The sequence below is a fragment of the Motacilla alba genome, chromosome 2 (genome assembly GCF_015832195.1).
Source record: "Motacilla alba alba isolate MOTALB_02 chromosome 2, Motacilla_alba_V1.0_pri, whole genome shotgun sequence".
In the NCBI taxonomy this organism is placed as follows: Eukaryota; Metazoa; Chordata; class Aves; order Passeriformes; family Motacillidae; genus Motacilla; species Motacilla alba.
The window spans coordinates 46532275-46593222 of record NC_052017.1 but is presented as its reverse complement, the minus strand read 5'-3'; the positions used below and the strand labels follow the sequence as shown (position 1 = coordinate 46593222).

Below are 60948 nucleotides of genomic sequence, written 5' to 3'. Positions count from 1 at the left end.
CAAACTTCTTCGTGCCTCTCTCCAGCTTAATTAAAGGTCTGATTCTTTGGCATTAAAGAGACATTATCTACTGGAAAAATCAAATCTGTCTGAAACTCTTGAGCTGTCTGTAGCTACATTCAGAGTTTGATGACAGAAGGGAATAGAAGGAAACATTGTTTGTTTAAGAGACAATTTGGGTTTTTATAACCTTTTAAAAATTTTTGGCAAGTTAATAAGGCCAACTTTTATTGTAAAGATTTAGTAGAAGTATAATGAATTGAACTTTTCCCTTATTCATTGTCATTTTATCCATCCACCTTGATGGTTATCCTTTAAAGTATTTTCTTCCCAGCAACTGAAAAACCGTATTGATAGTTAAAAGTTTGCAGTGCTAATCTGGAAATTCAGAAGCTTATTTTATGGTTTTAGACAGAATTCTTGAGCAACATAAGGGGTCCATATTGAGACAAGTGTTACTTAATATCTCCATTAATGATATAAACAAAAGGACTGAGTGAACTCTCAGCAAATGTGCAGATGACACCAGGCTGAGTGATGCCAGGATGCTATCCAGAGGGAGCTGGACAAGCACAAGAAGTGAGATTTAATAAGACCAAGTGCAAGGTGCTGCACCTGGGTTAGGGCAACCCCTGGTATCAGCACAGGCCAGGGGATGAACTGATAGAGAACAGCCCTGGGGAGAAGGATTTTGAGGAGCTCATGGATGAGAGGCTGGACATGACCCAGCAATGTGCATCTGCAGCCCAGAAAGCCAAACGTGTCCTGGGCTGCATCCAAAGCAGCGTGGCCAGCAGGGCAAGGGGAAGGGATTCTGTCCCTCTGCTCTGCTCTGGTGAGACCAAACCTGCAGTGCTGCATCCAGCTCTGGGGTCCCAGCACAGGAAGGACACGGACCTGTTGCAGCGAGTCCAGAGGAGGCTACCGAGACAATTAGAGGGATGGAGCAGCTCTTGGTGAGGAAAGGCTGAGGGAACTGGGATTGTTCAGCCTGAAAAAGAGAAGGCTTCAGGGGGACCTAATTGCAGCATTCCAGAACCTGAATGGAATCTACAAGCTGGAGGGGGACTATTTACAACACCATGTAGTGACAGGACCAGGGGGAATGGATTCAAACAAAAAAGAGAGTAGGTTTAGATTAGATACACAAGGAGGAAAATTTTTACTGTGAAGGGGGTGAGGCACTGGCACCAGTTGCCCAGGAAAGCTGTGGATGCCACATCCCGGGCACTGCTCAAGGCCAGGCTGGATGGAGCTCTGAGCAACCTGGTCCTACTGCAAGATGTCTCTGCCCTTGCAAGGGGCTTGGAACCAGATGATCTTTAAGATCCCTTCCAACCCAAACTATTCTGTGATTTGGTGATTCTTGGTCATTCAATGGCCTCCAACCTGGTTACAAAATAGCATTTCCTGACCTCACAAGGACATTTGGGCTAACTACACTGCGGCATTCCCACGCAACGGCGACGGAGGCAAGCCACACAAGCAGCAAAGCTATAATTCCCATGCTGAGAAGCATTTAAGCCTTCCAGTCGCTGAGACCTTCTTGCGGATGAGCACAGCCGCCCGAGCAGCCGGCGCACACCCGCACCCCGTACGGCGGCCCACAGCCCCGGCCCCCGCCCGCCATGGCGGCCCGCGGGCGCCCCCGGGTGCCGCCGGGCGGGAGCGGCGGGGGGCGGGGGCAGCGGCGGCGCCGCTTCCGGCCTCCATTTTACGCGGCGGCAGCGGCCGGAGGCCGAGGCGGTGTCGCGGGTGGAGGGGTTCGGCCCGCACCGGCGCGTTTCGGGTGCCGCGTCGTTTCTTCTTCCTTGGGCGTGGTGGACGAGGTTGTGATCTGCTGTGGCTGCGGTTGCCGGAGTGGCGGCACGGGGATGGGCTCCCCCAGCTCGCCCGGGAAGTTCTCCCTCGGCCGCTGAACCCGCCCCGAGCCCCCCAGAAGGTTCGAGGGTCGTGTCCCCGGGGAGGAGGAGAGCGGGGCAGGGCCGGCCGGCCCCGCGGGCAGCATGGACCAGAGCGTGGTGGAGCACCCGGTGACCCTCATCATCAAGGCCCCCAACCAGAAATACACCGACCAGACCATCAGCTGCTTTCTGGAGTGGACTGTGGGCAAGCTGAAGTCCCACCTCTCCAAGGTGTACCCCAGTAAGCCGGTGAGTTGTTGGCCAGCCCTTTTTCCCCTCGCCTTGTCCGTAAGGCTGGCACTGCGGCGACTCGGGGGCACGGGGTCAAGACTTCCCTTAAGCCTTGTTAAATAAACAAACAAGAGCCCTGCTGCCGAAGAGTAACCTGCGTGAAGGCGATGGCCGGCCCTCTGCTTTCAGGGAAGTTGGCAGTGTAACAAATATGAAGCTGCTCTTTTACGTCGTGTGACAAGATCGCAGTGTAGCATCCTGAAAGGCGATATCGCTAAAGATGCTTACTAAGGCTTCGCTTATCTTTTTTTTTGGGAACTGAGATTTAGGTATCTCAGTTAACTGAATTTGAGACCGATTTTTGTAAATCTAGGAGTACTGGCTAAGAGTTCTGTCTGTTTTAAAGTACAAGTGGTATACTTAGGGTTAACACGATCTAGGGAATTCACTGGGGTGTGTGTGGAGCAGATAGATGTTTATTCATAAAATTATTTGAAATGATGTAGTTGAACAACCTCCAAAATTATTTCCCCTTTGAAAAGCCATTTTTCTTGAGAATGTGCTGAAAATTCTGCTGTCAGGTGTTATACAAACTTGTATGACAGCTGTGACTGTATCTTGAAACTTAATACCTATAGCTTTTTTCGTTTCTGAGGGGAATACGGTTTATCTCTGAATTCCTCTTGAATGTGGCAATTAAAAGAGGCTATGAAAAAAGCATAGACAATAGGTGATAAGACTGTATACGTGTGGAATGGCAGTCGTGCAGAACGGTGTATTTAAAAATTTGTTCCAGAGAACTGTATGAAAACTGCAGCAGCATGTGGGGCCTACAACCAGGCTTTAGAAAACACCACAAGAAGGTGGCATTTATAGTTTAAATTATTTTTCACCTAGTTCAATGGAAGAATTACTGTCATCGTAGAATTTTTTGACATAGAAAAGTAAAATGGTTGCTTTGCCTCAAAAAGGGTTTCTGCCCTTTGGAGAAAGAAGAAGAAAAGCAGCCAACAACTTGGTCTGTGTCACTGGTACATTGACATCTGTTAAACAGTTGTGAGAGTTTGTGAATATAGTTATTGCTGTGGGTAATTCTCTGCTGAAAGAGCCTGTCTGCTGTGGAAAACAAAAATACCACTCCAGCTGATTGCTACTTTGTCCTGCTCACTAGAATTTCCTCCAGTGACGTGTTTGTGAAACGTTAGTTTTCTTACTCGTCCTATGAATGATCCTGCTAAAATCAGCTCCTAAAAGGAAAGAACCTTAATGAACAAGAGGTTTTCGTGTTGCACTGTAGGCTTTGAACAGCAGTGTAGTGGTAAATTTCAGTTTCCTGAAACATCTTTGTTCTGTTGAAAACAGATTCCTCAACATGCCTCTCAGTATTACATGACTAGTTCAGCATGCCCAAGTTTGTTCTGGATTGAAGAATGGGGAGTTTCTTTAATGAGAACTGTCTCAGTAATTCCAATTTAATTTGGATTTACTGTACTTGCAGTTAAACTAATACAGTTAAACTAGTAACTGAGCACAGTATTTTTATTTCACAGGACCTTTCAAATTAAAGTAATAACATGGGAGAGGAGGAAGGTATTTAATAGGATGGCTCCTGTGTATAGTAAAATCAAAAAGTATATTTTTGGCTCGATATATTTTGAGTGCTACTGCTTTTTCAAATGTAAGTCCTTTTGCTTTCAGGAGCTCCCCTCCCCCTCCTTTTTTTTTTTTCCCTTTTCAACCAGATCAGTGTTAAAAGCTTGATAATTCTGTTCCCTCAATATGATAGGTCCTGGAAATTATTTCTATTACAATGCTATTTTAAGGTGGTGGGAATACACCAGAACACAGAGACTCTACAGGCCTTGCAGTGTTCTTGAAGTTAAGGGTATGAAATAGGAGTCAGTTGCTGCCTCTGCTGTACATAGTATTTCAAGCTTTCTGTGTGACTTGAACCTCATTCTTGTATGTGCATCTGTAAATTAATCAGTAAATTATGATAACTGTAAGTGTCCTAATTAAATTTACAATTTATTAAGAGTGTTTAGAAAGTGAGGTGATTAGAATAGGCAAATGAGAAGTTAGGTCTTGAGGCAGTGTTGTTTGGGTTTTTTTCCAGATTAATTTGTGTAAATTACTTGCCTAAATACATACAAATTTCAAATACAGGCAGATTTAGATTGGTTTAGTTGTTATTAAAGCTGATATGCTTTGCAAAGTAAATACTTGAATAAGCTAAATAGGTTCAGAAGAGTGTTAAATTGTGTTTGTGAGTCTTAACTAAGATTGACATTTGTCAATACTTTAGCTCCCTGTCTGGACCAGTTTTCTCGGCTAGGGTATTGCAGTTACAATGTCCCTAAATGAAATACTTAAGTAGAATAACACAAGGCTCTTGTAAAATCAGCCTGGCTGTCTCAGTCTGGCAGATCCTTCCTTCAGTGCATTAACTGCTGCATTGATTACACCCATAAATAATAATTTAAAACTGCTGTTTCTCATTTCCCACAGTACCTCTCACCTAGCATTTGCCTACAGTTCTAACTAGATATGGTTGTCTGGATTTTTATTAGCTGTGGAAGAATGGGAGAGAGGCTTAGTGAACTAAAATAATACCTGTCTGGTAGCTGCAACTGTATAGCTCAGAGATCACCTGTTTTCCTACAGAACATTGCTACACCGTCCTAGGTTTGGTGTTTGGTAATGTGCTGGGCATAGCTAGTTTGGACTAAGCATTGCAAAAGAAGTCTTGCATAAAAAATGGAGGAAAAAATTCCAAACCAGTAGCTCTGGAGTTCTCAGTTTTGAATACATACATTTTGGATTTTGATCTGCCAGCTGTCTCCCATCTCACTCTAGGTTCTAGAATAATTTTTTCTCATGCCATGTGCTTTCTTCTGAAAATGGGGCTACTCTAATTATGTGGTTTGAGGTGTTTTTCCATCACAGTTCAGTGTTTTAGCTAGCAGTGAGTGTCCTGTTCTTGAAGCAGGAGGTGTGGTAGTGAAATTTCCTCTGGCAGAGGATGAGTTGAATGCCTTTTCCATTTACTTTGGCATATATGTGAACTACTGTGTTTCCACATTTATTACCTCTTCTTCCATCTGCATTAAAAAAAAAAAAAGTCCATTTCAGAATTGCAGGCTTTCAACCTAAGAATTGCAAGTGGTAATCCTTTAGTTCTCAGGTAGTTGTTTAAATTATGAAGGGAGGAGCATGGGGTTTAAGGCCTCATCTTCCCCATTAAAGTACTCAACATATGTTTAACCTTTTCTTTTGTGGTTTTGTACGGTGTTGAAACGCATTACTGAAGGCGAAGGCCGTGTAGTCAGCTTTGAGGGGCTGTTTTAATCTTGCCAGTTTCACCTCTGTGAAATACTTATATTTAAAAATGACTTGTATCTTGTTTGAGAGTGGAACTGGGGCTGGTTCATGAGTACTGAAGACAGCAATTGAAAGTGACCATGTAGAAAGCTCCATTAGAGTGAGACAGGCAAAACAACACTGCAGTGCTATGCTGGATGATGATTTAAAGATTTGGAGCTAGAGGGGTTTTTGCTGTTGGGCTTTCCTTGTTTTAAGTGCTTATCTGTTCTTATTAATCTCCAGATAATCTGTCTCAGGACCCAGAAACAGGATTCTTAAAATTTTTCTTCTGATTGCACTGGTCAGTCTAAAGCAAAAAGTCTCCAATTTACAGGAAATCACAGTTTTCTTTAATCTTGATGCTTAAATTCTGATTTTTCAGTCCTTTCCCAAACACAGAATGCAAGCTTGCATTCTGCTGGTAGCCTGTTCGTACTTGAAGGGAGCAACAAAATGGTATACCTCAAAAGAAGTTACTCACATGAGTCAGGCATTTTTTGTTGTTTTAAACTTAGATAGAAATAGTACAGCATTGTTGTTGAATGTATTGCAGTATTTTATCAATTTGAGATGCAAATAACTAGTTACCCATTTGGGAGGCATAAAAATACTGTCCAAGGCCACTAATTAAAAATAAAGTGCAGAACAGTAGAGAAAATTACTCTTAAATAGAAGTGATAAACAGTTTTGCACAGTATGTGGTAGGTTATTTAAAAAAAAAACCAACATGTATTTAATCGTGAATGGCTAGTATGGCTTTGGGAAAAAAGATAAAGCTTCAGATTTACTGAGTACTTATGAGCATTATTTGCTTTGAGTATTTCTGTTTTGTTTTAATGATACGAGCATTTCTTTTCCTGGGGGAAAAAAAAAACCAAACAGTTTTGTAACATTTCTATATTCTGCTAAATTATTTGGGATCTGTAGAAGGCTATTGCAAGAAAAAAAGTCAAAGCTTCTGTGAAAGCTTTGCCTAATCACAGAGATCTGGGGCTCAGCTATTTGTCTTATCATCCGACACTCCAGAGTGGGCAGCAGGGCTGGGATAGGAAGAGGAGAGGTGTAAAGCTTGGTGTTTGCATGATGAGGAAATTCTTCAAATAGTTCATGCTGATAATGCATGTTTGTTCCACTGTGTTAGGCTAGATTTCTTTGTTTAGCATTTGTTTTTCTTTATTTTGTTTGACAAAGTAAGCTCCTTGTTTTAGCCTACTGGACATCTTACTGTAAATAAGGACCTAAACAGTTTCCTTTAATATAATTCTGTTGTTATTTCTATTGCGTAGGATAGTCCAAAGTTACTAAAATATGAGCAGTATATAATTTGTTTTAAAAAAGAAATAAAATCTTTGTTTGCAATACGAGATTGTTTTAAACTGTGAAACTGTAAGAATAGGAAAAAAAAGTTACCCAGGTTGGAAGGCTACCTTACAAAAGGAGCTTTTGCTGATTCTTGCTTTTTCATGCTTTCCTTCTTGTTTTTTGTAATGATACTGTTTTTGGTTTTGTGTCTTTTTGGATTTTCTTTTCTGCAGGGTGTTTGAGGGTGGGGGCAAGGACTAATAACAAAGTCCTTGTTGAAAAAGACTGAAATTTGTGCTCTTCTGTGTATTTTAATTGCTAGCCCATTGTTCTGCAGACTTTCTTTGCCCCAGCCACTTCTCCATCTGTGTTTTCACAAGGTGACTGGGACCAGGAGCAGAGTAAAGAACAAATAACTAAAAGACAGGAATTTTTGAATGTACTTGAAAGTTTTCTTGACAAGCGTTTATCCTTAAGTGTTGTTCATTGTTATGGCACTCTTGCTGAGTGCTTAATAGTGTAATTCTTTTTCAGAAGTAATTTGTGAGTTGGACTTGTGAAGCCTCTGAAATGTTTTTAAGTCTGTCTGTTGGTGATTGGACTTAACATTTGCAGATAAGAAAATGCCTTTTATCTCCAGCTATATACCTTTGTAGCAGAAAAAAAGCTAAACTCCTTTCTTTGTCCCCATCTCCTAGTCTACAAAGGATCAGAGACTGGTGTATTCTGGCAGACTGCTTCCTGATCATCTGCAGCTAAAAGATGTTCTCAGAAAAGTAAGTTTTTTATCAACACCATACAATATTTGATCAAACCCTGGTTTTGGGAAATAGGAATTGAGATTTGTGTTATTTAACTTAAAATTTTCATGGTTGTATTGAGAGATGTAACCATATTGTGTTGCTGTGTTCTGGGAGATGTATTTTCAAGTATGCCTTGTGTGTAGGATTATGATACTTGTGGATTGCGGAGGCGTATTTCCAGTTGGTGGGAGAGCAAGTAGGCTATGCTGAGTCCTAGGCGAGTGATATGTTGTATCATAGAATCATGGAGAGGTTTGTCTTGGAAGGGACCTTATAGATCTTCTAGTTCCAACCCTCCTGCTTTGGGCAGGGGCACCTTCCACTGGAGCACGCTGCTTAAAGCGCCAGCCTGGCCTTGACTTCTTTGGACAGTTACCACTGTCACATAAATGGAATTATACAGCATACTTGTTTTGATTTGGGACATAATTTAAATTCTCAGAGAGGTTTAAATCCAGAATTTATGTCAAAAATGGCACTTGTGTAAGCAGATAAAGAGTAATGTATTAATTATGGAGAACCAAAAATTCTCAATTCCTGAATAATTCCTCAGGAAGGCTGTTTGTTTTCTTGGTTTTGATTTGGCAGCTCTTAACCATTCCCAATGATGTTTGAAACTCTGTTGGTTCTTGTTGTTTTCATTTCATACTTTAAAAAAAATTCTGTTGTTTCCTATTGGAACAAATAATTCTATTAGTCTCATTTTGGATTCTTCAGTCAACATTTAGATCCCAGTTCTGAGTATGTGTGACATCTCATGCAGGAAGTCTTGGAACACGTGCACTTGGCTTTCAAACTGGCTCAAATAGCTTGGATTGATGATACCAAGTAGTAAGGACTTCATTAAGTAAGGAAAGTTCTTAAAAATGTGTAGAACAAGATATTTAGAGTAGATTACAAAGAACTTTTGTTTCAGTTTTGATGGTGACAGGAAACATGCTGCATTAGGTTGAGTTGTCTAAATTCTTTGTAAACAGCTCAATCAGTAGCTGTTACTGGGGAAATGCCTTAGGTCCTTGTACAATTTTTAATCCTATGAAATAGATGAACTCCATAATATAGTACCTGGCTGTTGCCAAGGATAGTTTTCTGTAATGTATTGAGGTAAAAATTAATCTACAGGCTGCAAGAGTGTGTGGGTCACATTTTAAAACTTCCTATGGAGCAAAGTCTCCAAATGTGGATGGTGCTTTAGTAAAAGTGGGCGCCTGAACTTCAGTATTGAGATGGAGAAACAGATGCAGAGGAATCTTGAGTATTGCTTCAGCAGACTAACACTTTATAATCTTTATTCTGAAATAGATTTTATTAAATGGGATTAAACTTCTTACCAAGGAAAATATTTCCAATTCACTATGTATAGGTTTACTAGAAAACTGAAGCTGGACTATTGCAAACCAGTGCATGCCCTGTACCGCTTAAATGTTCAAGGAAGTGGTTACAAAACTTATCTCAAAGCTTAGTTTTGCTTGCTAAGTACAAAATGAAATCAAAATTCCTTAAATTCACTTGGTCTGCTTGCTGCACACTCACTTTAGAAAACAAGATTTCAAAGTTTATGTGCTAGAGGAGAAACTTTGTAACTAATGTCTTCCTTCACCATACAGGGGCTGTGCTTGACTTTGGAGCATTGGCATAATGCTTTAATATCATGATGGCAGTTACAGGCCTTGGGTGTAGTTAAAGAAATTCAGTGGATTTGAAAGCACACCAGTGTTAAGCACAAAGTTAGAAATTTGTGTATGAAGGAGTTCTTGTGCTAAAGCTTTTGAGAGCTTTTGGAAAAATATGATTAAACTTAAGTTCAGTCTCATTCTCTGCCAAAATTTTCATACTGGATTATCTATAAATTCCTGATATTATCTGAGGACTTATTAAATTGCTGAGTCTAGCTTTGTGATACTTGCTCTTTCGTCAGTGTCATTAACCAGTGTCATTTCAACCAATACAACCTGAACCAGTGTCATTTCACCAATACAAAATGCCTCAAGGCTGGAAGTTGTGACACTCTTCTAGCACAGTGGTGTCCAACGCATTACATATGAATAGAAGTATGTTACAATAAACTGCCACATTTAATAAAGCTGTGTGCTGCAGGCTAACCAGTGGTATGTCTAGCTTTCCTTGTCTTTCCCAGGGGCATGATTTCTTATCTAGGAAGAAGGTGATTAGTTAGGTTAAAGGCTTTTGACTTGGCCAAAGAGCTGATCACCTGTGTTCAGTGTCTTCTGATCCTTGCTCTCACTGACTGGTGAGAAGCTACACTTAATGTAGCAGTGAGGCTGTGCTTGGGGTTAGGGCCAGTTCTTGGGAAGGAGTTTAAATGACTGAGTGTGCATTGGCTGTGCTAGCAGTCATGCACAGTGCTGTATAAAAGCATTTATCTAGTTTTCTCTGTTCCTAAAGATCAAAACCATAAAAATGCATAAATGGCTGTTATAGCATGTTTATATATAGTGTAAGAAAAACCCTCCAAATGCAGATTTTCTGAATGTCATCTCATTAAAATTGACAACTTGCCTGCACCATGCTGATTTCAGAAGAGGATAGAGGGATGTTTTTGTTGCTCCTCTTGTTTAAAATTTAGTTACTGAGGAAGCTGCAGTGTGCAATTTAAATATGCAGCCGTAGCTGTTGTGTTGCTATGGCCATGTAAGGGAGTGTTTTAATTTGGTACAGTGAAATAGATTCAGATTAAAGTTATGGCCTTCAGATTTGGGGTGAACATGTTCCGGCAGAATTGGCATGGCCTTGCTACATGGCTTCCAGTTGCGGCATGCATTTGCTTCCTCACTTTCAAATATTTAGGAATACTCAAGCTCCACCTAGCACTTTGAATAACATTCCCTGAGCATGGAATATCTGCAGGAGCCCTTCAGTTGCATGTCATGCTTGAGCCGAGCTTGGCTCAAGCCTAACATGCAATGGCTAGCACACTGTTCCTATCTTGGTCTGCTTGTGGAATTCCAGTGCCTACATTTTTCATGTGCCCTGATGTGTCTATTCAATAACGCTCTTCATAGATTTCAGTGCAACTGTAAGCATTCCTAACTTTAGGTAAACTGAGCCCTGTAGAAGATGTGAGATTTTTCCAAAATAAAAGCTAAAGCTTGTGATACACTTTCTCATGCTTTTCCTGGGGTTCTTGCATTGGTTCTGCTATACTACAGTTTTAGGGAAAACTGGGATAATGTCAGTGTTCCATATATTACTGTGAACAGCTTCGAAGAAGACATTTGTTGCAAAACAGTAGGATTCTCTTGTGCTGGACTCAAGTGTTGCTCTGTGGTCTTTTTTTTGTATGCTGTTTTTTTAGTGCTTACAACTTTGAATTTTTAAAGACTTTTTTTACTTGCAAGTTTCTCCAATATTGTTGCTTTAGCTCTTCAATTTCTTTAATTTTTAGCAAGATGAATATCATATGGTTCACCTGGTATGTACATCTCGGACACCCCCAAGCTCTCCAAAACCCAGCACCAGTAGAGAAGGTCAAGGAGCGTCAACCTCCAGCAGTAGCTCAGTAAGTTTTTTCATATGCAGGACATGGATTCCTTCTACGCTAAGGAAACTTGCCATTAATTTCTCTTTTAACTTTTTATATTTGTCTGTAAAATGGTGTGTTGAATGTAGAGCATGCCATATGAATTTGTACATTTAGACTTGATTATTTAAGGATGTAATTTTACTTAAACAAAGATTACCTTCTTTCAAATTGTAATAGATTTTTATTAGATGTTTATTAGATGATAAAACGCTACTTTTTCTAAGCTACTCTTTTTAACACTGTTTTGAAAAGTACACTTTGCTTTCTCTCCATATCCCTGTATCTTTGGCAGAAATTGCAAAGTGTATTCAGAATTTTAGAAAAACCAAGTTGAGATTTGTTTTGTGAAAATTTGAGACCAGTCAAAATATTGCTGTTGTCATGAGATACAGGTGGAACTTAGCCAGGTTTTTTTCTGTTTGACAGGAATTGGCTAGTATTTATGTATGAACTTGGAGCTAGTCATAGCGCCTGTTAGGCAGTCAAAAGTAGGAAGTGTTCTTAACACTTTTCTTAGTTGAATTGTTTGCAGAACATGTTTGTTTATGGTGTTTTGAGCCTTCCCCTCCTCACACCCTCCAGAAATGATGGTGGTCTTTGGTTGCATTGTGTTTTAAAAGCACTCATGATTTCTGTTGAGAACTTGGTAGTTCTTTTTTTTTTCCAGAATTGGCAGTATCACTAAGCAACCCTTGAAGGTTAGTCAGAAAGGGATATATACAATACCACTGTAGATGCGTTTCATCTGAGGTGTGTGGATTGTCAGCATATGGGAAATGCCCTTTGAAGCTATCTGCCTTCATTCTGCTGTTGATAGGGCGTGTGTCAGGCTGCTATGTGACAGTCAGAAACACAAGCAGTTTAAGCAATGGTAGAGAGGGGACTGTGGCTACAACATCTTTTCAAAGGCTTTATTTATATTTCTGTTTACAAGCAGGACACAGGCGGCCTGCTTGGCAAGTATTTTATTGTCACCCTGATTTTTTAAGATTTTCTGAACCTTCTAATATTTACATTCTTATAACAAACTTTCTCACACACTTTCTATAAATAACTCATTATTTTGCATTCCTTTATAGAAGAAGAAAAATTTAATAAACTATTAGTTTGCCGGGTGTCATTGGAGAGGTGGCACTGTTACCCTCCAATCCACTGTCACTTAAAAAAAACCTATAAATATTAAAACAAAAATAAACATTCCCTTTTTTCTTCACCTTGAAAACAACAGTGTACATTTGTATTCCTTTGTATCCTATAGTAACATTTCATTGCTGTGTAAGTCAGTCGTCAGTGTTGTATTTGAATGACTGAATTAATGACTGCTTAAAGCAGGCAGTTTGCAAAGTGTTAAGTTCATCGTACTTTGGAGGAAACAGCCTAAACCCAAAGCTTGAATGGCCTTTGTCCTTCTATTTGTTTTTTGTTTTTATTCCTCCTCACCCCCACTGTCTAGTGATAAATTTTTCTTGTGTCCTTTGTGATACAGGTTTCTTAAGTAATTGCACCTCCTCACTTCCTGAGTTGTCAAAGTTAAAAAGGATTTTTTACTAAGTAAACACTACAGTAATTCTTAGCAACAGGATTTGGGGATTTGTTAAAACGGAAATAATGCATCTCAATGGCCCCATTGTAATCTTGTTATGGTGACAGTTTAGAAGCCAGGTATCAGGGGTGTGACACTAGTTTCAGGTGTGTTCCTTGGAGCCTAAGTAGTTCCTAGCTGTTTCCCTATTCCCGTTGACAGCCTCCTTCCAGCAGTGAGCACAGCAGTTTGGATTAGGCAGCTGGCACAGTGAAGAGGGTGAAGAGTAGAAGGGGTAACTAAAGATAAGGATAGAGGAGTGGTGTTTAGAGCCACTGTTTCTAAAGACAGGCATATCCTGAAATTGCAGTTACTTCTGTTAACAGCCACTAGAATTTTTGTTCCTGCTAAATAATCTTTCACTTAAGTTTTAGTTTGCTTCAGCTTTTTGAAACTATGATTCCCAGTGACTTGTGGTTTTCTCTGGAAACTATCAAGTGTTGAGTCTTTCTGAAAAAAATTTTTTTCCCCTCTTGCACCTGAGTGCAATTTTGAATTTCTGTTTTTACAAAGGCTTGCCAGAACCAATAAAACCACAGAAAACGTACCCAGTGTTTACGCTCTTAATAAGACTTGTGACAAAACATTAAAGCAAGTAGTTTTTTTAAGACACGGTAGTAAATCTTATAACTGTGCCAAAGATCCACAACCTTGATTTTATTTATTTTTAAGAACTTAGACCGTTCTGGATCAACTGCTGCCTCACCCACAAACCAAGAAGCTTCTTCTACGTCTTTGAACACTAGTGCAGATGGAGTGAGGCATCGTAATCTTCCACAAGCACACAGCAATCCCATGCCAAGCCACCAGTTCCCTTATTTAATGCAAGGGTAAGTGAAACTGGAGCAATCATCACTCTTTGATACTCTTTACAGTGCTTTAAATGTTCACTTGCAATTAAGTTGCTTTCACAGTCTGGAAAATCATTTATCTAGTTCACCTTGAATAAGTTGCATTACAAAAGTTGTCATATGAAAATCACTGTTTTTAGCCAGGAGTCAGTCAAAGAGGAAGTACTCTTGGTGCTCCCCTTCAGGCTGATTTTTTTTTTTTTTCTTTTTTTTAGGCTTGCTGCCCTCAGTTTTCTTGAACAAGTGCAGCTTTACTATGTCTTGTGGATGTAGTTAGTAATGTAACTGATAGAATTATTACTTCTGGTTGTCTTTTCTGCCCTTTATTTTAGCAATCAGCACTAAATTCTTAGCAGAATATGATGGTTTCTAGTTGTTTTTTTAACAAATAAGAGATGTAAATCTTCATTTCTCCGTATTTGATTCAACTGTTGAAATGATATGCAGATGTTTGGAGTATGTGTAGTGTTTGTGTATCTACAACAGAATGTTCAAGGATTTTCATGCATACTAGTGAAAGGTAACCAAATCTAGATCAGGTCTGTTATTACATAACTATTAAAATTCTTTTCTTAAGCAGCTTTTGCAATTTTAAACCATGTAACTTTAGCAGCTGCTTAAACATGTTTTTTGTTGTTAGTAGCAGTAGTAGTAGCTTCTTCCAAGGGAAGAACAGGAGGATGGTGTGTTCTGAGATGGTAGCTGTCATTTCTTCAGGGAGCACTTCCAAGTTTCATTTCTGACAAGGTGTTCTCCCAGTACTGTATAGATCCTAGGAACATACTTTTGAGAATGTTGAAACAAAACCCCCTAAAATATGAATGTGCTAACAGTAACATTCCTTCTGTTGTTGGAAAGAAAACAGATGCCAAGAGCTGTTAAAGCTTAGTAAACTTTCCGTTTCATTTACATGCTCTCATTAGAGTTAACTTTGACATTACTCTTCTTGCTAGTTTTCATCTTGAATTTGTTATTTTTTTTTAAATTATCTGAAATGCACTATCTGCTGGCAAGAGTGGGTGGAGACTTATGTTATTCTGACCGAATGCATCTTCACAGAGGTGGTCATACCTGCCCTTCTGACAAAGCTAGGTGACACCCGCTTGCCTGTCAAGACTGCTGTTGATGTAATGTAAATTCATTCCAGAAGCAGTTTATTATGTGTGGTGTGAATGACTAATCTGTAAGAAGTTTTAACATTTTTCTAATTAGCTAATTCTAATTCTAAAATTCTAATTTCTCATAGACATATTCTGAGTGAGTTTTTGTCAAGTGTGGTGAACTGAATAGGCTGTAGACTTCAAAAAGGCAGCGGAACCATTTAGTCTTTGGGCTGAATTAATTTGTGTCAGTTTGGGAGACATTGCTGTCTTGGAAAGAAGGAATAACTTACATTAAAAATACTAAGTTTGTGACTTGCTATGTGTAGTGTGGGATGTGGATTGAGAGGAGTGGATTTGTAGACTGAAAGAAGTGCTGAGAACCTGACATGACTGTACATATTTCAGGGATTTCAGTCCTACTTGGACTATTTCTAGCTTGGTTATCTGGAATAGGGTCCTGCTTGTGTTTGTGGTGCATTGGCATTGCACCTAAATCACATATTTCAATTTTGTGTAATCCAGAAGGAATCCAGATGGTGTTCCAAGAGCTTTCTGTGGTGTAAACAGAACTGTAGTAAGAGCAAGTGACTGGAGGTTTCCAGGAGTGCATTCCTAATCTGGACAGAAATGCCAAAATAAACAAACTCTAAATAATCCTAGGACTTTTTTTTTTAAAGTATTTTAATGGAATGCTGTCAGAACTTGAAGTAGATCTTTGTAGACTGTTGGGTATTGGCTCTGCTCAACTTTAAGTAATTGTGCCCAGTGTCTGCTAGAGTCTGCTTGCTTCTTTAAGAACCCTTTTTAATGCTTCAGTAGTCTTTTCAGATGCATCTGCTTTTGCTTTTAGGCACTGCTGCTTGTATTCCAGCAGTAAGAAATCCCTCTCTTTTTTTAGCTGTCACTTAAACATCATTTGGGGCAATGGGGTCTAGCTTTAATGTAATTTATGTGCAGATCAGGACTTGCTAGGAAAATGAAGATTCATAGCTGAAACTGGTGTTACTTTGTTGATTTTATTTTCATGACCAAGCAATTTCTAGTCTTGCTATTCTTGCATGATGAAATATAGGCACTATTGATAGGGAAAGATCACCAGGTCTTTGAAAATTTATGTAAGCGTCAGTTTCCTTGGGTATTTTGCAATACTTGCTTGACTTGTACAAATAAGTAATGTGGATGTTAGATGATTAAATTATGGTTTTGATGTTTTTTCAGCTCCTGGCTTAAAACTGCAGTGTGAGAGTTGAACATACTTTGGGAAAACAGCATTAAGTTCAGATTGTTGAAGTTTTACAGGGAAGAAATTTAAAACCTTCTGTTGCTTTTAAGGTTTTGCAAATGCTCTTGTTAAGAAATCCAAACTTAAGGTGGGACTGGGGAAGTAGTTTATGTATGTACCAAGTGATTCCTTAGCTATGGGGAGCAAGCACAGCATTTTCTGTGTTTGGGATCAGGGTCTGTGCTGCACAGGTACTAACAGAACACATGGGCTCAGCCCTGACAGGGTTCACATTTCAGTCTGGAGAGCACTTGGAAGCAGTAAACAGGCAAGATACATCAAGGCAGTGAAATCATTTTCAAATCAAGTGTGGGTGGCCCATCTAGTGAAATGCTTTTGTATTGTGCACACAGTAATGTTTGAAAGCAAACAACAAATGACATACTGACAGCATGCAGTATATCCTAGCACATAAATACATTGCTGCATCAGTCACCTTTGCTCTGTATTTTCTTCTAAGTAGCAGGTATCGTAGCGGAGGATACTGAAATGCCGCCTGAAGTTGATATTCCAGGCTTTTAAATCTGAATAAAAATTCTTGTTTTTTCACTCATGGTGAGCAGTATCTTTGTGATAACCTTACTTTCAAATTCAGTGCTGGTTCTTTCATTTGGGTGTCTTCCGCAGACCAAAAGAAGAAGTTTGTGCTTTTTAGCCATCCTGAGGAGCACTATCTGTCTTTTCAGAATATTCTGAAGCTACCTCTACCATTTGAACTGTTTTCTGGCTTATCCAACTGTTCTTCTGTTGTCTGCTCTGCTTTGTTCTCCATTCTTGGAATACCTGTACAGATCCTGTTTGCTTCTTTTTCTTACACTGTTGCTGCCATTCTTTTGATATACTCTGCTTCCTACCTCTTTCTCCTCCTTTTGGAAAAGGATGAGGAGAAAGTATTGTGCTACTTTACTTTTTCCTTGAGCAGCAAGCTGCCTTGCTTTGCTGAGAAGATCCTCTTCCTTTGTGGAGGTTCTTTTCACTGAAATACATTGTTACAGTGTAAAGAGTTGTTTCTGAATTTCATAAGCTAACTTAATATCGTGGCAGCTGTAATAGCTGTGTAATTGACAACATCTGCCTCCATTTGATTTTTGATGAGCAAAGAAAATACTGCTGTACTAGTTGGCATCTAAGCCAGAAGCCAGTTGTAAGCCAGTCTACTTTTTCTCAATTAACGGAGCCAAGTCTTGAAAAATTAAGTTTGTCTTCTCAAAAAGTCACATCTTCTAGAAAAGCTATTGGAAAAAAAAAATTAGAAACCACCACAATATTTGAATGTGAAAGAAATCATGTGAAAGAAAAGAGCTTGACATAACTGAACTTCTGTGGTTTGTCTTGTTTGATTGACTACTTAATCTACCATTAAGCTTTAAGACATCAAGAAAGCAGCTTTCAAAAGAGTTTGAAAGAAAGGCGAGGCTCAAATCCAGTGATATTTCTAAAAGATGTATCTGTGACAGCAAGCTGTTAGCCTGAGGCCTCTCAACTTTTTTTGAGGTCAACATAGCAGTTACAAGGAAGAACCCTAAAATCTGTATTGTGAGAAAAGTGGCAAATTCTTTCAGAACTCACCCAGGCAAGTTGAGTAGTATTGCTTTTTGGTGACTGAGGTGGACGTGAGTGATCCTGCCTGTTCAAAACCCCATCTGATACTCTATCTGCTTGAAATTGAGACACTGCTCAGGGATTTGTCTCAGCACAGTACTTAATGACATTCATGTAGAATATTTAGATCATCTATTTAAATCATCTTTACATTTTGAGGTCAAATGTTTTGTTAATTTTGGAGGAGTCTTATCTCTCCAAGCGTATGCCAGTTCCAGGGATAGAAAAACACATTCTTACAGCTTGCAACTGTAAATCATGATTAATGTTTTTCAACAGTAGCTCTATGGCATTGCTGTTTCAACACATGAATTATGCATAAATAAATAGGATCAGCAGGGCTGCTAGTTACCTTTTCAATATTTGAAATAAACCTTGAATAAGCCTGTGATTGTCTCAGTTTGTGTTTGGTATCAGGAAAGTACTTTTGCTTTTTTTTTTTTTTTTTCCCTAAACTGTTGTCAAAACAGGTTATGGCTAAATGCAAATGCAACAGTTTTAGCAGAGGTCATGGAGTACTTGGCAGGTTCTTGTCCAGAATTACAGTGCAATACTTATTCATGTGTAACATGGAAAAAAGATTTTAATGTCTTCCTCCCATCTTTCTTTCTGGGCATGTCGTGTATATCTGAATGCCTGGTAGACTAATGAAATCTCTTGGTAATATCTTTGCAGGGAGTGCCTTACTTAGGGAACAGGTGTAGTCTGCAGTACACTTACAGCAGTCTCAGCTTTTGCTACCTGCAGTCTGAATAAACTTTTCTTCATGCTTTATACTCTCATGCTGTCCTGAAAGATGTCCTGGTTTACTACAGTTCACTACATCAAAATCTTTTGGGAAAGAGTTGGAAATCTTGCCAAAACATGCTATATGCTCTAGGAGGTAAGAGAGGATAAGAAGTCTAATAGCAGACAAAACCAAAAAACTTGTGTACAGGAGTTTATCTCTCTTGCATGTGAATCAGAATCACATATGCTCAAAATATGGAAGGGGGGGAAGTAAATCCTTTACAGTGTTCTTAGTTGCCATCTTCAGAAGCTGTATCTGAAAGATTAGTTTGTTGTCTTTGCTTATGTTATTTTTTGAGGTCTCTGATCACAATGATATTTCAGGTATTGCTTCTAAAAGAAAGCTATAGAAGATAGTAAATTTTCCTTCTAGACCTCCTGTAGACCTTTAAGGATGACCTCTGAATTTGGAAGGAATTGTATGAAAGAATTTCTGCAGTTAGCACAGTCTTGAAATATTTCCAGCATTGTTTTGTCCCAGAGATGCAGCTAGTGACATACTAAGTACAAAACCAAGTATTCTTTCTATGGAAATGGGTTGGATGATCTCACTGTATGTTATTTCAGTGTGTTATTTTAGGGGAACAAATGAGAGGAGAAATGCTACTTTAATTGTATTTTAATACGAGCACGCTTTTAAATGTCACAATTCAGAGCTGAATATTTTTCTTTAAATTGTTTTCTAGCAACATAGGCAACCAGTTTCCAGGCCAAGGTGCTCCTGCTGGATTTTCTATGTATCCTGCATTCAATCCCTTACAGATGATATGGTGGCAACAGATGTATGTACGTCAGTACTACATGCAATAGTAAGTCTGCATTATCTTAGTACTGAGCTACACTAGAGAAAAAAATATATGAAATGTTTTTTTCAGGATCAAAATATCAGTGTTTATTTTGTCTAGCTCTGTTTTGTACTGGACTTAGTTTTGTGCAGCAAATTATGAAATCTAGTCTTGGATTAGAATTAAATTAATGTCTTAGTAAATAAAACTCTAAGGGAAAATGCAGTTTGTTTTGACATGTATTACATCTGGAACTGTAGCAAAGAAGACAGGCTTAGTAATTATGGTGCGTGTTTTTTGACAAACCAGGTTTATGTTTAAATTTTTAGCCAAGCTGCTGTTTCAGCCCAAGTGACTTCCAGCACTGAGCCAGCAAGATCTGCAGTTGCCCAGGCTGTAAATTCAGAACATGCTCCTGCAAATGAGCCTGCAGCAGTGCCAAATGTAGCCGTCCAGGAAAACAGGCCTGTAAACCAAAATGTTCAGATGAATGCACAGGGTGGCCCAGTAGTGAATGAAGAGGACTTCAACCGGGACTGGCTGGACTGGATGTACACGTTCTCTAGAGCGGCAATTCTTCTGAGCATTGTATACTTCTATTCTTCTTTCAGTCGGTTTGTCATGGTAATGGGAGCCATGCTGCTGGTTTATTTGTGAGTACAACAGTTGAGTATAGCTGCAGATCTCAGATGTGGAGTATGGTGCTAATGTTTATTCTATTTAAAATAAAAAATTATCCACATGCAGAAATTTACACACTGCTCATTTACAGTAGGATGTGTCTGTTTAAAAAACAAATTTAAACAAGTAGAGAAAATGATGTGAAGAAAGAAGTAACTCTCAAAACATTTTTACACTGAGTTGGATACCTCTTATACCTGAAACACAATGTTCTTACATATTGGTGATATTAATTGATAAGTATTGTTGAAATGTAGCATTTTGGAATGAAAATTTAGAAAGCAGGGGTATGAGGGGAAGAAAGCTCATATACATCAAGCATATGCTTGCATAAACTTAAACTTACTGCTTGGATATGAAATTGCTCATATATATTTCCAAAATAACCTATGGGGTGTATGCAGTAAGTTTTCTTAGGCGGAGTTAAGGTAGTGGTACTATAATAGTGGGGTACTAGATCTGGTAGAATTACAGAGATGTAAAATTTTTTAAACTACACGTCATAAAGACCCAAGTGTATTCTGTGTTTAGCTGAGAAATACCAGTACTGTTGTCATCATTTCCTTTTGCATATGATGATACCTTAATGATGTAAATAGAAGTGGAAAACAGAAGTAATGCTTTGTATTTTGGATTGATGTCATTCACTGAGAGTTTCCTTACAATTGTAGTCTCAGTCCTAACTAGGAGTGTTCTTTCATACAGGTAAGGTAATTGAAATCTATATTTAGATGCTAGGAAATGTAGGAGAGGCTTACTTTATTTACAGTGGTGCTGTGGTTCAAGCATTAGCTGAAATTTAAATTGTTTTTTTCCACAGCAAATTAAATTTAAACTAAGAAGATTAAGGCTGGGTTTGAAAACTTACTCAACTTCAATACTTAAAAATGGGGAGGACACCCATATTCTACATATTTAATCACCTAATTGTGGTACATTATTTGTCTTCTGGAACTGAGGGCTGTGAACAGCAAGACCTTAATGCAGACATTGAAGAATAGCCATTCAGTCAAGAAGGATTAATTACAGAAAAATAGATGTAACCTCATTAATTTGAAAATACTTACAGAATTTGCTGCAGTAGTAAGCTGTAGAAGAAAAATATTTTTATTCCTTTCAAAAGAGAGGTTTTCAACTGTTCCGCTTTCTTACATAGACACCAAGCTGGATGGTTTCCCTTTAGGCAAGAGGGAGGCCAGCAACAGGCAGCCAATAATGCAGAAGTGAACCGTGATGGGCAACATGCAAATAATCCTGATCTTGAAGAGATGGTGAGTAAGGGCAGACATGTCTTTTGAGACTCCTGTGTATTATATTGTAAAGTATGCTGTAGTGCCTGGACAGAAAGCCAGCTTTTGTGGAATGGAGTTGGTTTAACCAGAAGGCTTTCAACATTGTCCTCAGGTTGTGCCTGCTGCTTAAATTCTGTATTTCTCCAATATGACAATTACTGATTGTCTCTACTACAATCACAGACTTTCTTCGTGCTAGTTACTTCAGGAGATTGTTCTGAGAGAAGTCATTTAATGTAGGAAGATACTGCTGGTTACCTTATGTCAGAATTCTGAAAAGAAGCAGTTGAATTGCTTCAATTTCTGTTTTTAAAGGAGCGACTTATGGATGATGGGATTGATGAAGACAACGGAGAAGATGCAGGTGAAGATGGCAATACAGAGCAGCAGCCTGGATTCATGGCTTCTGCTTGGTCCTTTATCACAACCTTCTTCACATCACTGATCCCTGAAGGGCCTCCACAGGTTGGCAATTAAAGTGGAAAAGGAACTGTGTCAGGCAGCCTCAGTAGCCATACGTAGAAGTGGAGCAGATTCTAGAGAGTGTTCTAAATACAGTGCAATTTCTGAAAATTTATAATATTATCTTTTTGATCATGGTGTACAAAAATGTGTATTTTTTTTCTTTTGGCTTTTTCATGCATTGAATATTTTAAGCACAAGTGGACTACTAAATGCTTTCTTTAAGATTCTTCTTTTTCTGAAGAATAAAATGTAAAGATATTGGTCTTCCATGTTTTGTTTTAATTTCAAATGTGTGTTACTCTGAGGCAAAGAGCTTGTATGTAATCTGTACCATTACCTCTTTAAAGAGCTGTTAAAAGTATGAATGTTGACAGACCTTTCCAAATGCTCTCTATTTACCTGAATAATAAATCTTGTGTTTGATGCAGGGTATGAATTCTCCCATGGGATTTGCAATTTACATAATTCCTGAGAGAATGCAGTTAACACAAGGATTACTTGTTAATGGCATGTTGTCTTCATGTAAGAACACAGTAAGCTTCTTCATTTAAAAAGCTGAGAGCTTTTTCTTGAGACTGTACTGACATTTATTAAAGTTGGAGGTATCTGACAGCTCTTCAAAGACAATTGGTAGTGATGGGATAAACCTTAAATGTTTGATACATACAGTACTTTTTAAGGAGAATATAGCTGTGCTGGGGCAAAACATGTACACTAGGTTTTTTTAATAAAAACTGTTATGGTAACTCTTTTGGATGTTTATATGCATATTTGAATGCAAATGGCTAAATTGTGCCTCCTTAAGGATGAAGATATGATTAATTTGAGAGTGTAATAAAGTTATCATGGTGGCATTACTGACACTGACCAAAGTGATGTGTTTGTAGCAGCGTCTATAGAGTTACAAGTATGCTTTCAACAGCAGACTATCTGTATTCTTTAACTTCATTAACCGAATTAAAAACTGAGAAAAAGAAAATTGTACATGAGAGAGTAGCAGAGTGCTATGTCAGGTTTTTGGTTGCTTTCCTTAATCATAGTCAAGAAGGTACATTTGGTTTTGTTCTTAATTCTGAAGTTAGGGTGTGCTCTCTAACTTAAAAATGTCTGCAAAGTTTCTGTCACACTACCACCAAAGTAAAGCCTGTTTGACTTAAAGTACAGGGCAAAGCTCTTGAATATTCTGAATGAATGTAAATAGGGATTTATTTTTCGCTTCCTTTTGTTAAACTGCTATGCAGCAAAGTTTTAAACCTGAAGAAAACCTTTTAAGTTTCACAAACTTGTCAGAGGAGAAATAGAAATGTTAAGTCTTAAAAGCATCAGTTATGTTACTTGCTGTATAGGTAGCAATGATGAATAAGTAATTTTTAATTATGTTTTCTTTCCATTTTTACTACAGAAAGCTGCTCTCAGTTTAGATTCTTTACTAGAAATACATGAAATGGGTAGACCTTGTCCATGAAACATTACCTTTTTTAGTTTGGCAGATGGATCTAACTTGACTAAGATTTAAGACACGCTACAAAAATGTATGTTTTTAAAGGAGAGTCACAAGGGTCTTGTATGTAATAGGCTTTCTGGAATACACTGAAGAAGTTTCATCTGTTTGACATGTGTGTTCTCCCTCTCACTTTTACCAAAGTTTTTTTCTTTTACTATTTTTCTTTTTGTCCTTGTGGTAGCATACCTGTAATCTGTGCAGTTATGACCTCACAGTATCCAGCTACTCAGCAGCCATTTGTTGCTTCTTACCGATGTTATTCAGGTTGGTTTGTTTTCATGCTGTAGGAAGCAGTTGGTGGCAGCTCTCAGCTGTTAGCAGACTAGATTAAAAAAGCTGCTTATATGCTGTTACCCATGGTTTGGTTAAAAGGTGTAGAATTGTCACTGCTGATTTGTATTTAGACAATGATAAATTTGACAGGTTTCACAAGGCTGAAATGGTGAAATGAGAGATTCTGGTAGTTGGTTGGATGTTGAGGAAGATGTTCTACAAGCTTTAGCACAGAACACAGAGCTGAAGTGAAGCATCATAGAGGCCACACTTTCATGAGATCATTGAATCTCCCAGCTTCCACAGCTTACCAAGATACAAGCAAGGAAAAGCAAAAATATGGTTACTGAGGAAAGTGAGTGAGAAATAACAGTGAGATAAGAAGATTTACCAAAGAGTTGGAGGCAGAGGAAAGCTACTGGCAGAAGCAAAAATAAGGTTGTGATCATGAGTAAATACAAAGCAAGCATTGAAAAGCAGATTGAGGTAAGAAAGGTACAGTTTTTAGAAAATTAAAGAACATAGTGAAAATTAGTCAGACAAGGTTGTTATTGTGTGTTTTTTGGAGCAATTTGCAAATAGAATGGTATAGTACATGAAGTATAACAGTTGATGATAGGAGAGAAATTAGAACCAGGAAAATTGTTGCTTTTTCTTAGTATATCCTTGTAGAAACTGTTCAGTCACATAAACCAAAACACAGTTATATAGTACATAGTTCTAGGCAAAGCCGGATGCAGAGCTGTATTAAATCTGTGGCATGAAATATATCAAAAGGCGTGAGCATTAAAGCACCACAGGATGTGCCCCAGTTGACCTGTAAATCATGCACTTTTACAACTTTGCATATAGAAAAAATGATTAAAATTGATTCTTTCCTTTACCTTGCAGGAAGACCTGAAATGACAGATGGATTTAGATTCCTCTAAATGTAGATCAACAGCAAATCTGTAGCATTACGTGCAATACCTTCATGGTGTGTTAATGTAAGAGACTCGTATCAGAAACAGAGGCAAGTGAAGCACATTCCCGTCATAACACTTCTGCTGTGAAGACACAGATCAGTTCAGCAGTGCTGATGGAGCAGGTGTATGAAAAGAGCAACACACAGCTACTCCTTAGCATGATTACTTAATACTGTACTTTGAAAAATACTTTGCAGCTCCTGTGTATCCATACATACACATGCATTGACTTCTAAAGCCCAGCTTACACTAAGTTTAGAAGTGCCACTGTTGGCTTAACAAGTTGTCATAGTTCAACTCCACTGGGCAACTGTACTATGCAGCTGCTTATTTCCTTCCCCTTTTCTGCCCTCCCTCATGGAATGGAGAGGAGAATTAGGAAAAAAAGTAAAACTCATGGGGTGAGATAAGAGCAGTCTAATAATTGAGATCAATTGAAATACAATGGTAATACTAATAATTGTAGTAAAAAGGGTACAAGAGAAAACCCAAGAAAAATGAGGCACAATACAGTTGCTCACCACCTGCTGATGAATGCCCAGCCTCTCCCTGAGCTGCACATGGCATCATTTGGGATGGCTTCCCCCAGTTTATATCCTGGGCATGATGTTCTATGCTTGAAATACTCATTTGACCAGTTCAGGTCAGCTGTCTTGGCCATGTTTCCTCGCAGCCTCTTTTTTGTCTGCTCCTGGCAGAGCATGGGAAAGTGAGGAGACCTTGATTTAAAGTAAGCACTACTTGGCAACAAGAGAAAAGTTAGCCTGTTATCAGCATTGTTCTCACACTCAATCCAAAACACAGCATTTCTTAGTACTGGCGGCTACTAAAAAGGAAATGAATTCTATCTCAGCTGAAACTGGGACACAAGTGTAACATAAAGTCAAACTGGAGAATTCTTGGATTCTTTCTCCTATTGTGAGCTTGCCATCTCTTGCTACTGCTTGGCTGGGGGACCTTGAGAGGCAGAATTGGCTTTCCAGTTGTTCCCTGTTGCCCTTAAATTCAGGTCACTCAGAGAAGTCACTGCCTGATATTCCAGGAAAAGTTTGCGCTTTAGTCCAAGATGCTACCTTCTTACTATTGCTGCAGCAAAAAAAAAAAAGGGGGAAGAAGGAAAAAAACCCAAACCATTGTCAGGGATGTTTGTAATCTTAATAGCTGATGCAAAATGACTGGTGCTTCCATCAGATGGTATGATTACTCATGTTTCTGCTGCTTGTTTCCTGTACATACTGACCATTTTTAGTGTAACTCATATTTAGCAGCCTTTGCTGTTGACAGGAAGCGGTTCAGAATTTATCCCAGTGAGTGTGAACTCTGACCCATTTTTGGTTATATTTGGGTGGGCATTTGTGGACCTTGTTAGTAAGGTTGGGGGCCTGCCTTTATTCTGGTGCCAGCCAGCTGCAAAGCTTCCAGGGTGCAATGGGAAAGCTTTGATGCTGTTGGCATTCAAGTTAAGGGGATTAATGCCAGCGTGGCTGTTCCTGTGGGTGAGGTACTCTTCTTTCAGATTCCAGTGTTAGTGTAGGTGGGATGATGCAAACTGGGAATGTGTTACTTCATCACTCACAGCCTTCATTTTTTTTTCAAATCTGCTGCTTGTCCAACTAACAAGGTAATACAGAGTTTCATCCTAATTCCCACCTTCCAAAAAAAAAAAGTATTTGGCCATTCTACATGGTCGTGGCTCTGCAAGAATGCTGGATCTGGAGTACCTGTTCAGCTGCAGCTTCTTGGCTGGATTTATTCATTTGCAGCTGTCTATGTAAGCTTTTGCTTTTGAAGGAAGCTGCGTGACTTATGTGAATGTTTATCAATTTAGACTTATTTAAAGGACAGTCAACCCAGTAGCAGCGATTGGAGAGGAGGGAAGCGCATACTGGACTTAAAGGAAATGTCCATAAAGAGGCTAAGACTGCCTAACTTCTTTGGCATTTGCAAAGGCAAGCACAGTGTCCAGTGGGAGAATTCCCATGGAGCAGCATTTCCACTTCTTTACCAAGACAGTTTTTCTCCTCTTTATCAGGATTAGTTTGTGCCTGTTTTAGACTTTGTTTAAACAACATGAGGAAATGTTGCTATATAACAATAATTTTTTTCCCCTTTAGTGCATGTCAGTGATATTGGTGGATGATTCTTGCATAGTTTTAGCTGTCCTAGGAATAAACTGCAAAATTACTGGTGATTTTTGGAGTAGGGAGCTTATACCAGGGCTGCTGCAACTGGAGTTTGCTCTCACACAGTGGTGAGATGTGTTTAAAGCAGGGGAAAATTTCCAGACAGACTGTTGACATTTTTTCCCTAGCTTTGCAGAAATCTAGAGAGGGAGAAGCGTGGTGTGAGGTGCTCATGAGACAAAAGTAAATTGGATTGTGGATATGTTTGGTTTTAAAAGATGAGGGGCTTTTTTGTGCATGTGCAGACATATTTTCTTTATGGCTTTTGGAAGTCTGCTGACCTTAACTGTTGCTTGGAAAGGAAAGCCAAAACCTGGTCTTTGTGACAAAGTTATTGTATTTGGGTGGCTTTCTTGGAGTGTTTTGTTTAGTAACTTGGTGCAAGGTCAAACCGTAGCCACAAAATAACCGCAGCAATGTGAAAATACGCTGCTGTAAAAATAAATGAGCCGCTTGTCTAGCCGGTGAGCCACTTGACGCTCTAATTTGTCAGCCAGAGATAATTAAGGAGATGAGTAATGAGACAAAATAAGAGCACGTCACTGGTGACGGGGTAACCGGGGGTGCTGAGGGCAGGGCCGCAGCCCGGGCGGAGCGGCGGCCGCGCTGCTCCAACAAGCCGCTAGATGGCGCCGCCGCCCGGGCTGAGTGGGCTCGGGGGCAGCCGGGCCCGGGCTACCGCGGCTCGGGCTTGTACCCCGGGCTACCGCGGCTCGGGCTTGTACCTCGGGTTACCGCGGCTCGGGCTTGTACCCCGGGCTACCGCGGTTCGGGCTTGTACCTCGGGTTACCGCGGCTCGGGCTTGTACCCCGGGCTACCGCGGTTCGGGCTTGTACCTCGGGTTACCGCGGCTCGGGTTTGTACCCCGGGTTACCGCGGCTCGGGCTTGTACCTCGGGTTACCGCGGCTCGGGCTTGTACCCCGGGCTACCGCGGCTCGGGCTTGTACCCCGGGCTACCGCGGCTCGGGCTTGTACCCCGGGCTACCGCGGCTCGGGCTTGTACCTCGGGTTACCGCGGCTCGGGCTTGTACCCTGGGCTACCGCGGTTCGGGCTTGTACCCCGGGCTACCGCGGCTCGGGCTTGTACCTCGGGTTACCGCGGCTCGGGCTTGTACCCCGGGCTATCGCGGTTCGGGCTTGTACCCCGGGCTACCGCGGCTCGGGCTTGTACCCCGGGCTACCGCGGCTCGGGCTTGTACCTCGGGTTACCGCGGCTCGGGCTTGTACCTCGGGTTACCGCGGCTCGGCTGCCGCCGCCCCGGCTACCGCGGCCAGGGCTATCACAGCTCGGGCTGCCGCAGCTCAGGCAACTGCGGCTCGGCTGCGGGCCAGCCCTTCGCTGTGCTGCTGCAAGCGGAGGCACGGGGCTGCAAGTGCCGCTTGGGCCGCGGACGGCGCTCCTGGATTCGCTTCGCGCGTAGGGAAAGCCCGTTGTGCGCTGGTCCCGCGGCAGCAGGTCCCTGTGGTTAGTGAACGTGAAGAGCAGAGGTTCTGTGTTTATAAAGGTGTTTCTTTTCACTGTTGCCAAGACTCCTTGCTAGCAAGAGTGTGGCATTCACCTTCAGGAGATAGGTGATGCTACCAGGGAAAACTCGGTAGCTTTCCCTTCAAAAAAAGTGCATCCCTAGGCGCACAGCCTCCTGCGGTACCCTCAGCAGAGGTGAGTTCCTGCAGCTGGCATGAGGGCTCGCTCACTCCACGAGTCCTGCTTGAGATAAGTGGATGAAGTATTGCGAGGGAGCTGCCAAATTGCTCCCATTGTTGGAGCTTTTCTCTGGCTCGAGGGCTTCGTCTTCCAAACATGCCTCCAAACAGCCGTGTCTGTAGCTTGCCTGTTCCCGAGCCGCTGGATTCTCCCATTCGGCTGCTTGTGGTAATGCTGCTGCGTGGTGAAGCAGTGCTGTAACAACCTAGGCACCCTGCTGTCTTCATCTGGTTGAAAATACCCAGCCCCCAGGTTATGTGACACAGAGTAGGCTCTGGGAAATGTGGAATCATCAGTTTATTGAGTTGTATGCTAGTTTTCCAATGCTGTTGATTTAAAAGAATTTTTTTTGCCCTGTGGCCAGAAGAATGCTTTAAATACATAAGTTACAGCATGAATACTGTTAACTAAAATGATTATACATGGCTTGGCTTTGATATGTCTTAAATTAATTTTCCTAACAGTTAGATGTAGTGCAAAAGACATTGTGGGTCTTCCTAGCAAATAAGCTATGATGTATGGATCAATTTCCACTTTAGAACAAGTAATTTTTTTAATTGCTCAAGCAAACATTTGTCTTAACTCATCTGAATCATTCCCAGGCACTGCTGTAGAGGACAACTGATACCTTCCTACCGCTGCTTTGCCAATTGCATTTCTCTAGTGAGGGCTGGAATTCCTATGGCCTCAGCCAAGGGCTTTTGAGGCCCTCTGCTAAGCCAGGTGACAGGATCTGCAGAGATCCAGTGCTGTAATACCGGTGACATTACCCAGTGTCACGGCACAGCACTAGGCAGGGGCAGAAGCTTGTAGAGGTAGTCAGTTCATGAGCAGTTTCAGGGGCTGGGTCAGTTCTCTGGTCTCATTGCCAGCACAGGCACATGAGAAGCTCAGCTGGTGCAATGTAGGGGGCAGCATGATGTGTCATGAGAACACTGCTCAGCAGCAATATCTTGAAGGGTTGTTGCTGTCAAAGATCCTGTCTCATGGGACTACAGTTAGTGTTCCAAAGTCTTGTTTAGGAACTGTGAGTGCACAATTTTAATGCACGTAACTGGCCTGGAGTGCATGTCGGGTTTGAATTTCTAGGGAAACATGTAAGAGTAAAATGTAGACAGAATCCTAAAACAGTTGTCCCTCTTCTTCATCTGATGTTTGTGCATCATATGAAGCCAGTTAATAAACTGGGTAGATTTGGGCCTGTTTGCACTGTACAAAGATCTGTCCCCAAGGTTATCTGAGCTATTACAGACATGCATGATTTTACTTGTATATGAAATATATAATATATATCCTTCAGTTTCTCTCTTCCTTGGCTTATTTGTGTGTGTACAGTGATCCCAATTTCCCTCATTCTTCTCTGTACTAACTTCATTCCCCTTTTTGTGACTGCAGTTTGAGGAGCTTCCATGTGTCAAATGTGAGGCATACATTAGGGTGATAACCATTCACCTAAAGTTTGCTTTTCTTGTTTTGGCATTTCTTTGCTCCTGGGAGAGAGTGGTGTTCCATGAAGATGGGCAGTGGCGAAAAACAGATGGTGAAGCTCAGGGAATACATTGTGAGGAAAAACTGTTGGGAAGGTCTCTTCCTCTTTTCTGTGTGTTTGTAAACGTTCTGAAATGCCTTACCTTTATTAAAGAAGGAGGTAGAATTTTAATATTTATTGAAGGGAAATAATATCAGATTTTTTTGCTAGCCAAGCTAAATTTCACTTCAGGTGGTATAATTGTCCATCACTGAGGGTCTGCAGTGTCCCAACAGTACAAACAATAGTATGATCACAAAGACAAGTGCGTTTTCAGATCAGATGCTTGAGAACACAATTAGCATCATTGAAACATGTTTCAGAGAGCTGTGTTGATGCCATGAGATTTTACTTTGTCCTTAAGCTGAGAGAGAGCCTGTTGCCTTGGTATCCACAATGCAGATGATACCACTTCATATTCTCTAGCCCTTGTGATGCTGGAAGATAAAGAAATTAGGTCAAAGAACATCAAGGGTGAATTATACTGATTCTCTAAGTTTTCTATAGAGTTTATTGCACTGCCCTTCTGCCTGTATAGAATTTTCCATTTTTAAGAGGAAAAATTGGGATTGCATACATGGATAATGGTCATCCCAAAAATCAATTTGATTTTGATTTTAATGGCTACACTAATGTTTTTGCCCGTTGTAATTTAATAGCTGTAGTGATCTTCCTTGCAGGGATAACAGACTGACTCACTCTGTATATTCACATAGACATGCAAGCACTCACTGTCAGATGTATATCCATATGTCACACATATATCCAAGGAGCTACTGCTCAATTTGGTACAGCCTGTTCACATACACCAGCAGAATCTGCTGCAAGATGGTTTTTATGTAGAAGAGGAATTTTGGGTCCTAGAATGTCAGATTTTCCACCAGGGCATATGTATATGCAGTATGATGTAGAAATATGCAAACCTTTCAGTGTCTTTAAAAAGACAACTTTTGCTGTCATGTCAAGGACAGCAGGGTATTAACACAAATGTGTAATTAACACAATTAAGTCATATGAAGTACCGGTGAAGGACCTCAGTGGGATTGCAAGGAAGCCAGGTTGACACTTTGGGAACAGAGATCATAAAAGAAAATCGGGTGTTCAAAGAGGTGCACTATTCATGACAGATTAATAAAGCTAAAGGTGATGATAATTCTCTTTTCCCAGTATGACAAAGAAGAAAAAAGATATAACACTAGTCAAAGGAACACACTTTGGATTGAAAATTTTTGGGAAGAATGGTGAAAGAAAAAAATCTGCTGGTATAATGCTTTGAGTCCTGCTTGCAGATACTCAGCCTTAGCTTTACCAGTGGGTGGGTTTCTATAATTGAATTTCATTGAGGTGGGAAAACAGTATCTAGGACTAGTAGGATCCCGATAGTCTTGTGCCCAGTAATTTGCAGATTTCTTCACTAGTTGTGATGGGAGTCTGATATCAGTACTACAGGCTCCAGCAGCAAAGAAGTGATTGTCAGAATCAAACCAAACTGCTTGGATTGACTGAATGCCCATGGAGTTCTTTTAAATCGAAAGGTTGCTAAATAAAACTAGGGTGCTTTATTTCAGGAGACCAGACTTTGTGAGTAGGAATGAATGGATCAAGGGGAACTAATGAGCTCAAGGATTTGTTGTTGGAGGTGTCTCAGAGCTGCTGACATGAGAAGTACAGAACTTGCCTTGACTTTGAATAGCCAAAATCTTTGTAAGGAGTGTTGGAGAGACTATTGGAACATGAAACATTGTATCTGGCAGACCAGATTTTATGGTCCTTTGAGATAATTTATTAGTTTAGATGGTTAAGATAGGGACGAATACAAAAGCTAGATAAAGAAGAGATAATGGGAAGCTTTGCTGACAGGGGGATTACAGGGCTGGAGAAATGTTTTAAACATAGCCCTGAGGAGAAGAATTCATACTGAATAGTTCAGTTCATGATCTTGCATAAAAACTATCAGTGTTTCTAAGGACAGATTACCATGGGCTGTGAGATGGTAACCGGGTAACATCCCTTCCCCATGGGTTTTTCCAGTGGTAGGTTATGTGTCATGGTCACAGTCCTCCTAGCCAGGGCACATCTGTAACCAGGCTCTGGAGTACCAGTGAAGTTATGAGGCACCAGCAGTATAAAGATTATGGTGATAACAAGAATTACTCTTACAAACCAAAAGCATAGCACTTGGAAACAGCAAAGGAAGAGTATGTAGGGCAGGGTGCATGATCAGATGTTTACAGGGAGTTATAGGTACAAAGTAACCAGGAAAAAAAAAATCTACAATCCTCATGTCTTAAGGTACCTCAAATGAGGAATTGGCAGAAGGGTAGGAATTACTAACTCCAGTGTTCAAGGGGTTTATGTACACTGAGTAGTTCCACTCTCTCATTTTCACCACAAATAATCTCCACAGTGATGTGGTGTGGAGGAAAGAGACACCTGGATGACCAGGAGAATTTAAATCATCTAAGAAGGTGAAAACTGAGAAATGATGAATGTTGCCTATGAACACATCAAGGAGATAAAGTCTGTCAGGAAGAGCAGCTCTTTGGCATGAAGGACAAAACAGGCCTAAAGAGAAGGTTGTAATTTCCAAGAGTAAGGTTGGGCCAGAATATAATTACTGACCATGGAAGTGGTATCTTCCCAAGAAGAGTGATGGGGGCGAAGACCACAGGTAGGTGTAAGGTGGTGCTCAAGGAATTCTGTCACAGGGGAGTTCCCTTTCAGTTCTCTGATCCAGCATCCTGTTACCAGCATGTTCTTTCAGGGTTTGCACTTTGTGAGGAAGCATCCAAAGAAGTGAGACAATAATGTATTGATGCAGCAATGCAATACCAGCAGGTCCAGAGATGTGATACCTCTTCTCTACTCTGCTATTGTGAGAGCCCACCTGGAGTACAGACTCTGGCTCTGGGGTCCTCAGCACAGGAGTGTCATGGATCTTTTGGAATAGGTCCAGAGGAGGGCTACAGAGATGATCAGAGGGCTGGAGCACCTCTCCTATGATGACTCCTATGAGGCAGAGAGCAACCAGCAGAGAGGTTGCTCAGCCTGGAGAAGAGAAGGCTCTGGAGAGCCTTGGATCAGCTTTCCAGTACCTTAAAGGGGCCAACAAGAGAGCTGGGGAGGGACTTTTTACAGGGACATGTAGCAATGGGACAAGGGGGAAGGGCTTTAATCTGAGAATAGTTTTGATTAGATATGAGAAGGAAATTCTTTGCTGTGGGATACTGGAACAGGTTGACTGGAGAAGTTGTAGATGGATGCCCCATCCCTGGCTGTGTTCAAAGTCAGGTTGGATGGGGCTTTGAGCAGCATGGTCCAGTGGAAGGTGTCCCTGCCCTTGGCAGGGGGCTGGAACTAGATGATCTTTGAGGTCCTTTCCAACCCAAACCATTTTATGATTCCAAATCCCTCTGAACTCTCAGGGCACATGTAAGAGATGAAGTGCAGTTATCAGACTTGGAATCTGTCCTCAGCACTGAAAGTAATGCCTGCCTCTGTGAAAAATAAAATCAGATTCCTGAAGACTCTTAGTGAGCTGGACTTTATTTTTATGCCTCTTCCAAAAATTAATAATAGTTGCTTTGAAGACTTCAGGGAGCTCTCATTCCTTATACTATCATCACTTTCAAAAGAAGAAAATTCCACTGGATGAGTCTGGACTTTCAGAGGCTTAAGAAAAAACATATTGGATGCCAGCAGTTTAAATTGGGTCATGTCTCATCAGAAGATATATTCCTTGTGGCAAAGGCTATTACTAAGGATACTAGTGAATGACTCCTATTATACTTTAAAATAGTTTCCTTGGTCTTTGAATAAATGCAGCTCTCAGTGTCTTGGAAGTTTTGCCTGCCAAAATATTCATAGACAAATCACTTCTTATGTGCAATGCTTGTGATCCTCTATCCTTAATTCACCCATTAGCATTAATAATCTGAATAGAAAGCTGGGTAGAAAAAGGTGGATGCCTGGTTATTAATATCAGAATCACAATGTTCTTTAACGTCATGTATCTTAAAACACTGAGAATAGCTTTAACAGATATTTCACACTAAACTTGAACCATACTGCTTAAATTGTTCAAAGTTTAGAGCTTTTAGCAAAGAGGGGTAAACTTTCCAAATAGTCTTTGGATTCTGAAAACAGGAGTGTCCCCACCCCACTGGGCTGCACATAAGTTGCAGACAGGGCTCTCAAACTCCTGCCACCATGTGCCTGGTTGTAGAGAGCTCTCTTCCCTGGGTATTGGCATGTTGCTTTGGAGGCTACCGAGGTGATGGAGTCCTGTGTCTCAGACACAAACAAGAAAAGACACAGATAAGGAAAGCCAAAGAAACATAAGAGACAAGAAGGATGTAAAAATGCCATAATGAACTCGTGTGTCTTGAGAAAACCTCTAATCTAATGACAATGGATTTTGTTTGAGAGATTGTACTGGTACAATTAATTATTCATGGCAGCGACATCGTTAGGATTTCATTTTATTTAAAGGCCTCTAAGTGACTTGGAAAATTGGGTTAAGCTAAAAAGGAGTTTGAGGAGAGAGACAGGGGAAAGCTTTTCCTTTTATTGTCTTTGTCTAATATTTTTTACATAGCTATTAGAAGTACAAACACAAATTACACTCAATCTCTAACATTCCTGCATTAAACGTGAGTATAAATTTGAACCACATAAATACAATATCTGGGCCAAATGGGAACCTAGATGGCTTTTTGTGGGACAAGTTAGATACCATTAAAGTGACCTACTGTCACTTACTGGGGACTTGCAATGTTTCAGCACTGTGCATTAACACCAGCCTGTGATTGGTGGCTGCAGACTTGAGCTCCTGTGGGGAGAGGGTCTACATGGACTTTCTGTTTGTCCTGCAGCATCATAAGTGCGGAAACAAACAGAGGTTCATGGGGACATTGTCCTAAAACTGGAATGGCTTTAGCTGAGGTACATACATACAAAAGGCACAGGTCTTTCCCTTGGCTGCAGTAGAAAGCAAAAAGGCAGAAGTGGTCCTAAAAACCAGTAACAGCCAGACCTCCCCTTCATGTACAGTGTCTGAAGCTCTTTACACTTGACCACACCACCAGGTGTATTGCCCCTGTTGTCAGACAAAAACACTTTGCAGAGTGGTTTCTCACCTCTCTTGAGAGGACAACCTGTACACCAGCCCACATGCAGTGGGTGGTGTGCCTACAGACAGTCCTGTTTTATGGCCTGAGACCACGTGCCCTGCTAGGCACAGGTCACAGGAACAAGTCGGGGTTCTCCTCTCTCCATCCCCTCACCCATAGAAATCCACACCTGATTCCCAGATAGGTTACACAGCCTCAGAGCTGCTAAATCTTGTGCACTGTTGAGAAGATTGGGGTTTTTTCTTAACACATGACTGCTTAGCCTGGGAACTATGCAGGCATCTGAGTGTTTTAAAAGTCTGGTTTTCTTTTTCTTTTCCTAATGTTTATTTGTTCCTTTGCTTGTAATTCTCCCTGTTAACTCATGGACATCATTCAGGGACAGATTTAAATCGAAGCAGACAGACTCCAGTTGTGCTCCATCCCTGAAACAGTAGAGATTTGTTTAAAAGTGCTATCGGGAGCACACTTGGTATGACTGGAATGCTCAGGGCTTTATTTTTCATTTCACATCATGTGCAAAGTAATACAGCTACAGCTTGAGAGTTTCATGTGGCCCTGGTGGTACCATCTCAGCCTTGGTTGGCTGAGGGTTGTGTAAATTATTTACAGCAGCTTTACTGACGATACTCACAAACAATGGACTGGCCACTGGGAGGAATGTGAGAGCCATTGGGCAATGGGTCTTAAAAATGAAAAAGTATGTCTGCAAGTACTGGTCTGGATCCAGTTTCAGGCTTGCTCTGAAACCCAGAAGCAATCACTCTTGCTTAGATGTCTGGAAGGGTTTGTTTCACAACATTTATATCTAGCTGACACTAGAAGGGAAAACTCCCATTGAAATTTTTTAATTAAGAAGGAATTTCAATAAGAAAAATTCCATTTGTTCTACAATCCCCAAGTGTCATCTTACACAAAAATCCACAACAGCTCTAAGCTCCCAAGCTCTCATTCACCTGAAACCTAAGCTAGGTTACAGCAAGGTTTTGGCTGGCATGAGTCCTACCACCTGGGTCAGTCTTGAGTCACAAGAAAATGTGGCAGTTGTTGTTTTGCCAAAGCTGTGACTGGCCAACAGCATCTCCCAGATGATAACCTGGGCACCTTGGAGCTGCAGCCCAGCCAGTCTGGGAAGTCACAGCACTGCAGTCCTCCCTGTTCTCCTGTACTTCTCTGTTGGTGCTCACTGCTCCTCTGAAGCTGGGTGTGCGAACACTTCCCAAAAGGGCTAGAGGCCAATCCTTCTGAAATTTGGAGTGCCTCTAATTGTTGCTGCAATGAAAAGAGACAGAGAGTGAGATCTGCACCTCACAGATGGAGACTTTGCAGAACCAAGTGGCTGCCTGAAGCACGTGTAGGCAAACATTTTGTACTGGTGATTAATTGATTTCCAGTGAAGAGCTTGAGATGCCTCAGCTAAAGGAATTTCAGGTGGTGTTCCCTTGGATACTGTTATCTTGTGTTCTGTGGTGTATATCATGCAAGGGTGGAGGTCTCTGCTCCTTTTGGCAGTGCTCTTATGACTACTTGCTTTCCTCTGGCTGCATCTGGAGAGCATTGAAACAGCTTTCCCACAGTGTCTCATCCTAATCAGTCTGAATGGGTGATTATGTTGGGCTGTGAAGCCTCTCCCTCAATTTCTTAGCGCCCTACTCTTGCTGCTTACCAAGAGAAAAACTTAGTTTCTCTTTTAACACAGGGGCCTGCCACCTCCCCAAACTTCCAACAGATGAAATATGGCTGCAGCCCAAGTGTTTATTTAGACTGAAAGAAGAAAGAACCACAGAAGGAAAAAATCTATTCAAATAATAAGACCTTTTCTCCTGATTGCTTTTTGATGACATTATTTTGGTGGCTAGACACTTGACTTTACAGTATGTAAATATTCATTTGCTTTCCCATATGAGACGAAAATTCAAGTCAAATAAATTCAAGTCAATTTGGTACTCTCATTTCTCTGCTTTTAAAAAGTTCTTTATTATTTTTGCAACTAAGTAATATGTATTTGACTAACCATTAATTTTTTTCCCACAAGTAACCTTGGATAAATAAAATAATTTTTAAAACAGAGGTGAAAAGTAACTTCTTGGTACACAGAGAATTCTTCTATCAGTCATTATCAACCATGGCAAATGTAAATCTTCATATTGTATGTGAAAGCTGACTGGTCAATCCTCAGCTCATGAAAATAGTTTTCCTTTGGTACTGGTTCACAAAAACTTGAATTGCTCTCCCTGGGACTTTAGTGGCATTATTCAAACTGTTGAAATGCAGCAATGCTTTTCTAATCATCCATTATTAAATCCCAGTCATCCAGATCCTTGCTAAGCAAAACTTCTGATGATGTCCTTTAGCTGTGGCCCAATTTTTTATCTAAGCAAATGTCAAAACCCCTCTTCAGTTTATTAGAGCACTGTGTTGGCAGCTGCATAACAGCCTTGTGGCTGGGCAGTGCTCAGGGCAGTGCAAGTATGTGCTACTTTACAAACATAGACTCCAAACTCTACCTCCAGGCTTTCAAGAGTTTGTGTTTCTGGGCTCGGTCGCCCTGTTAGTCAACTTCAGAGAAACTTGGACACTTAGATCCTGCCGACTTCAGTGAGAGACAAATACATGCCTTGCTGTAGATTTAACTTTTTTCTTTATTTGGGATGGATTTTGGATATCCTTACCTCTGAGTGGTTGTTTGAGAAGACAACCCTTTCTTGTGGGAAAAAGAAAGGCTTTGGGATCTTTTGTCTTAGTGCTTTATAAGGAAAGGCAATAGTTTCTTCCACATGGTGCTCCCATTAAAGGGGGACAACAAGTTGGCCTAGGGCAGGAACTGGTGCCTGCTTTGGTTCCCTTCAAGGATCCCCATACTGCAGGATTTTAAGTATTTTTTCCCTAGCAAATCAGGGAAAAGCCCTTTTAAGGTTGACACCATGTGTTTTTCCTCAGAAGAAGGAACATACTCATCAGAAAAACTAATGCCATCTATTAAGTTCTGCTGTCTCAGTATGAGCTGACTTAAAGCAGCATCAGGTGGGAGAAAGCTGGTTCCAAGGTACAGCTGCTGTGAATTAGCACAGGCCCAGCAGGTGCCCAGGGAAGGGCTGTGAGCCTTGAGGGGCTGGTGGGAGAAGATTCAGTGTTTTTCAGTTTGCAGTGGTCTGTTGGGTCAGTTTGGTCTGCATTAGTGTAAGTATGAATCGTGAGTAGCTAGGGAGGTCCTTGTCCTTAAGGGCTGTGTTGGTAAGTACAAATTTTGAGCTTGTTGAAGCTCCCTGAGCCAGCAGTAAAATACAGGAGTGCTGTGTAAGAAAGGATAGGTGGAAATAGCTAGGTGCATCTTTTAATGGATGCTGTTCATGTGTTTTGGATGGACTTGTATGACTACAAGGCAAGTGACCTGTGGCTAAAATGTAAGTGAAAAACTGATTTGCCTTCATGGATGCTGATAGGAGAGAGGGGAGTGAAAGTTTCAGTGAAGAGAAAGAGGGAAAGATTGTGTGCAGCAAAACACCTTTGAAGCTGAGAAAGGAGAAAAGAGATGTCAGCATTCCTAAGCCCGAATCACTTGCAGAGACCTCTTGAAGGCATCTGGGTATCTATCTCCCATCCCTTCTTGATGCCTTGAGTAGCTAGTGAAAACTTCATACTTGAGACAGAACAACTTACAAAGCTATGCTGAGGGCCATTCACTTTGGCTCACTAGAGCTAGCTGCTAAAATATGTCTTCAGTGATCTCTGTTTGGTCTACCTCCTCTCCTGGGAGTTGTGTTGCCTGTGCTGCCCTGGTTGAGTGGTTCCCTCCTTCCTTTCCCTTGACTTTTTTGGGCTTGGACCTTCCCACAGAGCTGGCTGGTGTTTGTTTGACATCACATCCCTGCTGGTGATAAGCATGTATCTGGTTATTTTGTTTTGTTTTGTTTTTTAACTGGAGGTTGTTTAAATACATCAGTGAAACACTCTGTACTGTGGAACAGGAATAATAAACTTCTGAAAGCTCCAGGCTCCTGCCTGGTGCCGGGAGAATGAGCGATGAAGATTTCTGCCTGAAAATCCCAGCACTAACAGGGCCTCTTGATTTGGTCCAGTGAGTATGTGGGTGTTGGGTACAGTAGCATAATTTTAGAGGTGTGAATTGATTTGTCCCATTTTTCCCACCACATGTCCCAGGACACTGGGAGAGGAAATCTTAGCTATTTGAAGTAGAGTGGGAAGAAAAAAATTAAGTGGCTAGATTTAATGAAAGAACAAGGTTCATTACTTTTTCTCCATCCTTAATTATTTTTTCTACTTGTTCGACTCAATTAACACATGGGAAGGGCTGCACAGTTTGGTGCCTGACTCTCAGAAAGTTTGAATGTAGGCTTTCTGAGTAGATGTCCAAAAGCTTTACTGTACAGATAGGTAGCCTATGTTGCTTCCTGATGTTAGATGTTGTTCTCCTAGTTCAGCACATAGATCTGTGTAGATTACTGTACATTTTGTACTCTTAGCAGCTAAAAGTTTTGTCCTCAGAAATAATCCTTCTTCTCAGAGCCAATTCTTTTCCCAGTTGGATCTCAAAGCTGGACTTCAAAGCTTCACAGAAATTGGGTTGAGACCCATCCATGTTATTCTTAGATTGTAACAGCTGCTGTGTTTGAAGTAGATGGCAGCTGTTCTTGAACTGTAAGCTGCCTATCCAGGAACCAGCAGAGTTTAGGTCAGAGCTCAGCAAAGTCCAAATGCTGAAATTCTGTTGCTCAGCTGAATTTTATGTTGAAGTATCCCTCCACTAAGGTGTGGTTACAGAGGTGACTGTAGTGTAGGCGTAACACAGTCAGACATTCTTGAGTATCCTATTAGGCATTTAATACCATCCAAATTTTGGGTTTATATAATCTGGGCACTTTTTGTGTCAGAGCCATGGTGCTTTGAAGTTCACAGAAAGTCTCACAAGATTAATGTAAATCTTCAAACCCAAAACTTGTATGTTTTGCTTCTAAAGTGAAAAGGCTGGGGAAAGGGGAGTTGGATGTTTTGGCATTGGTTTTCTTTGTTGGTTTGTTGGTTTTTTTCCTCCCCAGTAACAGAGTCATGTGCAAGAATTGGTCCTCTAGCTTTGTGTGAGGGATAGGATCTGGCTGTCCATAGCTGTATGGCCCCAAGGGTCAGTGTATTTTTGCATAGCAATGCTGTGGAAGTACCACATGTTCTTTTCAAGTGATCTTATCTGGACACTGAAGAGTGGGGTTCCAGCTTTGGTTTTGAAGCAGTAGCATTAAATTGAATCTCTGAATATAGCTCATATCTGTCCAAAATTTGGTGACTGTTTCATAAACTCAGTGTGAATCTGTGTGTGTGTGCACCAGTTTGTTATTTCACAGCAGAACCACTGCCCGGATGGATTTGAGTTATGTACCAAGACAAAGGTAAATAAATGCATACACACTTCATCAGATATGAATTACTCTGTTAAAATATGACCTGCCTCTTTTTAGAATACCACCAAATTGCTTCTCCTCTTCTAACTTACTTAAGAAAACCATTACATTATACAGAGAGAAATTGCGTGTTGTTCCCCTAGTTGACTTCTGGCTAAACTCCTTGGCTTGGTTTGTACCCTAAACAGCTAAATGCTTAGTCCTTAAAAATAATCCTCCCTCTTGGAGGCAAATGCTTTCCTTTCAACACTGTTTCCTTCATAGCAGGGCAAGGGTGGGATTCTCAGCCTCAGGCTGATCTGCAGCTCTAGACTGAAACTAAATACAATGCCCTGGGACCAAGTCCCATCATCTGCAGAAGCTGGGCAAGAGGAAATGTTTCTTGTGTTAGCTCAGCTTGTGGCCACACTGGGAGAATTTGTTTTCACACCAAACAGTTGGCTGACTTCTCTGTTGGGGGGAAAGGAGAATCAAGGACTGATCTCTGCGAGAAAAGGTTGTGCCTTAGCAAGAGTCCTTTCCAGAGACATGCTGTTATTTTTCAGTTGGTGTGCTTATACAGGACTTGCCTCCCTGAAACACAAGCGTAAATGTTTTGCTGGTGGTTCCCTTATGTGTGCAACATCAGGCTTCAGGAGAGCTGCTTGAATGTGTTGCTTGTTGTCTTTAAATCATCGCACAAGTAGAGTGGTGCTTGCCTAGCTCCTATTCCCAGAACATCAAATTTGATGGCCCTGGTGACAGGGTTTGGGTAACTTATGAATTTCCAGCCTGTTTGCAGAGTGTCGCTCAGCATGTACTTTTATTTCAGGTTGACTTCCAGGTTCAAAGAACAACACCTAAAATGCCGGTTTGAAAACACCATGCACCCACTTGATGATTATTCTTTATAACCTGTTTCCTCTGCATAGTTCAGTGCTTTCTTGCCAGGAACAGCCTGTATTTGGTTCAAGTTTCAACCTCCCATTGTGCAGGGAGCTGAAAGTCCTCTTGGAATCTTGGAGCTCAGCCTGGCACAAGCCTAAACACAGAGCCTTTCTCTACATGGGGTAATGAGACCATCACTCTGGGCTTGTAAATCACCACCCATCAGGTGCAGAAGGTGAATGCTCTTCTTGTTGTTGTAGCAAATATTTTGAGTGAAGTTTTCACATGTCCCTCTTGAGTGATGAGAGAGCACATTAGAGATGCTTGGTTGAATTCTGTGAGTATGGGGATTTTGGATGCCTGCTGGTTTGATAAGCATGTTCTTTCGTCGATTTTTTTTTTAATGATGTTGCATCTATGCCAGATAGGAAGTACTAATTTGTGCATCATCATTTTTGATGGAGTACCAGCAATTCCTGGTTATTTGTGTTACAGACAAAGCCGTTGGGGATGGAAAAGTACCTTCTTCAGATGAACAAGATACTTTGTAATAACTGGCTCCCTATGAAAAAAAAGCAATAGGATGACTGGAAATTGTGACAAAATATTTTCATTACAATGCAAAATGCCTTCCTGAAACTACAGCAGTGGTTTTCACTAGTTTTGTTAAAAACATTGCTGTTAAATCGTATTCATTGGGTTAGAAGACAAAGCTGTGTAGTCTGTAGAGATTTCTAATTTTTCAGACTATATCGCAATTATTGCTCTCTTGTTAGAATGTTGATCACTGAGGATTTGCTGGGTCTAATAATGGCAGATAATTTCCAGTAGCTACTTTCTACTTTTTGATAACAATTTTAGACTATCTTGTTGACCAACAGACAGCATAGCCACTTCCTAACTCTGGATGGTACTCTTAAAGAAGAAAATAATCCTGCACAGCCTTGTAAAACCTACTCCAACTTGGACATGGTTCTTGAGGCCTGGAATACTGAGCCACAGCTCAATGTCAAAGTCCTGGCATTTGACATAATGACTTATAAGAAAAAGGTACTTAGTTAAGAGTAAACAGGAGACACATATATAGAAGCTGGCAAATGTCTACTGCCATTCCACTCCTTGCTGGCAGGCAGTGAAAGTGCCTGTGAATGGTAAACCATTGAATACATGTTGAATATAGGTTCTGCAGTCACATCCAGTTTCTGGTTTTTTACACTTTTAGGGGTATATTATTTTTTGCTAGTTGGTAAGTATTCAATTTCTTCTATTTCTCTTCTAAAGTCTGCTCAATAAGACCACAAACTACTGCTGAAAGAAAAGGAAGACTGAGTCAGTTGTTAACATTAATTGTCTGTTGTTTGATATCCCTAAGCTTATTGCCTAATGGCATGTATGTGGTTTTTAGAGGGCAAGAGGGATTGTGAGGGGAATAAAATGGAAACCTCCATGGAAATAAGATTTAGCTTTAGCATTCTCGCTGAGGAGAGAAGAAGTGATCATATTAAAACCTTTGCTCTTTAATCTCTGTCTTGATCTATCATATCCACCACTTTCTTTCTTTGCAATGATACCACCTGAAACAAGTATTTTTGAGGAAATCCATGTAATGTCTGATGGTAGAATAGACCAGAGCCCAGTGTGATGCTGGTGCTTTGGCCACACCACCTGTCAGTTGTCTGTGCTCCACTGGGTTCAGTGGTCAGGACTGTGAGGTCTTCCCCATCAGCTCCTGTGGGTTTGGCCCTCATTAGGGCTTCTAGAAAGTTTGTCAGTCTAACCCTTCTTGAGGCCAAATCCTTCTGGGATGACAAGATACACAAGCGCAGCTACAATCAAGACATCTGTGACAGAAACAGCACTCCCTTGAAAATTTATCTGGGAAAAGCACTGAAGTAAAAAACAAAGTATCCTTCTAGTGAATCTCTGCCAGGTGATTTCACTAGGCTTTTACCAGCAATGGATTTTGTTAGGGCTTTGCAGTAGCAAGTAATAGTGCTCTCAGGCAGCACAACAAATTAGGTAACCATTGCAAGTATGAAGGTGTGTTTGCTGCCTCCTCTGGAGAGTGACTTCTGATTGTCTTGGGGAAAGTAAATGTGCTGATTGCCCCAAGCAGTGAGCATTTGCAGAGCAGTTATCAGCCCCCTGCAGTTAAAGCAGAACAGGTTGCTGAGATGCTTGTGTATTGTCACATGATTTGTACCATCTACACCTGGTGCTTTGAGATGAGAAGTGTGATGTTACAGAACAGCATAAGAATAGTCTAAATGTGGCATGAACTCTGTTTTTCACCTTCTTCTGTATAAGAGGAAGTGAGATTTGGAAGAATTAGAGCAGAATCTTCCTCCCCGGGGCATTCTGCCAAGATCATGCGGCATGTGGTTCGGCTTTCCTGGGAGCAGGGCTGAAGGCAGGTACTATGGTAGACCATAAGTTGTCTTATGCAGTGGCTGGCTGATGCCCTTTCTCATGATTTCAGCACAGACTTGCCAAGATGGACCTCCTACTGTATGAAGAAGTAGCTGTGTATTTAATGCGTGGGGAAATAAGTTGTTAGCTCCTCTTTTGCTTTGAGGTTCAAGCTGTAACCAATCCATAAAGTCAAGGAATGAATTAGCTTTGAAGAACCTCTACTGAACGCAATGCTCAAAAGCACATACAGTTGAAGAAACTCACACTTAATCCAAGCCTTCCTTCTGAACATAAGAATTTAGGAGGTGCAGAGGGTTCTGATATGCAATTATAAATGAATAGGTGGACACATGTTTGAAAATGGAGTTTGGGTTAATCTGAAGTTAAGCTTTTATAGAGATATGGAGTCTCACTTTACATCTTGCTTTGGTTTCTACAAATATGTTGAATACTTAGTGCAGTCAAGCAGCAGAAGCACCATTAAATATAACCCCTTCTAACTTCAAGTTTAGTTAAGCAGAATTCTTTCCATCACTTTCCTTTTTGTTTTGCCAGGGAGAGGCTGTACTCATAGTTAGTTGTGAAATGGGTCACAGGTGCTAGCCATGAAATAGTTCAGTGTCAAGGATCAGAAGTATTAGAAACCTAGACTTGGGCTGTCTGATGAATTTTGTGAAGCTCTTCTACAGGAGTTAGTGCACTCTCCTGCCAAGGGTAGTGTGGGCACGTTTTAGGCTTGAAGCTTGCAGGAGCACACCACAGCAGTTCTCTGAGAGCTCCTGCTTTTGTGAAAGCACAGCAATCATTTAGGGATATATAGGAAGAGTTTATGTTTAAGCTATCACTTAACACTGGAGTAGCCCTGCTTTGGATTTTCAGTGTGTTTAGGGACCTACTATTCCTGCAGGCTCAATGGCTTTGAAACCTAGTCTGGAGTGTCTTGAACTCTGCCCTAGGTAGGAAAGCCAAAGGTGGCACTGAAATGTTCATTTTCTGTATATTTCTAAATGTAACAAAATAAACTTCAACCTAGATAGATCGTTGGTTCTGTGGCTTGCAGCAAAATGTAATAAAATGAATCACTGTAGGCTTTAATATCATCTCACACAATTGTATTACCACCCAATTACTTTTTTGACCTCTTTGGAAACATGCTTCTCTTAAAACACACTCAGTCTGCACTTCTCACTGTCCTCTCTGTGTCTTTTGTGTCAAGCAAATTGATAACTCAGTATTACATCATGCCCTGGCTCCAGCTTGTAGGAGCACAGCAAAGTGAAAGGTGTTGTGTGTCTTGAACAAAGAGTTTGTCTGCTCAGTGGCTGCTTGCTCAGTTTCTCAGACCTGAGGGGGCTCAAGACAGCTATTTATTTTTCTGAAATTATTGAGCAAATATGACAATTCTCTTCTGTCAGTGGCTGAGTTTTTGAAGTCAGTAGGTTGTTCTTGTGATAAATTAAGCCTTCTGAGCTAATTCTGCCACTTCTTTCAGTAAGTAGCCTATCCAGTCAATACTGCTAACAGATACCCTTCACTGACTTTAAACAAGTATGATGAGATACTCCCTGGCTCTGATTTAGGAGGTAATTCCATCATCTTCCTGGTTGTTTTCAGTCATGAAAATATTTTGCATAAACTGATACTTGGCAAAGAAAGATGTTGACACAGCAACTGCTTCTGGATAGTCTAGGAAGGGCACCAGAGAGGGTAGGTTTTTTTCTACAGTTGTTTTAAAATGTGTTGTAGGATTCTTATTAGTCTACAGCAGGTGCAGGACTGTTAATCTTGTCCTTGTGTCATACTGGACAAAATATAGACCCATATTTTGTGTGGCTGCACAAGGGGCCATAAAGAAGAATTGCAGGTTATTTATATGGACTAAATTATCTTGGACATCTTATTTTATCATCCCAGGGTTAAAGGCTCAAACAAGATCTTAAAGGTCTGTAGGATCAGATTTAAGTGCTGAACACCCACAAATCATGCTACATTTATTGTACAATGGAAGCAGAAGGGAAAAGTACAGCTTGGCACTCACTTGATCAGACCTGGAAAAACCCAACCCATAAGGAGTAGAAGCTACATACTGAAGTCTTGAAAAGGGAGATTTGCCATTCAGTCTGAGAGCAGTTGTATCTCACAGGTGGTGTTTTAAATGAAAACTCCTTTCCAAATGCCAAATCCCATAACATTCTAGGCGTTTCTAAAAATAAAGAAGGGAGAGCTCTATTAAGAAAGAAGTATTTGTTTTGTGCAAGACATCAATGGAATATATAATGCATTTTATGGTACGTGTAATATTCCTTTTCAACTTTTTGTAGAGAGCTTGAGTGCTATGACACCTTCCATTAAGTCTCATTACTGTCTCTGAAGCTGTCCAGCTAAGAACCACTCACCATAACCAGAAAGTCTTTTCCAGTTGATAGGCAGAGATGCCCGTGCTGATGCAAAATGTACTACTGGACATCCAAACTCTCTGGCAGGTTTCAGGTTCACAGTTTTATACGTGTCTCAATCCAGTCCAGTCTTCTGTGTAATTTCAAAATATGGGCCTGTCAGACACCTCCTAATGGAAAGAGCCCACCCTGGAGGCGGCAAGACCACTGGTAATGAATGTCTGCCTCTGGTCAGTACAGATAAAGAATGTAGGCTTAATAGTGAGCACTGGTGTCTTACTGGACAAATACTTTCTGGTATTCTAGCTCATTTAACTGCTTAAATAAAATGTTTCAGCACCCTCTAGTTAATAGAGATACTATTACCTTTGCAGTTAGTCTTCTTTTTTATAAATAATCTTTCATTTACAGATAGAAGTGGCAAATTGGAATGCCAGCATTCGGTGGGTTTTTTCCCCTAGATATGAAAGGAGAGGGTAGACAGGGTGAAGTAGCAATGGACGTAGGCTTCTAGTTTAATGTTGTTTGTAACTGAGATTTTGAGGGCAGCTGTAAGGCATTGAGGACTGGGAATGTCTCTTCCAGCTTTAGCACTTCTGCCTCAATGAATAATAGAAAGGGCAAGATTTGGTGTGTGTAGATGCTTCAGGTCTCTTAAGACAGCATGTCTCAAAACTTGCTCACTCTTTCCCAGCTGTGAGAGTTGATCTGTTACATTACAGCGAAGAAAGAAAAAAAAAGATTTAAAAAGAAAGCAGCAGGGATGATTGCAGGGAAAGAGAAGTATTAAATGTAGTTTAGAGCTGGGGGCGACCTTTGTTTTGCAGATTATTTTCTGGCATTCAGCCTGATCCAGAAAACCACTTCTATCAAGAGAATGAAAGATTAAAGTCTGAAATTTAATTGCTTAAGAAAAAAGATTTACTACCCATGAGGTTCATTGGCATCCAAAATAAGGCCTGTTCTGTAGTGTACGCTACATCTCAACCACACAGAAAGCTATCGGAGAAATAGAAATCCTTGCAGCTCCAAGAACAGGCTTCTAGTTCCACCACAAGAAAGTGATTTCTCAATACCACTGGAATGTGGTTTGTAGTACAGAATTTCTGCTTACAATATTCTTCTGTCATCTGGTGAATTTAAAGAATGAAATTATAAAGGAGGAAATATTTTGTTATTATAGATCAAATAAATTAAGGCCCAGTTAGATGAATAGCTTGTTGAGTTATCCATAAGACACTTTGTTTTTCTTCATGTCTCATTCATATAAAGTAGTATAAATGTTGCTCTTCTGGCTATTAGCTTGTGATGCAACACATACTATGTCTTTGTGCTGTCTAGGCCAATGCCAAGAAGATAGCTCTTCTAGTGCAAAATGGAGCAGCCAAGAGGCTTTAGAAATGCCAATTCAGTATTTTCTGAGCTGCGCTCTTATTACAGTGATTATTATGAGAAAGAAAAATAATAGTGTGGTTTTAGCCTTTCCAAAAAAAAAAAAAAAAAAGAAGCCCCCCAAAAATCCAGCAAAAAAATCCTCACCACCCAAAACCCCCAAACTCATGCGCTAACTACATGTGTTAGCACTTTGTATTCTTAGCTACCTTGCTGTGGATTCCCTGCCTAGTGGGAAAAGGGCTTTCCTTCCTCAAAGAACAGTAAGAGAGTTAACAGAAAAAAAGCCCTGAAACTTTGCTGTGTTTTACTCTTTCTTGTTGTTGGCTTTTGGTTTGATTTTTTTTTTAATTTTTTTTTTAAGCTTGGTTTGTTTTTGGTTTTTGGGGGGTTTTGGTTGGTTTTGTTGTTGTTGTTGTTTTTTGGTTTTTTTTTTTTTTTTTTTTTTGGTGTTGTTGTTGTTTTTGCATTACCAGAGCACATAGAGCCTCTAGCAGGAACTGCGATCCCTCAAGGAGTAGAGGGCTCAGATGAAAGGAGGGAAGGAAAACTGCGGGATAGAGTGGTAATTTGAGTATCTTGGGTGTTCAGTAGCTATAACATCAACTGATCAACACTGAAAAGGGAGGTTCTGGACTCCCAGTCTGAAAGCATGCACACTCAGCCACGCAGTGTCCGTCTCCCTCCATGCACTGGGAGGGAAGGCAGGGACTGGACTCTGGAGGAGAGCTGGCTCCAGCATGCTTCCATCAGGAAGGATTGTGCTGGAGTGGAGCCTCTTGAAAGTTGAAAGAAAAGGGGGAGACTCTGTGCTCAGCTTCTGTACCCATGGGTAAATTGTGACAGAAATGAATCCAAAGCATCACTGAGGTGAACCTACAGCTTTCAGTCAGTGGAGAACGTTGTCCTAAGGGAGTTTCTGTATTTTGGAGTGTAGTCCACTTCTGTTGTGCTTGTCACAGTGAGATCACCAACACCCTTTTGGTAACAACCTTTACTAGAAATGGGCAACTTGGGGAAAAACCTGAACCTGGGGCCAAGCCAAAGCATCTGGTTTACTTCCACATGTCCAAACGCCAGTAATACCTCTAAAGCTATCTGCAGGCATGTACCATACAAAAATGTGCCAAATTATATACATTGGAAAGTGGTTGCCAAGAAATAATGACAGTAATTATTTTCACTGGCTCTTTATTTTTTTTGGCTTGTCCACATCTGTGAGCCCGGAAATAAGTCAAACCCAGGCAATGTGTTGGAATATGAATTTCAGATTAACCACCTTCTCAGTATCCCTCTGGCAACACGTTTGCCTCGATGGCTGATAGACACTGTGGTCCCTCTGTGGACCACACCAGCTGGGAACTGCAGCAGAACTTACCTTACCAGAATTAACTTGGGGAGAGAATCTTCCCTGGATGGGAGGATGGAGGACTGCAATCCAATTTAGAAGTCAAGCACAGAAGGAAAAAAATAAAATGCTTCTACGTTCTGAATTTTCTAGTTCTAGTATTCTTTAGCATGAGTGGCTGCTCCCCACTTTTCCCAGCTCAGCCAGACAAGCCTATCTGCTTTGTAATTAGCAGGCTGGTGTCTGGTGTCTGAAAAACTCTACCCATCTCACTGGCTTAGTGTTTCAGAAAGGCTTAAATTTAAAAAAAGCATAAACATCTGGGTTGCATTCCTTAAGTATCCTTGCATATCCTGAGTTGAGAAGAGCAGAATGGTATGTTGGATAAGCTGGCGTCTGATGGTTTAAAGACTTCTGGTTAGTGCTTTGTAAGATATAACTTGGCATTTTGTGGTGCTTCTCACTTGTGGACTGTATTTTCCATACTCTCTTTGAAGCTTGTTTTCAGGTTTTTGATGTTATTGTGATTTAACTAGAAAACTGGTCTTCTTTTTGAATGTACTAACTTCTTTGGTTTTATGCCTACAAGTAGGTAGTAGGCATATAAGTTAAAGGATCAAGAATTGCTGAGGAGATGTTTTCCTGCAGCCTGTTAGCTCATACATCAGGAATTCAGTGGTATCTGAAGCAACTTTTTCCTTTCTAAAACTGGAATAAGGACCAGTACATTTGCAAGGCTTTATCCCCTGTGCTTTGTAATTAGCTTTGCTTTTTACATGGCAGAGTTGTAGTAGGGGTCCCTTGCTCTGTATGGCAGATGTGAGAAGATGCTGATTTCAACAGGAATCACAGTAAAATGTCAAGAGCTTGTGAGGCTCATGTGATACTGTAAACAACAGAAAGGAGTGTGTTAAAATGCCTCTACATTCAAGGCACATACAAAACTCTCTGGAATGTGAAAAGGGTGATTTTAGCACAGTGCATGCAAGAGTCAGAGTCTGGTCTCCTAGTTGGACCACATCAATACTTGCTGCTTTGCAGCCTGCCTGTGTTGGGATACATGACTAGGTGGCATGTGCAAGAATAGTGTTTTCCCAATCCCTCCTCCTTGTCCTAAACCATTTGTTCCCCAGCACTTAGGTAACATGACCTTGGTCTCCATTGTTTGAAGAAGAATTTTTCTTGTGTGAGTTCTTTCAAGAGCGAAAGCAGCTGGTGTCCTCCAGCAACGCCTCACTGGATTTGTAGACACTGTGAAGTTAGTACTCTGAGCATGGAATAATGGACCTTTCCTGGCACAGAGAATGAGATAATTGAATTAGCAGGAGGAAAGCATTAGCACAGAGCAGGTCGTGGGGCAGGACGAAGGTTGTGCCAAGTCTGTGGATGTTTACTCCTCTTATGTGAATGCTGTGACTGATGACAGAGGTGCAAGGATAGACAGCTGAGATCAATGACAGGCCAAAGATGAAGCTCCTCTGTTGTATGCTGCTCTGCCATAGGGTTCTTTTAAATTGCCTATCTCTGTCAAACAAAAGATGAAATATGTATGTAGAGCTTGCTCTGGGAAAACTTCCTCTATTTCCAGTACTTGCTCAGCATATTTTTATTACGATGAAAAAATACTTTCCAGTTAGTCAGCTAAAAGATCCTTATTTGTTTATTCCATTTAACTGAACCATGGAGGTCTAGGGGGAAAGTTCAGTGCTATGTTTGGGAGACAGTATGTATGGTCCTTGATTCTGCTAACAGGAGACTGGTACTTGATCTATCTGTCCCGCCACTAGTGTCAAAAATAAGACTTAAATTGACCCCAAAATGTATGAAGTGGCCTGCTGAAAAAAAAATCATAATTTCTTAAGAATTAGAATAGTATGTGGCTGATAGCTTCAATTCAGCCCTCATGCACTGAGCCAGTTTGACATTGGCTGAATTCCCCCTGCCCCAACATATTTTTAACAGTCATCATTCAATCTGCTACTGAAAAGAAAGTTACTATCTCCTTGTTAGCAGCAGTGGGATGCAAAGCCTGACAGAAAATCCCCCTGAGAGGTGGTAGCTGTGCTGCAGGTGCAGCCCTGTGGAACAAATTCCAGTTGCTGTTGAGGCACAAGGGGAGAAATACAGAGATGCCTCTTGAGTCCTTTCATACGTCTACAAGGACTGAACCAGCAATGCAGCCTGTGTCTGCCAAAGAAGGATGTTTGTTCTCCTAGACAAGCAGTTTTGAGATCCTATTTTCTATTACTGTAGGAAGTTGGGTATCATTTCTGTGTGGGGTGAAGCAGAGACATCCCATGGCAGCCCTTGCCTTCTGTGGCCCTGAATCAGCAGGTTATGAACACCTCTCTGCTGTGCTCTTGAAATCTCTCTGGAATGTCAGAAAGCCACCCGCCCCTTCATCCTTTGGGCTGAACTATTTGCTATGTGGAAAGTCCTATGGATTATCTAGACTGGAAAAACTGCTCTTCAAGACCTCTGTTCACAGTAGGGGGATAAGGTGGCATGATTGTGGGGTGCCTGCTCTGGGGCAGGGACTGCTATGAATCCCCTCTGGCTTTGAGGGGTTGCATGGGAGCAGCTGGGGTATTGCAGGATTTCCTGAGGTGTTTGGGAACTCCAGGAGTCATGGTAGGATTCTGCATTATGGGGGAATAAAATTAAAAATGTTTCCCACATGAAAAACAAACAGTCTCTTCCTTTAGCAGAGTATATTAAAGTCATTATTTTCCCCCCAGAGGAAGAAACCACCCTCAGAATGCCAGTGTTTGCAAGGAAGAAAAATGTTGAGTGATCTGTAGTGTCTCTCTTTTTCGGGCAATGATGCCACAAAGGCATCAGCCAGCTATGTGCTTGCACTTTCTTTTGGAAACAATATTGCTTTCTCAGACTAAAGCTTTCAAGGCTTTCTCAGGGACTGCAGACCTCCCTGTAGTTGGGCTCTTACCAAAGAGGTTCCTTGAGGCTGAAGGATACAAAGAGGGCCATAATATTTCTTGGTCATCTTGAAAAGGACTTGCAGCCTCATCAACAATCCCCTCTAAAAAAGTTTGGAACAGTGATGACAGATGTTGTGAAATATGCCTGTGGTGGCTGTCCAGCTGTTGTTAGCACCTGCAAGGTTCATGGATAGGAGATACTAGGCGAAGGATATGAAGAATTTGAGGCATGAAGAGAAGATATCCTAAGAGCAGATAGAATTGAGGGGTTTGACTTCAGAGACCCCTATGTTTTCATTTATACCTATGTGCTGTGTAAAATATGTAAAAATTTCTTTGTAAAGATTGAATTGATTAAACAATGGTTAAATCAAGAAGGAAACAAGCTTGGTACATGAACTAGAGAAATGTAAAGGAAACTATTTTTAAGTCCATTATTTATGATATCTAGCCACAGCATCATGAGGTTGAATGTAATGGATACCTTATTCACAAGCAGTGCTCATCTGGTACCTGTGATGCTGCTTCTGGCTTGAGTGTAACCCATTGGGTGCATTTATCTGCCACTTACGGTTCTTTTAGTGAAGGTCAAGGGTCAGATGATAGAAAAAACAAGTATTCTTCCCATTCCCTAAGTATGTGTTACCTGGTGTTCAATGACAACCCTAAAATGGATGTCACTTCCAGGGCTGATGGTGGGCAGCAGAGAAGTTCTCACAAATCTGAATGCAACAGTGGAAACTGGAGGGGCCCCTGCTGTGCAGAGAAGCATTTTTTGTTCACAAAAATCTTTGCTGGCTCAGCATGAACTGGAAAAAGCTGTCCTCTGGACTGTGATGTGTTAAACACTTGCAGTCCAAGGCTCTCTGGTAGTCTCTAGCTGATGTTACCCACAAAGGCCCCATTGAGCTGCAGGACAGCACCCAAGAGACAGATGGATCATGAGGGGTCTTTCCTGTGCAAAGCTCTGGATGTCAATGCCTTGCAGATGCTATGTAAGAACAGAGCATGGGGCTGTAAACAGAAAAGCAAGAAGATCATGATATAAATATTGCTGGAGTGGAAAGCCTTATCTGTAAAGAAATAAAAAATGTTCAGTCAGCTTTGTACTAGACAGCTCTTGCAGCACAGGAGAGCTGTGAAATGAACACCTGGCTGAAAGACAACTTCTTGGATATGATGGCCATTGGCCAAGCTCCAAGGTTGGAATGAAGACTGTAAATCAAAAAACTTTCTCACTGGTATTGGTGGCTGTGCAGGGTCTCAGAAGCTGCATCACCCTGCTTCTGCAGGCATTGCTGATTGCAATGTAGGTGGTCTGAGGCTCTCAGTATTCCTCTAATTTCAGTTGTCTTTCTCCTGACAAGCAAGTTAGGGATTTATGTTGGGTGAACAGTCCAAGAAATGCTGCTAAACCAGCCTGGGAAGCTTTCCTCAAGGCATGATCTTCAGAGCAGCACAACAGAGACTGGATGGTGAGAAGACCTGGCTGCAACTTAGGAAGCAGCTGTCGCCTTTTCTCAGCACATGTTGGGTCCCTGCTCATCCTGTCTCATCTCTGTGGCAATGTGTTACAGACCTGATCCTTTATGGAACAGCACTTAAAAAGAAATCTTTTTACCTATGCTGATTGCAGAATAGGTTTCTACCAGGTTGACCATGCTTTCATTTTGGACAATCAGTGTGGGTTTTTCCTTATGAAGTAAAGAATTGCCAACTCCGATACAGCAGCAGTGTTTTGTGCTTCAGGGATGGAACCTGAAATAAAGGAGAAACAAAGTGCAAACCATCAGCTCTAATCCACTGAACAAAGACAATCAAATTTATAGAGGGGAACAGCTAAGAGAATTCTTCCATTCCTCCTGAATCTTATGGAAATTTTACTGGATTCAGTAAGACCAGGTCAAAATTTTCTATAGTGAACACTTTCTACCTGTAGTGTGTAATTTGAACTTTGTCTAAAAGGTCAGCATACCACTTTCACTTCTTGTCTTCAAAGAAATATTTTGAAATCTATAAATAGCCTTTCTATGACTTACTGTCTGTCTATAAGTTATGTTGTGCAAGTTGCATCTTCATTTTTCATTGTCACCTTGACTACTAAAATGTAGTTTAAATGGTGGCATTGAAATTCTAACTTTTCAAGTATGCCAAAGGCCAGATGAGGATTTGTCCTTCTTTGTGCCAAAAGTTTATTATAAAGGTTATATAGGTAACTTCAGTTCTGGAAAAATTATTTGTATAATTTTCTTTACCAGCACAGTTCCCAACCATTTCATAGGAAACTAAAAAAAAAAAGAAGAAAGAAACCTTGGTGATTAATTCACAAACAGGACAAGAGCAATCTGCATTGTTTCCATGCATTAGTCAGCTAAAATAATCCTGGCAAATCCTATCTCTTTATCACCCTAATCCTCCAGGTCTGGATGGAAAATGCAAAAGCATGTTTCAAATGGGAAAGCACTCTCAGCCCCTCTCCCTGTTAACAACTTGCATTTCAACCTCATGCCATCTTGGGGCATTATTTGACTTAACACTGAGTTCCCATTAGTATATGCAGAACAGAAAATTCAATTTGCCATCTCTAGGGTCTCTGCTGACAACTATTCCCCTGACACAAAACAAATGGTTTGGCTTTGTGTATGTGAGCAAGACGCTTCCCACCACTGCACTTTCTCTCAGAGAATTGCTCTCTTGATCTTTGTTTTGGAAATACAGACTTTTGAATGTGGAAAATCAAACCACCAAGGCAACTCATTGTCTCAGTGAAGTCATGGGCTGCACATCTGAAACACACTGCTCTTCTGCTAGAGAAGTTGGCAGTGTAAACTGTATTATTGATTGCTTTATTAGTTGTGTGTAGTCACTGTTCTTGCTAAAAAAAAAAGGCACAAGATTCAAAATCATGGGTATTTTTTGCCAACAAAAACTATTTTGATGGTTTTACCTTAGGACACAACAGTCTTCTGTGTCTTCACCTGGCAAAATCCAGCACTGCAGCCCAATGCTTTGTGCATCGCTGAGCCCTCTCTCTGTTGCACAGGAATGGGGAAACAGCTGAAAGGAGCAAGTGCCAGGGTAGGGGCTCCTTCAAGCAAAACTTCAGCCTGGGATCTCTGAGGAGCATAAGCAAAGAAAAGCAAGACCTGGTGCACTGGAATGGGGCTTGCAGAAAGTTATCAGTCAACAGCTGTAAGCCCAGACTCCTTGCAGCTGATAACAGATCTGCTCATTCAGCCTGGCCACTCGTGCATAGAAAATCCAAGAAGACTGACTGAAATCTGTTCAGGGCAGGGGAGGGGAATTACCCAGCCTTCAGAAAATGCCAGACTACCACAAAACTGTTGTCAAGACACCATATGCAGTAGGGGAAGATTCACTTAGCACTACTGCTTTTAAAGATGCCTCTGCTGGTTATTGATCTGTGACATAGAGAGTCCACTCACCTCTTGTAGCAGGAAATTAGGAATATCTGTATTTAGGGTTTGTGGTTTGAATTCTTGGTCAGTAGCAGTTGATTGAAATATTGATGTTTCTCAAACTATGGTTATTTACAAGCCCATATTGCCCTCAAGAAAAGTAGGGATGAATGAAATTCCAACCTACTATTAACTGGCTAACAACACTTCCAGTTTCTTACTCTGTCAGACACTAAAGGGCTCCCCTGTCTATAAGGCTGCATGTAGCAATACAACAGAACACAGAATAGTGCTTATAGTGTTTTTAAAAGACCCAAATTTCCATAAATTTTATAATTTATTTTAAATGTTTAAATTTATTAAAATTGTTATAAAACATATGCTTCTCTCTTGCAGCCTTTAGGCTAAATGCTTCCATGCCTGGAGGTACATAGGGCTGCAACCACTTGTGCAGAGCAAGGATCCCCTCTCCTCCCTGGTTTTTTTTTTTAATGGGAAGGAAACCTGAGCACATCCCAGAATCCAGAGCTGCAGAGAAAAATATTGTGTAGAATTTTTCTGAAAAATTCTTGCTCTTGAATGATGGAAGGGACCAGGAGCCTGAAGAAATAGTGGCACATCTCACTGAGAGTGAAGCCATTGAGCCCATGATTGCCCTGGAGCTGGGGCACAGTGGAGAGACCTGTGTGGTACCTCCCATGAATGTGTAAGTGGGAACAATGTGCAAGAACAAGGTCTTGAGTGAAGAAAATACCTCTTTTCACCCAGGATGGGCCAGTGTCAAAGAGCCAGTGACAAAACTGTACATCCAGGACATCCTGGAAAATGGGCCTGTTTATGATGAGGGTGTTTCACAGGAGCCAAAGGGATTGGGCTTTTGGGAGGAAGACTTGCTGCTATGTCTGAAAGACATATCTTACACAGCCTAACCAATTAACTGGGCAGAGAGGTCTCAAAATCTGCTGGTGCTCATCATCCTTCTGCAACAAACCTACCCAATTAACTCAGCAGAGAGGTCTCAAAATCTGCTGGTGCTCATCATCCTTCTGCAACAGCTTGGCACATCCAGGGCTTGCAGTTCATAAAGTCCAGAGAGCACTGTCTGGCTGAAAGGCACTAACTATGCAAATGCAATGGGAGTTATTATCGTTATGGTGCTTTCATGTTGTTACTCAAATCACTGATGCACCTTTTGTGTCCAGCTGACCAAGCAGTATTTCTTGCATTATAGGATTCTGATTCCACTTCCATTGTTAATGTTCATTACTTTCTTAGAGAGCTACAATTTCATTATTAATACATCAGTGTAACAGAGCACAGATTACATAAATGCATTTCTGAGCATTAGCTAAATATTAGTTTTAAGAACAAAATACGCTTCCTATGCCAACAATATGTTCTTTCTTATACAAATACTTTATGGCTACAGTTGCAAAAGTACTTGGAAAAGGCTTTTATTGTCTTAAAAGGATATATATATGTATATATATATATAGAGAGAGAGAGAGAGAGGGAGCAAAATAAACCTTTGCTTATCCTCTTCTTCTAAGGAAAAAATCAAGATTTTGAGTTTGAAAGGTGGTTACCATGAATGTTTGAATCTGTTCAATGATAGCATCAGTAAATTTTAAACCTCTTACGTCTATGAGGATCAGAGGGTGAGTTGCTCATGTCTGATCTGTTTCAGTGGTACAAACGTCAGCTGTGGTGTGGTTGTTTCTGACTTTGGTGGTCTCCCTAGCCCTGGCTACAGAGCTGATGTTGTTTGAGCTGAGGAGAGTCCCACAGCTGAGCAATAGGAGGAGAGCAATGTGATGACCATACTCTAGTGTCATCACTTTTGGAGCTGAAGCTGGTTGAAAAGCTGATCTAGCTGCAAACAGATATTTGGAGCATGGATGTGATAGATCCAAAATATTTTTTTGCTGTGGTTAGACTTGGGCTGTAGCTGTCTGTGCGACTAGGGAGGCTCAGAGCTGGGTTTGGTTGATCCTATTACAATAGCAATTGAGTGTGCTGACCCTCTTGGGAGAGCTGGGGCTAAGCTGTAACACCTACCACCTGCTCCTGGGCAGCAGCAGGTACCTCATCACATGCCAAGGGGGATGTGTCCCTCCTGCTGGCCTCACACGGGCAGACATTGTGGCCACAGCTGTTTCACCCGGGATCTTCTGTCCTCCATGGATTCCTGGTATTGTTTTGGTCCATACAATCTCCAGTCTCATTTTTTGAAATATAGCAAAAGGACTAGGCTGCTTTGTAAGAAAGTTCCTGTGCTTTAATGTTCCCCTCTCACCCCCTGCTTTCATGTATTAGCCTTAAAACTAAACTTGGGAATTATTTGGAGATCCTCTGAGCAGGACTCTTCTCATTCTGTTCAGGGAAGCCTCAATGCTTACACTGCTGAACTTATCTGTTTTAGCACATCATTTTGGAACCTCTTTAAAATGCAAGCTAGTTGTGTTATCTCCTCCAGAGATATTCACAGGACTGATGCTCTGGTGGATTAAGTTATTTTATGCATTGTAAACAATAGGCTGATGGAGCTGAAGTGCTGAGGTCCTTTTTTAATCAGAGGCACCAGATTAACTTGCTTTTAGTCTTTCAGAAACTCACTTACTCTTAATGAGTTTACCATGATATAGGTCCACAAATTTCCTGTCTGGCTTCTTTTGGCACTCTTAGATAAAAATGCCATCTGGAAAGGAGATTTATTGGTTTTGAGACGATGTCCCTTCCTTATCACCTTGTTTTGCTGGCCCTGAGCTCATCCAAGATAGCAGTACTTACCTAGACAGCATCAGTTTGTCAGACTTAAATTGTGGAAAAATTAGTTTAAAATACCTTGACCTTTCTACCCCACTAAGATAGGATTTCTTTTTTTTTCTATAGTAAAACCTCTTGCTAATGTAAACTGCTTACATATATATGTATATGAATATATGAATGCATACAAATAAATTAAAGCTTTAGGTTTTTTCTGGTATTCTGCTCTGCTTCCACTGTAAACACTGCCTCAGTTTTGTCATGGAAACATTTCTATTTTGCATTTGTATTTTTTTTTTGCATATTTGTATTTATTGTGAGCTTGGAGCTTCAAATAGCATCTCTTGTTGTGTGCTAAGATGCCAATGCCAGCCAGGGGGAGTTCTGTGACACAGTTTTATTTAGAGACCCTGCATCTCAACACAATTTTCACTATTTAATTCTATGTGTATGGCTGCCCTAGACAGAGGAATGGGTGCAGCCACTGGGTGAAGCTTGGCTGAAGCACCACAGATGCTTTCCACTATATCCAGGTAATAAGGACTTCCCCACTCTCCACTTCTGGGGCCTCAGAAAACAATAGAACGTCATTTAATCGAATGGCACCAGAAAAATGAGCACAAATACTCACTGCTGCAAGTATCCAGGGCTCTTCCTCGTAGCTATAAGCCAAGCAAAGAGAAAAACTTGGAAAAAATTGTTACTGATTACAGAAGTTGCCAGCACATATGATGTGTGCGTGGTCATGTGTTATGGTAAGGTAATGTGGAGGACAAAGCTCCTGTTGACTCTTTGTACTTGACCAATCCTGTTTTGTGTCTTCTTGTAAACTTTCTATAGAAAATGCTTTATCCAGAAATTCCATAGGAAACAGAAAATAGAAAAGTGTTTCTGGTTCTGTGTGTTCTTTTATACTCAACCCCATTGTTGAGGGATGAGTGTATCCTTTTTTTATCTGCCTGAATTGCATTCCTGGACAGATCCCGGCTGTCACTACTGAGGTGCTGCTTCTTCAGTGATTAAAGAAACATTGTAGAAAAAGGAGTTTGTGTTTTCAGAAATATGTGGGAAAAGACTTATGCATGAATTGAAGAAGAGCATAGAAATTTGCAGTGATGGTCATAGCAACATTTATTAATTACAATAATAACAAATTATAAGAAGTTCTCTATAGTTTAGATAACTTTGCTCCAGTGCTCACGGATGACTAAACTTGAAGGGGGACTCCTGGGCATAAAAAACAAGCTCTGCTGGAATTATTTAAATTAACCTAAGCATTTAAAAGGCTGTGCACTTTTAACTGGTGAAATTTATCTTGTGACAATGCAGCTGTGTGCTACATGGGAGTAGAGGGCTGCCTCAAGAAATGTGTGTGCTGTGCAAGGAGGGGATATTTCAAATGTGTTTTAAAAGCATTGCTTTCCTTTCCTTGCACTTCTGCTTTATTCCCATACATTTATTTTGCTCCAAGTTCCTAACAGAAAAATGTTCCTCTGATGTAGGAGACTGACAGTTAATTTGTTTCAAGGGATAGCTTTACAATGATTTTTCTTTCCTGTGAATCTTTATAGCTAGAGAGAAGGAAGCTGACATATAATCAAAATTAATTTTTGCTTCTACCTCTCTGTAAAATTTTTGCTTAAAGATCTTGCCTCTTCCTCAGTGCTGTGTTTTTTCCTAATCCAAGCTCTGATCTCACTTTCACTTAGTGTCTGAGCCCTGATGAGCTGTCAGCACTTGATGCTGTTCCTTTCACTCCTTAGTCTCTCATTTAAAAGTGGAGTATTTGACTCTCTAGGTGGCTCTAGACATCAGCTAAATTTTTACAGGACTCTCTTAAAGGAATATTTTGTATTTGTTGCCCTGCTAATGGAAGATGTGACAGCCACATTTGTCCTATTCCAGCATGCACAAGGGAAATTATCATCATGTCAAATTACAGCTGCTGACTCCTGCCAGACAATCCCCTGCCTTATCTTATCTATCTACATTTTTTAATGCCATGCTCATCATCATGGCATCTAAGTGCCTTAAAACTTTTCCATTGCTTCAGAGGAAAGATGCATTTATGGGTGTGTTAGTGGAAAACTTTCCCTGGTTCTGGCTATTTCGTTGACCTGTGTGTGAAGAGGGGTGATAAAGGTTAAAGCGAATTAACACTGAAAAAGTGACCAACCAGTGCAACAACCTTTGACTTGACAAACCTGATCCTTGTTGATATTTTGTCTAAAATACATCATGTGGCTTTTACTTCTGGTTATGTTTGGAGATTAGCTGGATTCTGCAATGCTTCTGGCACTGGTGGTGGAGTGAGGGATCAAGCACTGACACAAGCTCTTGCTCTGTTTTCATGCTCTCACAGGGATCTTGAGTCTGGTTTGAAGTATTTGAGTCTTTTTGGTTCCAAAGTAAGTGGCACATTCATTGGAAATAAACCAGCTTGACTTCTGCATTTGAGTTTTATTTTGTACTTCACATTGTAAGGAAGCCTGGTGCAAAGGCTGTCAAATGTTAAATAAAACAATTTAAACTAGAAATTGCTGATATGGGAAGAAACCCACAAAGGATTTCTTCCTCAGTAATCATATTTCTGAGCAAAACCATCATTTTATGTCTCATAAATGTTCTGGGTGCCTGTTGTATACAGCTGCTGTTTATTTTTCAACCTGTACCAAAGAGCATAAGAATTTAATATAAGGGTTGAAACTTAAGTGCGTATATAAGCATGTGCTTCTGCATGTTGAGTGATGCTGGCACCCTTTGCAGGGCAGATCTGTGTCTCTAGCTCTTTTACTGTCTCCACTGACTCCCATTCTGCAGTCTCCAGAGATCTGGTCTGAAGGCATCCACCAACTGATGCTGGAGATCAAAGTGTCACTTGCTAAGTACTGCCTTTGTCCCTGAGACATGCCACAGTCTTCAGGATCTGTGTATGGCTCCTGGGATATCAGATTTTGCCTGTGCACTGACTGTGGTTGCTACTGTGCCTTTCCTAGAGGTTTGTGCTGTGATCTGCTGTGCACTGCTGCTGCCCAGCTCAATGCTAGGCAGCAGGCTGTGAGCTCTTTGATCCTCTCCTCAAGTCACAGCTGATCCATGGACATCCCTGTCTGATCTAACACCT

At 40.9% G+C, this 60948-nt stretch overlaps 1 protein-coding gene across 2 annotated transcripts; it reads left to right on the top strand.

Moving 5' to 3' along the window:
• The first annotated feature begins 1972 nt into the window (after positions 1–1972).
• Positions 1973–22440, top strand: HERPUD2 (HERPUD family member 2). Of its 2 annotated transcripts, none has more exons than XM_038128264.1 (8): positions 1973–2153; positions 7499–7576; positions 11010–11123; positions 13402–13559; positions 19043–19165; positions 19471–19794; positions 21006–21093; positions 21430–22440. In XM_038128264.1, the coding sequence occupies exons 1-8, from the start codon at positions 2007–2009 to the stop codon at positions 21589–21591; spliced, it is 1194 nt and encodes a 397-aa protein (XP_037984192.1). In that variant the 5' UTR covers positions 1973–2006; the 3' UTR covers positions 21592–22440. The 2 variants fall into 2 exon arrangements, with proteins under 2 accessions (XP_037984192.1, XP_037984191.1); XM_038128263.1 differs by having other exon boundaries at positions 20979–21093.
• Positions 22441–60948: the final 38508 nt, after the last annotated feature.

What these genes read in the sequence shown, in the direction of transcription:
- HERPUD2 (XM_038128263.1), top strand. Translation starts at nt 2,007, where the DNA reads ATGGACCAGAGCGTGGTGGAGCACCCGGTGACCCTCATCATCAAGGCC. An exon ending in TAAAAGATGTTCTCAGAAAA is followed by an intron (nt 7,577 to 11,009) that starts GTAAGTTTTTTA and finishes TTTAATTTTTAG; the next exon opens with CAAGATGAATATCATATGGT. An exon ending in CAACCTCCAGCAGTAGCTCA is followed by an intron (nt 11,124 to 13,401) that starts GTAAGTTTTTTC and finishes TTTATTTTTAAG; the next exon opens with AACTTAGACCGTTCTGGATC.